This window comes from Hyperolius riggenbachi, chromosome 9 (assembly GCF_040937935.1).
Source record: "Hyperolius riggenbachi isolate aHypRig1 chromosome 9, aHypRig1.pri, whole genome shotgun sequence".
Taxonomy (NCBI): Eukaryota; Metazoa; Chordata; class Amphibia; order Anura; family Hyperoliidae; genus Hyperolius; species Hyperolius riggenbachi.
The window spans coordinates 196978819-197050907 of NC_090654.1; the positions used below are offsets into that span (position 1 = coordinate 196978819).

General features: G+C 43.9%; 1 protein-coding gene across 3 annotated transcripts; it reads left to right on the forward strand.

Annotated features, from left to right (window-relative positions):
• The first annotated feature begins 973 nt into the window (after nucleotides 1-973).
• On the forward strand, nucleotides 974-34708 carry LOC137532879 (serine/arginine-rich splicing factor 5-like). Of its 3 annotated transcripts, none has more exons than XM_068253853.1 (9): nucleotides 974-1074; nucleotides 11328-11434; nucleotides 14379-14509; nucleotides 18435-18505; nucleotides 18721-18840; nucleotides 19315-19384; nucleotides 25851-25924; nucleotides 32838-32948; nucleotides 33876-34708. In XM_068253853.1, the coding sequence occupies exons 2-9, from the start codon at nucleotides 11425-11427 to the stop codon at nucleotides 34072-34074; spliced, it is 786 nt and encodes a 261-aa protein (XP_068109954.1). In that variant the 5' UTR covers nucleotides 974-1074; nucleotides 11328-11424; the 3' UTR covers nucleotides 34075-34708. The 3 variants fall into 3 exon arrangements, with proteins under 3 accessions (XP_068109954.1, XP_068109956.1, XP_068109955.1); XM_068253854.1 differs by having other exon boundaries at nucleotides 980-1074; nucleotides 11372-11434; XM_068253855.1 differs by lacking the exon at nucleotides 11328-11434 and having other exon boundaries at nucleotides 976-1074.
• Nucleotides 34709-72089: the final 37381 nt, after the last annotated feature.

A 72089-nucleotide genomic window follows, 5' to 3' on the forward strand; every position in this document is an offset into this window, starting at 1 on the left:
CAGATCAGCAACAACAGCGCTGGTCGTTAAGGGGGGGTAAAGGGTGGGTCCTCAAGTGGTTAATTGCTAAGCAGATAGATGGTTAGTTAATTTCCAACATGTTGGAAATGATCTATCTGGCAGGTAAATCTAATGCTGGGGATACACGGTACATTTCTGTACCGTGTATCGAACAGCTAATCCGGCCAGCTGATAATATTCAGCTCGCCTGATCAAGCCGCTAGACCCCTGCCGGCAGACAATGGCAGGGAATCGAGCGCTGATAAGGAAGCGCCGGCGGGGACGAGCGGTAATCGATCCCCGGGAGGCGGCTGGGGTTGATCCGGCGGCTAATCGGCCGCCGGATCGACCCGTGTATTCCCAGCATAACAGAAAATCTTAAAGAAAATTGTATGGTGTGTACTAGGCATAAGGTAGAGATTAGATTGTGAGCTCCTCCGAGGGACAGTTAGTGACAAGACTATATACACTCTGTACAGTGCTCCAGAAGATGTTGGTGCTATATAAATACTAAATAATAATACCCCATGATGGAGAAAAATGTCAAGGAACCCCTGCAGAGAACTAAAGGAACCCTGGTTGAGAATGCCTGCATTGGCTTCCAGGGACTGGAGGATGCCCCAGGTAAGTAGATCTGATTTTGTTATTTTTTTTTATTTACATTTCCCAGATCTTTCCTTTAAAAACCGTTCACAGTTGATTTGGAACAACGAGGTTTATTTTCTGCCAATCCAATCACATCTGATAATTGCATTTTTCTGATCGTTCAGGCGACTCTTCCCTGAAAATCGCACAATTTATGGACACCTGCTCTTCAGGAACCTATTCTCTACCTCAGCCATGCAAGACGCCTTTTAGAAAAGAAACTCTGCTAACACATTCCCCTCACGTAGAATCCCGCAACCTGAACTTTGACTTGAACACAGCCCCACTTCCCGGACTTCCTCTTTTCAGCAGCAGAGGCTGTTCAGTCTCCATGACAACACGCCTCTCCCCCTGACCGCCATCTTGTTCAGAGTCACATCCGGAGCATTGCAGTCGCCATTTCATTGTCGGGAAAGAGCGCTCGCGTAGGTGAGTATCGGTGCGGGAAGTGCGGGGCTGCAGAAGCCGGAGAAAGGCTCGCTGTGCGGCGTATGCAGCGGCCGGTGGAGGTATCGGATAGTGCGGGACGGGTGCAGGAATGGCGGGCGCCTGAGGGAAGGCGGGGCTAACCTGGGTGATGCGAGGTCGGGATGGGGTGTATGAGCAGCACGGCTCCCGTATGGCTGCACGGGGTTTCTATAGCGTAAGGGCTTGCCATGCCTTTGTTGATGTGGGGGTTTGATATAGCATGATGGAAGTATGTTGTTTTCTCCACTGCAAATGAAACTACATATTTTCTGCTTCGCCATGCTTGACCTTATTTTTCACTAAAAGGGAAGTCCTACTTTTGCATAAAAATTGTAATAGGCAGACTGGGAGCTGCACAATACTATATGGAATTTAATGTCATTATAATTACCTTTCCACTTAAATAGTAAAGGCCCTTTGCCACATCAGGCATTTTATGTCTTTTCTGTAATTATTATGCATGCATTTTTCACAGACCTATTAATATCAGCATTCCAACCCATCATTTGCATGCAGTGCATTTTTCCATGGAAACCTAAATTTTTTACTGCTATCCCTTTGTAAGAAACGCACACTACAATGCACAAAAATGCATAGTGCTGCGGAAATAAAGCAAGTATGCCGTGATTTCTGCACATGTGAGTTGTAGAATTTGAGAATGAACATGAAAATGACTAGCAATTTCCAAAACTGACTGTAAACGTTGTACGCTCCTTTTTTCACAGTTGGTTAGAATGTTGTTCTCTGGCATTCAGTTGCAATGAGAATGCCACTTTTCAGCATGTGCAAATTAGCTGCACAAGGGAGAAGCCATGGGAATGCGTTTTCGGAGATGAGATTAAAGGGTGCCTGAACTGAAAGCAATATGGAGGCTTCCATGTTTGTTTTATTTTAAACCATACCAGTTGCCTGGCTATCCTGCTGATCCTTTGCCTCTATTACTTTAATGCTGGTGATACATGGTACGTTTCTGTACCGTGTATCGACCAGCTGATCCGGCTAGCTGATAATATTCAGCTGGCTCGATCATGCTGCTCGACCCGCGCCTGCTCGATTCCTGCCGGCGGACAATGGCAGGGAATCGAGCGGTGATAAGGAAGCGCCGGCGGGGACGAGCGGCAATCGATCCGCGCGGACGAGCGGGGATGCGCCGGCATCGAGCCGCTGGCTCGATCCGGCGCATAAAACGAATAGTGTATGCCCGGCATTAGACATAGACCATGAACAAGCATGCAGATCAGATGTTTCTGACTGGATTAGCTGCATGCTTCTAGGAGTCCAGAGTTTTTCCAAAGTCTGCTGGCAGATTGCAGCTTGACGATGCCTCTGTTAGTGATCTAGGCGAACAGCTCGCCTGCGAACAGCTATGCCACTGTACTATTTCTGGGTCGCTGTCTCAGTTGTATGCATGCCCTGGGCGGGACGCGTTTAGTAGTATGGAGGCCCTGGCCCGGCGGTGCGTGTCCTTGATTGCGTGCCTATGGCCACGCAGGCTTTGTGCATGTACATGATGTCACTAAGCGTGCTTGGCCACAGGTGCGCACCTCCGGGCCTGGCCATGCTTACTACTGAACTTGTCCGGCCCAGGGCATGCATACTAATGAGAGACAGCAATCCATAAGTAGTACAGGGCCATAGCTGTTTGCAGGTGAGCTGTTCGCCTACATCACTAGCCTCTGTCATCATCTGAGAGGGATCCATTACTGACAATCACTGCACATAATTTTGGAATCCCTTTAAAGCAGTAGGATCAGCCATACTATGCCAGGAAAAAAAACACACATATAAGTAGATAAATACTTGATCTACTTACATAACACATGTATTATACTGTCCACGTTATGATTTCAGTTAATGCTGTATAGTAAATGACGAGAATTCTGTTCCTGGTGGGGGCCATGTCTTTTCCCCACAGTTCAGGCTAACTCGTGATGTCATTTCTGCCCTTTACTTTTTTTCTTGTCTCCTCCAATCGCTGAGTCGCCTCAGCCTTGCTTGTAAACACAAGTGAGCAGGGGATTAGGTTTCAGATAAGCAGCTGGCAGGGAAACAAAGGGAAGAGGAGGAATAGATTATAGATAAAAAGAACCCCCAGCATGCAATTTTTTGGCACGACTACTAAAGGCCAGTGCTCCTTAAGTATGTGATAACTCCAAATCGTAACAGCAGAAAAAGTTTTGAATGCAGCATTAGCATCTTTATCACTTAATACACTCAGACCAGTTGCTGTTGAAATTTGATTTTTATGGTGACGATACCGCTTTAACTAATTCTGATCCCCTAGGGGCCTTGCAGAGTATTAGTGGTTGCGAAATACAGTCACCTGTACAGCGTGCGTCTTGTGTTTTCAGTCATCTCCCTGGGGTCTTTACTCCGTGACCCAGCCGCATGGGTATACTCATGTAACACCGCCAGGTCACGTAGTATGGGCAACGGGGAGATGTCGGAAGGAGCACATCAGAAAACCAGGGCTGTGGAGTCAGAGTAGAGGAGTCGGGGCAATTTTGGGTACCTGGAGTCTGAGTCATTGATTTCATAAACCGAGGAGTCAGGGTCGGATGATTTTTGTACAAAATTCACAACCCTGTTAAGTATTAGACTAAGGAGTCGGAGCCATTTTGGGTACCTGGAGTCAGAGTTGGAATCGTGGTTTCATAAACTGAGGAGTCAGAAGACTTTTGTACCGACGCCACAGCCCTGCAGAAAACTGACGGTGAACGAACCCTATTTTATAAATGGGATCTGTTTACATTTGTTGGTTTGCAACGGATCCGTTGAGGTAAGTGGGCCACGCTTCTGTGCCATCTGCGATTTTCCCACAGACTGATGCGTTACCCATATAGCCTATGGTTGAAACTCATCCACCCTGAGCTCCGGCCAGATCACAGTAGACCATCAGAGGGAACACTACAATTGTTCCCTTCTGCTGGCTGGCTGTGGTCTGACTGCAGATGGGAACCGGGCCTAATACTCACCCCAGCATGGCCGCCGGATCATCATTTCAATCGATTTTCATCTGACGTTTGTCAAAATTATGATCTGGTGGCCGTGTTGGTGCATGGGGAAAATTAAATAATGTATGGCAGTGTTCTCCCAAGAATTTTTTTTCCAGCCGGGGGGCATGAAAAAATAGCCTGGTGGGTCGAGATGAGAGAATGCAGGTCTGGTGCTTCTGTGTGCAACTAGGAGGAGGTGAGCCGATGAGAGCCGGGTGCTCACCAAAACTAGCCGGGTGGCGCACACGGCTAAAAATGCCTGGGAAGAACACTGCTTTGGGTGCAAGGTGAGCCTCAAGGCACAAGTGTCATGCAGCCCCTCCAAGCTGTTTTCAGACATGACCACTTCCTCAAACTGTTGTGTTGAATTAGGATTGGCATGACTTTATAATGTCAGTATTACTATAAGATTAGAAGAGACCTTCAGGTCCGTTTCACACTAGAATGTTTTCATTGTGTTGCATTACCCGCATTTACCCTGTTAACCTTACCGGTAACACTTAGGGCCCAGACACACCATAAGCACTTTTCTGAGCGTTTGCGATTGATCAGCGCTTTCTGAGCACTTTTTAAAATTCGCTCCCAATCACTTGCGTTAAAATTGCTGTAAAAATGGCAGCGATCTCATGAAATCGTGGACGCGTAAAATGTTGGTGATTTTTACCACGATTTTTAAAAAGCGCTCAAAGTGCTAATCGCAAACGCTCAGAAAAGCACTTCTAGTGTGTCTGAGCCCTAAAGCAATGAAAGTCTATAGGACATTTCATACCTGATGCGATGCGTCGGAAGTATTGCATCTGACGCAAATGCATTAGCACGCTACGGGTCAACATCCGTAGTGACGTGCGTTAATCGGAAGCCATGTAAGTCAATGGCGCTGCAGGGATTTTAAACTGTTTCTCAGTGCGCATGCGCGGTAGTGTATTTTTTCAGTGCACTTCCTTGCAATTTATATTTTGGCCACAAGAGACGAGCGCTAGAGAGCCTCATTTATAGTTCGGTTGGCTGACAAAAATGACATTACAGCTCATCAACATAGGTGTATATGAGGCTTCTTTTTAGCTGTCCGATTGCAACATGAACGCAGGCTGCTAATATGAAACTGGCCTCAGGATCTGCTAAATTAAAATACCGCATCCCCAAATATGTCAATTACTGCAATTAGTATTGGATACTGTTTTTGTTGGGGTTTTTTTTGGCTTGTAATATTTCATAAGAATAACATTTTGCTACTTAAAATGTGCATCAGAGAATCAGTTTAAATGGCATTTCAGAGTCTTGGTTTTCACGCATCCTGCTATGCTACCAATGCAGAATAGGCAAGTTAATATGGATGTTGACATTTTTAGTTTCCTTTCAAATGTGCAAATTGCATGGCTGACCTGCTGATCATCTTTCTCCTATTACTCCATAGACCCCGAACATGCATGCAGATTAGGTGCTCTGACTGAAGTCTGACTAGATTAGCTGCATGCTTGATTCAGGGGTGTGTTTCAGACACTAGTAATGCCAGAAAGATCAGCAGGACTGCCAGGCAACTGGTATTGTTAAAAAAAGTTAAATATGGCCACCACCACATGCCTCTCACTTCAGGTTCCCCTACTTTCCCAATGATAGGCTGCATTGCATTGTACACAATACAACTATTGTATATTGTAATGGTATATTACCATCAGCACATTGGCAGTGCGGTGCGGCGGAAGCAAAGGAATAAAGCAAGATATGCTGTGCATTACCTGACTATGTGCCTATACAGTTGCAGTGAAGCATACAGTGGAGGAAATAATTATTTGACCCCTCACTGATTTTGTAAGTTTGTCCAATGACAAAGAAATGAAAAGTCTCAGAACAGTATCATTTCAATGGTAGGTTTATTTTAACAGTGGCAGATAGCACATCAAAAGGAAAATCGAAAAAATAACCTTAAATAAAAGATAGCAACTGATTTGCATTTCATTGAGTAAAATAAGTTTTTGAACCCCTACCAACCATTAAGAGTTCTGGCTCCCACAGAGTGGTTAGAAACTTCTACTCAATTAGTCACCCTCATTAAGGACACCTGTCTTAACTAGTCACCTGTATAAAGGACACCTGTCCACAGAATCAATCAAGCAGACTCCAAACTCTCCAACATGGGAAAGACAAAAGAGATGTCCAAGGATGTCAGAGACAAAACTGTAGACCTGCACAAGGCTGGAATGGGCTACAAAACCATTAGCAAGAAGCTGGGAGAGAAGTTGACAACTGTTGGTGCGATTGTTCGAAAATGGAAGGAGCACAAAATGACCATCAATCGACCTCACTCTGGGGCTCCACGCAAGATCTCACCTCGTGGGGTGTCAATGGTTCTGAGAAAGGTGAAAAAGCATCCTAGAACTACACGGGAGGAGTTAGTGAATGACCTCAAATTAGCAGGGACCACAGTCACCAAGAAAACCATTGGAAACATATTACACCGCAATGGATTAAAATCCTGCAGGGCTCGCAAGGTCCCCCTGCTCAAGAAGGCACATGTGCAGGCCCGTCTGAAGTTTGCCAATGAACACCTGAATGATTCTGTGAGTGACTGGGAGAAGGTGCTGTGGTTTGATGAGACCAAAATAGAGCTTTTTGGCATTAACTCAACTCGCTGTGTTTGGAGAAAGAAAAATGCTGCCTATGACCCCCAAAACACCGTCCCCACCGTCAAGCATGGGGGTGGAAACATTTTGCTTTGGGGGTGTTTTTCTGCTAAGGGCACAGGACAACTTAATCGCATTAACGGGAAAATGGACAGAGCCATGTATCGTGAAATCCTGAACGACAACCTCCTTCCCTCTGCCAGGAAACTGAAAATGGGTCGTGGATGGGTGTTCCAGCACGACAATGACCCAAAACATACAGCAAAGGCAACAAAGGAGTGGCTCAAGAAGAAGCACATTAAGGTCATGGAGTGGCCTAGTCAGTCTCCGGACCTTAATCCAATAGAAAACCTATGGAGGGAGCTCAAGCTCAGAGTTGCACAGAGAGCCTCGAAGCCTTAGGGATTTAGAGATGATCTGCAAAGAGGAGTGGACCAACATTCCTCCTAAAATGTGTGCAAACTTGGTCATCAATTACAAGAAACGTTTGACCTCTGTGCTTGCAAACAAGGGTTTTTCCACTAAGTATTAAGTCTTTTATTGTTAGAGGGTTCAAAAACTTATTTCACTCAATGAAATGCAAATCAGTTGCTATCTTTTATTTAAGGTTATTTTTTCGATTTTCCTTTTGATGTGCTATCTGCCACTGTTAAAATAGACCTACCATTGAAATGAAACTGTTCTGAGACTTATCATTTCTTTGTCATTGGACAAACTTACAAAATCAGTGAGGGGTCAAATAATTATTTCCTCCACTGTATGTTCAAAATGTATAATGCTACAATTCCCCTGTGTTGTATTGTGATTTTGTTTTTGCAGGATGTGCAGTGCCCCAGTGTAAAATAAGCCCAAAGGTGTCATGCAGATTTGTTTCTTTGCTTATCTCCAGACTTCAGATTGCTGGCTGAGGGGAGACCTGTGAGGAGAAAGTTGGATAGATACTTACCTAGGTAGTGAGTATCCCTTGGATGCTGCAGAAAGTTCCAGCATCCTCTGAGTCTGCCTCTCAGTGGCCAGGACTCTCTTCATATCCATGGCTGTGCTTCCTTTTGTATACGAGTGTCAACATACTGAGCGTGCAGCAATACGGTCCACGCACGCATGTCCACAGGAAAAAGCCATGCACAAGCAGCTTCACACTGCTGGGTATGCGAGGACCTTACTCCTGCATTCTCAGTATGATTGTGATTTTACCCCAATGCGAGCGCCATCACAAAAGCATATTTGACCAGTCCGTGTCGAATCTGCTTAGAGGGACCCAGTGCTGGAATGGTGGACCACGTTTTGAAATTTGTACACTTAAAACCTCGTACAGTAGATCATGCTTAAAGGATACCCGAGCCAAAACAAATGAGGGCTTATTCCAGCCCCTATAATTTGTGTTCCTTGCCGCAGTTCTGCTCTCAGCCATGCTTCAGGGGTCCCCTCCGTATAGGCCGGGTCAGCGGCTTCTGCGTATATGCAAGTGCATGCAGACGTCGCTCACCAACGCTGTGCAGAACAGTTTGGACAGCTTATAAAAATCTGTCCTGTCATGTGACACTCACACAGGGAGTCACAATTTCTATCCCAGCCAGCTGGGTAATGGGGGGGAAGCAAAACTGTTTTTTTGTACAGCATACAAATCGCTTTTCATGCATACTGGGCTGAATACATCATAATTTGCAATGCAGAGAGCACAAGCCTGAACTCTTAGGATGTGTGGCTTATGGAGAATAGTGGTTTACTTAACAGCCTGTATCTTTCTCTCAGCATATGTAAACACTCTTGTTCTCCCTTATGTTCCGTACAAGCTAGCATTTGCTAAAAGGCTTTCCACTTTTTAAAAGATAGATTTTTATTGTAGCGCTTTGGCAGCATATTGGTGGCAATTTTAATTAAAAGTGCAGTCATCCTTTAATCCACCGTGAAGATTAGAGTAATGGCTTAGTGGAAAGCTGGAAAAATTGTTAGAAGCCAAATAGCAAATGCAGATTAAAAAAAAAAAAAAAAAAAAAAAAGACTGTGCATCTCAACTTTTCAGCTAGATGGCGCAAGGACACTATTCCTGACATTCTGTGCAGTGTAATCTGCCTATTCTATCATACTGATTCTTTCCACTGCAGAGACAGGATTATGCAAATGATGTATGTTATTTAGGCAGTTTAAAATCAGACCAATCAAATCCTGGCAAGGTGAAATTCAGTTGGTCCATTTTCAAGCTCCATAAATTTGCATAGAACGTTTGCATGATCCTGCATCAGAATTATTTGCATTTGATTGGTCATCTCTATTTGAGAACAGGGAGTGATCCCTAGTGCTTATCTGTCACAGGGAAAGCGTAAGTGATCCCCTAAGAAAATTGAATCCAGCCACCTGCGTTTACATAAAGCGTACCTGAGACAAAGCCCCCTGAAGCTCCCATGGTGTTGCTGCTGTGAGCTCCATAAATTTTGTGACTCGGCTGAGTCATGGCCCGCTGTACATGCGAGGCCTCAGCCATGCGCACCTCCCAATAAGGTTGCCGTTCTTGGTAACGTAGTAGTGTATGCGTAGGCCACAAGGACTGTAACTGCAGACGTGCAGAATGCTCTCAGGCACGGTAGCACAATCAGGGTGTGCATGCGGCCTTGGCACTGCAGCGCAGCAGATGAGACCAGGTGGACTACAAGGACTGGCAGAAGCACGCAGTAAATAAAATAATGTTGTATACCTAGGGCCATTTTACACTTAATGCATTTTAATGCCCCCTTTTTTTTTTCTCCATAACTGTGCGTTGTGAAAAAGCTTCTGTTTTTCAGTGTATAGCGTGAAAGAGGCCATAGGGAAACATGGACACTGGACTGCACATCAGTTGTACTTTCAGTTATAACTGACACATAGTGTAAAAGGGCCCTTAGGGTCCTTTTACACTTAATCAGTTGCTCTCAGTTATAACTGAAAGACATCTGATTTACAAAGTAATGTCCATGTTTTCCTATGGCTCAGTTCCCACTGTGCTTTTCACTGAAAGCTTTTTCACAATGCACTGCTATGGGGGAAAAAAACTTGTACCAACGCATTAAGTGTAAAAGGGCTCTCTCAAGTTTCCTTTTAACTAAAATATAATGCCCCCAAATGCTTATTTATTTTCGCACATTGGCGTAAGTACAATTTTGAGACTCTAAAATGTGGTGTTTTTAATTTTGGAAAGTAGACTATGCCAGGCATAGCAGGAAGTGTGGAAAAATATCTTCGGAATTCTCAGTTACTCACTGTATGATAAGAAAAACAAAAGTTTGCTTTCCTAAAACAGAAAGAATTTGCGATAATTCAGGTTGGAGTGAGCTTGAGATGTCTCCCAGGGCATCACTGCTGAATATATGCAAATTAACCATTGTACCCTTAGAAGCTAAACACACCTCCAGAACCGCTGGAGTGCAATGATGTGTCAGCTTGTTAATTTGTACAGAGCCATAATAATCCAACATGCATACAGACTGTTTTGGACTGTATGATATACCTGGTTTTCAATAGCAGTAATCTTTATGGAGCTGGCCAAGTAGTTTATGATATCAAAAGTTTACTATATCAGAATTTGTCATACATTATATATTTATACAGGTGCATGGTCAGGACCTGGGAACTAAGTTTACTATAGTCAGAGATTTACTATATGCAAGTTTACTATAACAATGTTCTGCTTTTCAGAGCAGAAAGTTAACAAGGGAACTGTTGAAAGGATAATTTCAGTAATTGATGAAAACAGGAGTACTTTTAATGGGCACTTTCTGTAGTTCTTCTTTGAATCTCTGTCTAGTTTAGCTGAGACGTTCTGACTGAGAGCTTTGTGTATGTAGCAGAAACAGCCACTTTCTGTCTTCTGCTCTACTTGCTTTAGGGGAAGAGGCCTCTTGCACAGAAAGCAAGTATTTTAGTTTTTGACTGTGAAATCAGGATTGCTAGGACATAAATCCCAAACTGCTCTTAGGGTTTGTTCACACTAAGGGCGTTTAAAAATAATTGCGCACAAAATTGCGAAATGCTGGCGTCAGCGATTCCAATTTTATATGTGAACAAGGCCCAAGGTTAGGTTCACACTCGGCGCTCTTTGCCAGTGATTTGCGCTTTGCTGATCGCCGGCAATCAGTAAAAGCGACGGTGCATGAGTAGTCCTATGGGATTACTCTCACTGCAGCAATTGCAGCACGTTTACGATTTCCGACAATTGCAAACGTGCTACATGTAGTATGTTTCCTGCGATTGTGTCACGATTCTCATTCACTAGAATGAGAATCGCTGCAAGATCAAAGTATAGCGCACGGCAAAATTGCAGTCGCTAGGCGGATGCGATCTCATTTTGCGTTCCCGAGAGTGAATGGGGCCTTAAAGGCATCACAGTTAGAATGCACATTCAGGCCGGAACTGACCGCAACCCCCCCTGCACCTTCTGTAGTCATACCTGCACATCAACAATAAGGTTATGGTTGCTTTCTAATGGGTAGGGGTTGGCTGAACACTGAATAGATTAAGGACCCTGCTGTCATCACTTTTTACGTACGGACTGTAGACATTGTTTTTTAAGTGTAAGTTTGCTTGCATGTAATGGGTTATTGTTGTTTTTTTTTTATTTATATAGCGTCAGCATCTTCTATTTCAAACAATTTTATTGAAATTTAACAGGAGGTACAAGCAACATACATTGTGAATCAAAGTTCTCGTTTGAACAAGACATCATGTCTGACAGTAAGTAAACAAGTGCAAAAGCAACAACATAACCAGTGATGAAGGCATGATGGGTTGTCACATTGTATGAGGCCTGTTAGGTCCCTTCTATGCATATTTTAAAGTGGTTCAGTGCTCCAGAATGAACACTGATCCCTTTCTAGAAAACTTTGTCTTGAGATGCCTGTTACACCACCCTGCACAAAGCCGGTGGGCTAAGATAATCTTAAAGTGAAGAGGGGGAGAAAGAAAGGAAATAGAAGAGGAAGGGGAAAAAAAAGAGAAGGGGGAGAGGAGAGACTGGTCCTTACCTATGCTAAATCCCTCGAGAGGGTAAAGGTCATAGTACTAAAGGCCTCATGACTTGGTGAGTCAACTGTTGCCAGTTATAGAAAGGTAAACTTTCCAGGGGTCCCATATGCTGTCACTTTGGGTTGCCTGTCAAGAATGATCCCAGCAAGTCTCATAAAACATGAGATCCTATTCTTTACCTCCTCAAAGGGAACAAGCTGTTTTTTCCAGGCTCTGGCAATTGTTTGTTTAGCTGCCATGAAGATAAATTGAATACGTTTCTTGGTGTTTGCTTAGAGAGCCCGTGCGGAAGTGCAACAGGGCAGACCAAGGATCTTTACGCAATTGTATATGAAATACGGCTTGTATCAGGCAATAAACTTTGGGCCAAAAGCGATTCAGCAAAGGGCATGACCAGAAAGTGTTCAACAGGTCCCCCCTGGACTGGCAACCCCTAAAACATACTGTTACCTCCTATATGAGCTAATCTGGCTGGGACCCAGTACCATCTCATCATTACTTTCAAAGATTATTCAATTAGGCCCAGATTAATGGAAAGATGGAAAATGCTATTTACAGGCGAGCGACCATTCCTCTGGGGGTCGAAAACCTTTCAGATTAGGTTCCCCGTTTTTAAAATAAACATGCGAAAAGGAAGATAGTGCCAGCATCTTCTGTAACGCTGTACATAATACAAAGGAAATAATGGGGAGCATAGATACATGAGAAGTTACTCCACTTTACTTAAAAAAAATCTCTGAAGATAGATTATATATAATGGCATCCAGTTGGGTTAACTAATACAGGTGCTGATGCACTCCATTAGCGACCCATTTTGCGTTCCACGTCACTCCCATGCTTCCTTCTTCAACCTGGAAGCATGGGAGTAACGTGGGAAAAAATGGAGCGCATCAGTGCCTGGGTAAGTTAATTCACCCCCCCCCCCCCCCCCCCCCAGCCGCGGGCAACCCGTAATTTAAATTACGAGGGTGTAGCTTTTCATAATGAGCATCGCTAGTAGTTACCATTGTGCCATCAGCAAGCACTGTGCCAGAAACCGTAACAGCCACTAATAAGCATAGCAGGCATTTACAGCTCTTAATACTATTAGGCTCGGTTCATATGGGTGTACCGCGGTGTCTCGCTCAAATCCTACATGTAGCTTCCAGGATCGCCTAAGTATCACTCAGTTGACAGGAAAAATTGGGAACAAAACATGGCGTTTGCGCAAACATTGGTAATAGATGGTACTGACGTTATCCATTTGAATGGACAGCACGCTTAGCGACAAGTGCTGCAGCCGTCGTTTAATGCAAGCAGAGCACCGGTGTGAACCAGTCCTTAAATCCAAAACTAGATGACGGCTCATTTATGTAGAAATAAAGTTACGGTTGTGTTTGTAAAAAGCTAGGCCACAGAAATTTGTGTTCCTCATGAACTGTCCCACTGATTCTTTTTAATATTTCTGAAATGTTCTAGGACTAATTTTTAAGTGTATTTGGGATAACGCACTCTCTTCATTCATTCATTTTGTGGCTATTAGTATTTTTTCTTATACATACTAGTAAAAAAAGTCTGTTAAAAAAGGGGCGGTAGATCAAAGGGCACGTGTCACGCCCATGACCATGCGCACACAGCCATACGCACCCATCCACGCCCGATGCCCGAAGTCTGCATGAGCGCCAAGCACAAACACAAGAGCATGCAGGGACAGAGAAGTTATTATATAGGATGTTATGTGTCCCAGAGATCTACTTGGAAAAAGGTTGAGAACCACTGCCTTATATATACCTGCATATACTACACCAGTAAACATTAGCTCATCAACCAATCCAGTCAGCATTTGTGTAATGTCTGAGTGCTTTTACACTGGACCCGTGAGCATAGCACCAGTCTCCCATGAAATAAAATGTACCTTCAGAAATGCCTGGTTCCTCGCTTATCCTTACAGAAATGTCCTGCAATGGAAGTAGCTCAACTTATAGCAGATTCAGTATACTCTATATTTAAAGGCTTGCCTTTTAATATGAAGTGGTAGACGTGCATGAAACGTACCAGTTGCTGAATGATTTCTGTTTGGTCCTGGGTTGTAGTGGTCATCTCACCAGCCTATCCAGCATGTTTTATTGTCAATCCCCCTACTGTGCTGCAAGAGAGTAACAATGGTAGAAATGTTGACCGTTTCTGCTTTTCTATTGGTAATTTTATTTTTAAAGCATGGCAGTGCTATATGCTGGTCTCCTTTCTATATTTGACATTATTGCTGCGTGAAAAGATATGCGCAGAAGTAAAGCCGCAGGGATTTCAGTGTCTCCTCCTTGTCAGCCTCACGTAGCCAGGCTAGGAGTACGCCTTCAGTATTCTCTGTCTTTTCTGAAGGAAGGCAACATGGAATACTCGGCTTGGCGCTGGAATCCTTTTAAATTCCACGGTTATGGTTACCCAGGTAAAGAGAAGGACCAGAATAGATAACCTTGTCACATAGAGTCAGAATGATGTTTTCTTCCAAGGCCGAAATGTAATTTGCTCTCAGACCCCTAGTTTAGTAATGCTTTCTAAAGAAGAAAAGTAAACCAGCTGGTTAATGTAAATCCCAGGAGACAGGTGGGTGTTGCATGTAATATATCTTTCTCTGACCGGTTTTCTCTTCTGTTTCCTTGGTTTTTGTCTCCAGGTAACATGAGTGGTTGCAGAGTGTTTATAGGGAGGCTCAGTCCTCATGCCCGTGAGAGGGACGTAGAGAAGTTCTTCAAAGGGTACGGCCGTATCCGAGAGATCAATCTAAAGAGTGGATTTGGGTTTGTGGTAAGTTTCCCTACATCAGGAACACTCCTTGCTGCTATAGACTGTGCTCTTGTCAAGAAAGAAAACACATTCGTTTTAAAGCCAGCATAAAGTAATTGCCCCCATGACAGAATTCACACCCAAGGGATGCAGAAAAATAGATCTATAATTGCAGAATAGCAGGTGAAAATCTAGCTTGCCCTCCTAGCAGTGTAATTGGGCTCTCCCCTCTCTCTGTTGTATGTCATGGGAGAACCATTGTTTTTCTGAGATCTATGAGTAACATCTGGGTTAGAACAGCACAGCTCTGTACTTTATACCGGAACAAGTAACATCATTTGAGAGTTACTTTTAGTGAACTCTTCATGAAGTCATGGGAGTTCTGCAATTCACATTTGACCATATCAGGTTTTTCATAGAGTAAGCAATCCCAAAGCTGGCCATGCGCTATAAAGTCTGATTTATACTGTACAGTTTCACTACACATGTTATATAAAGGCTTATCTGATATGCACATAACATTTTCCGTCCTTATATCACATAGCTGTTAAAAAAAAATTGTACAATCAGATTGGGTAATGTAGGGTGTATCTTATTGATACTGCAGTCATGGATTGATTAGGAAAAGCCATTTTACAGAACATGGAGGGGGGTGCAGACGTCACACTTGAAAATAATTTTTTGTAGTATTGTACTGTATTGAGCAGTACCAAGGTAGCGGTGAGATTGACGTTCCATCAGATGTCATGTGACATATCAAGTGCTCTTGGCAGCTGTGAGATAAACTGTTACCAGTCCGATCTTGCTCATCTGTCTGACCTAAAGCCTATCTGAGTGAATAGTGGACTGTAGCCTAAATCCCAATCAACACGGTACGATTCGATTACGATTCTATTTATGATCCGATTAAATCCAACATGTCCGATCGGGATTCAATTTGATTTGCCATTGCAAAACAATGGCAAATCGAATTGAATCGAATCCTGATCGGACATGCTGAATTTAATCGGATCGTAAATAGAATCGTAATCGAATCGTATCATGTAGATTGGGCTTAAATGTGCCTGCTAATGATACATTCTTACAAAATGTGTGTACTTGAAGGATAAACTGAGTGAATGTGCTTTGCATGAATGCTTTTTAAGTAGTCTCTCATATTACATGGACGTGTTAAGATTGTACAATCAAGATTGTCTCATTAGTGGGCACCTTTAGATGCAGTCTTTAGGTGTCCGTTAACAGTGCAATATTTTCCTCAGTTGGGATCATTGGATCAGATTTTTTCAAACAAATTGTACAGAAAACCAAGCATGAACCAGTAATCAACATCAAACAATTCCATAGTTGATTACAGAGCTGGGACAAGGTCCTCCAGCACCCAAGGCTGGGACACCAAAGTGCAGGATTTGTATCAGCTGTAACAATTGTTTTTTGTTTAAAGGAGTACTGTAGGGGTGTAAAAAAAAAAAAAAAAAAAAGTCGAACTTACCTGGGGCTTCTAATGGTCCCCCACAGACGTCCTGTGCAGCCACTCACCGATGCTCCGGTCCACTTTAAAGTTGGAAAACCACTGCGCCTCCTCGTTTCCACTGACCTTACCGGGAGTGTACTGCGCAGGCCTAGTACAGTCTGCACCTGTGCAGTATGCTCCCGGTGACAGCAGCGAGGACGCGGCCGTGCAGGCGCAGTGGCTTTCCAACTTTAATGTCGCAAATTCTGGAAGTGAACCGGAGGCGGGGCCGGAGCATCGGTGAGTTGCTGCGCGGGCACAGGATGTCTGCGGGGGACCATTAGAAGCCCCGGGTAAGTTCAACTTTTTTTTTGTACTCAAAGAGAAAAACTTGTTACAGCTAATACAAATCCTGCAATAAATCTGCAGATTGTCTACTTCTTATTTATCTGTGCTGGAAGTGATGACCTGTAAATACCTTTTCGTTTAAAGGGAACCTAAATGACATGGATATGGATGTTTCCTTTTAAACAATACAATTTGCTTGGCAGTCCTGCTTATCTGTGGCTGCAGTAGTGGCTGAATCACTTACCTGAAAGAAGCATGCAGCTAATCCAGTCTGACTTCAGTCAGAGCACCTGATCTGAATGCTTGTTGAGGAGCTGTGGCTGAAAGTATTAGAGACACAGGATCAACAGGAGAGTCAGGCAACTGGTATTATTTTAAAAGGAAAAATCCATATCCTTCTCAGTTTAGGTTCCCTTTAAAGAGCCAGTGCTGTATTGCGTATTTTTAGTGAAGGGCATTTTAATTTGTTTATGCCCATCATAACATTTCTGGGAGTATTTGTGATCTTACTGAAGATTTGCTGTGTTGTGATCTGCAAATGTGAGCGGAAGCACTGTTTTAATCTGTAGGTACAATGCATCTTTCCTGATCCAAAGGAAACTTGGACAGATGCTAAAGGAAGCTGATGCAGCTTATTTTATTTAATTCCTTCAGCATCTGTTGGGGACACAATCCAGAAATGAGTCATTACTGCACTAGCTCACTGCGCACTTACTGTGTCAGCTGTGAGGAAAAATGTAAAAACTTAGCAGTTGGTAAGTCAGCATGTTATCCATCTAAAAAAAAAATCTAACTTCTGTTGAGGGAAAAAAAAAAATCAATGTTTTTAAGTGCAAGGCTCTGTTCTCACTTTAGCTGAGAACAGACACTGTCTGCTCCTGCTGGCAGCACCTGATCTGGCTACAAGTCGGAACACAGCCATAGGCTGGCCATACACTGGTCGATGGTTCTCAGGTCATCATCTGATCAGAGAGGGAGCGATCTGATCGAATCCATCCACACAATGTGATTTCAGCATTCTGTATTCTTTGCCAAGGAGGCCACAAATGGCCATATTGGCCACGTTCCATCTAGCATGTGTACGCACCTTTAGACTATGATGGACATGTGACTACAGCTGGGATAGGATTGTGAGCCCCTGTGAGGGACCGCTAGTGACAAGACTATATACTCTGTAAAGCGGTGTAGCAGATGTTCATGCTATATAAATAAAAAAAAATACTGTAAATATAGTCAGAGGAACATTAGGTTCGGACATCACTGTTGCCAAAGTTCAAGCTTGCTGGATCATCATGCGACGTGGGGGACACGTGTACACATACTAGATTCTCAGACGGTCCTGAACGGCCACCTCGCCTAATTTCATCTAGTGTTTGGGCTAGCCTCCCGTAAACTTTTTCCCTAGCACCAGTCCACCTAATCCAATGTCCAGTCCTAACCGGTAACTTTTATTCACATTTGTTCATCTTCACTCCCTCCTGCTTCAGCTACATAATAGATGAAGGCGGCACTCCCACACTTGATATCACAGCTGTTGCTGTTCTTGATTGCACCCCTGGTCGGGAATGCTCTGTGCATGCGCACTGCATAGTTGTGATGTAGTGCACAGAACCCTCCCGGCTGTGGGCGCGTGATCAAGGACGTGCGTCACTGGGAAGCACCTGCGCACTCTTCGCAGTCCCTCCAGACCAGGAAGTAGCTTCGGAGGGTTGGTACAGAGTAAGGGGAGGGGGGGGGGGCAAGAGGAGAGCCCACTACACATGCCTGCTCCCCCCCCCCCCCCCCATTTTTACATTTTCTTTTGGTTTAAGGTATCCTTTAATAATTTACATAGGAAATACTCAAAAAATCCCCCATGAAAAGATGGGCTAGTCAAAACCTCTCGGATCCGTCAGATTTTTACTGTTTGCTGTAAGCAACAGCAACATAGGAGAAAAGTAATTTATTGTGCATTTTACTTGGAGAAATGTACTTCCTATACATGTGTATTTTACATGTTACATTTTTTTGTGATGGTGTTCTTTTAAGGGCTATGTTGAGGACAGTGTGTATGAGGATTTGTCATATTTCACTTGTGCATGTACCTGAAAAGGCTACATTTGTCAGAGATGCATTGTGACAGTACATCTGCTGTTTGCTGCAAAATAGGAGTTTGAAGATCACAGAGATGCTGACGATGCTGTGTATGAACTGAATGGAAAAGAACTGTGCAATGAAAGGTAAGTTTCTTATTTTACTCAATCTTAGTTACCTGAAAAGCCACTGAAGATTCTTAGTAGGATTCACAGTACACAGGAAATGGGTGCTCTGCATTTCTGCTGACATCTGCTTATGCTCGTCATTGTTCAGATTAATTCTGCTGTTTTGCATCTATAGATAAGAGCATATAAGAAAGCATGTTGATGAACGTGTTTTTATTTCACATTTAAACCAGAGTCACAATCGAGCATGCCAGAAATCGCAGAGGAAGAGGTGGAATGATGGGAGGAGGAGGCGGCGGAGGCCGTTATCCTATGCGGTTTGGCTATCGTCAGTCCAACAGTGGTGGACCCAGGTAATCAGATGATCATGTGACGCTTAAGAGCTACAGTAGAAAGCAGGTTTTCCGGCAGAGGAAGTTTTTATCAGAGATTAACATATAGTGAGGTGCAGGGAGTAGGTTAGGATTAGGCATTGTTAGAGAGGGGGTTAAAGTGAGAATAGGGTAAAGTTAGGTGATAGTAAAATATCCATAAAAATTACCAATAGTTTACTGTTGGAATTAGCTAGAGCCACAATAGTAGGATATTAGTAGTTTTCTAATGTTATGATAGACACCCGAGTAACCGCAGCATTTTTTTTTTCGATGTAGACTGGTTTCAAAATCCCAATAATACTGTGGTAGAAGTCAAAAGAATTTCTCCTATCCATTTTGATGCACAGGACATAATTTTCAGATTAACTCATTCTGAACTCTGTTGTTTTGCATTTATTTTGGGTTGTGAGCCTGTTGGAGTGAATTAAACCATATAGTTGTGTTTCTTCACAGGTATGGACCCCCAGTGCGTACTGAGCACAGAATCGTTGTAGAGAACCTTTCCTCTCGTGTCAGCTGGCAGGTGAGCACAATTCAGACCTTCACACTAGTGTGCACCAAAACGGTTATTTGCTGTTTAAGGTTAAAATGACAAGCACATTCCCCATTGCATTTGTTTACATTCTTTCAGTAACGGAGATTATGAAAGAGGCTACACTGGTTCTTTAATTTCAGTGATCTTTAGCATACCAAGACTTTAGGCAGAGCCTTGTAGTTGCAGTAGTAATCAGAGGTGCAGAAAGAGCTGTGTGTCATGAGAGGTATTTGTCAGAATACCTTTGTTGCTATTATGACTTATCTTACCGAAATGCATATAAGTAAATTTAATTAATAGCTTACATTAATTGGGCTAAACACTGATTAATCTATAACCCTATTTGCTAAAACACTTTTCTGTGCATTCTGCTAACCTTAATGTACAGCTTCTGTGATCTAAAGCTGGCCATACACTTATAGATTGTCACCCGGTGTGGCAAAACAATCACTCCCTCTCAGGTGTGAGTCCTGTCTCACACAGAACATCAATGTTCGTAGATTCCAGCAGGGAAACTATTGAAATTTCCAAACTCCAGCATTGCACCATTCACTGCAGTGCAGCAGTGTAACACTATGGCTGATCCACCTAGAATTTCTGTCCTGTATGGATGATCGGAAATGCCGATTTCCAATTCTGATGGAATTCTGACAAGTCTCTTTCCGATTTCTGCTGTTTTTTTTTTTTTTTTTTTTTGCCAATTTCTAATTGGAATTTGGAAGCTCATCCTTACCATTCTGTCCAGTCAATACTTTCAACCGATTTTTGGTCAGAATACATGGAAAATTGAAACAGGCATTGGGGGATCGATTCCCAGCAGATAAATCGAATTGGAAAATCAATTCATAAGTGTATGGTTACCTTTAGTGATGCCTTGCTCTGTAATATTGGTGATATGTGCCAATGACTGGATGTCACCTTAGGAGAATAATCACTGAGCTTTAGTATGCTTTCAGCGCTGTACTTTAAGAAGCCTTTGTACACTTCAGTGTAATTCCATCCATTGGTGTCAGACCTATCCGCTACTAAAGAAGAAATGACTTGTTTGCTGCTTCTATTCCTTGTGAACCTAAAGGTGGCCATACACTGGTCGATTTGCCATCAGATCGCCCAACAGATCTGATTGAACCTGATCAGAGAGGGATTGTATGGCTGCCTTTACTGCAAACAGATTGTGAATCGATGTCAGCATGAAATTGATTCACCATCTGTGAAGCTGCCGCTGAAGCGCCCCTCCCCCCCCCCCCCCCGTACTCGGCTCCAGCTTCACTTCACGTCCGGGGAAGTTCAAACAGTAGAGGGTGCTCTACTGTTTAAACTTCCTGTCGGGGCAGGAAGAAGTGAAACCTGCCGGAACCCAGAGGAGAAGGAGCAGCGGGGACACGCGCCGACGAAGCAGGTAATGTATTGCCGCTAGCATCGGTCGTCGGACATTCGAACGCCGCTATCGATGGACTCCTGACTCGCCGGCGATCCAGCGAAATCTTAAGCACAGCCGCATCGACGGGAACAATCGATTTCCGGTGGAAATCGATAGTTCGGTTAGCGTTTGCGCAACGATTTCACAGAAGATTCGATCAGTGATTGAATCTGCTATATATCGGCGGGAAAATCGTTAGGTGTATGGGCCCCTTTAGTTTTCTGTTTTATGCTTTAAGATTCATGTTGTGTTTTCTTAAAGCAGTGCAGAGGTTTTGGTTCCACTGTTTAGCAGAAAACTTGCTCATGTTGGCTAATATAGAGTCTTCTGACTTGGAACTAGTATAGTAAAGCATTTCCTATTTTCTTTGTGAAAATAGGGTAAGTGCATGTAGTCACTGAGGCTTTATCATGGCTTCAGTACTTAATGCAAGACATGATTACATTCTGCATCTTACAAGAGTCCTTGTGTTCTTAGACAGACCCAACAATAAACCCCTCAATGTGCGCTTCCCTCTTAGTACAGGCAAGATTGCCCTGTGCTATGCGAGCTTACCAAAATATAGTCCTTATCGGCAAGATAGCACCCAAACACCATATATAGTGGAAGGACCATTCTGAACACTGGCTAATTTAACGGGACCCTGAGCAGAGGCATAAATAGAAAACCTTGACTTAACTGGGACTTTCTCCAGCCCCCTGTAGCCTGCAAGGCTCCCCAACATCCTATTGGTCCCTTCCGTGGTCCCGCTGACGGATCGGCACATCATCAAGCCGGTCGCCGTAAGCACCCTGTGCATGCGCAGTTTAAGACTGAACCGTGCAGGATGCTTGCGGGGGCTGGCGTACTAATGCAATGGGTGCGGGCACACGACTTCTGCCGAAGTTGCCAGATTACCAGAGCCACCAGTGAGACCACGGAAGACGCCAAAAGGATGCCAGGGGGCTGGAGGAAGCACCAGGTGAGTTAGGATTTGTAATTTAGATCAGAGTACCTTTAATGTAACTCTTTAGTCATGTCAGAAATGGGAACTTTTTGTAAGTCGGCCCCACATGAGCTTCCTAGAAGCCCAAGAAAATCTTAGCAGGATCACTGTGATGTGAAGCCCTGCTCTCCCACCCCGTGACAGCTGCCTACGCATTGGTGCAGGGTGTGTAGTGGGGGGAGGCTGCTGACATCAATATTTGGGCCAGTTAATTTCAAGGCACACACACTCGGACAGATTTATCAGTCAGTGCAGGGAAAATTGGAGCAAAAGTGAAGCAATAATAGGCTCAGCGAGACCAATGACAATAATTGATATAGTTATGTGCTACACATTTGTTCCAGTTTTTCCCCTATTTTCCTTGCACCTGTTTTGATAAATGTTCTGTTGCCCCACTCAGGGAGGACAGTACCCCAGGACTGTTATTGGACTCGGCACACACTTAAAATGTTGTCAGGTCTATAGTGTCACCGTAATGGTTCACAGTTTGCTTAAATATACATTTTGTTCATCTTAACTACTGGTAATACACTTACATGATTGGTACACTTAAGAATCATTTGCAGGATTTTGTACATTTGTAAATTATTTTTCTCTGCAAAACTCTACTCGTCATAATTTTTTTTACGTTTGGGAAAGATGATGATCCCGAGCAAACTGCCCAAATCATAAGTAATATTTAATTCAATTTAATTATGGCCCGTTTATTTTCCGAAGAAGATGACCTCTTCAGCAGGGGATGTAGAGGGTTCTAGCTGAATACAAGCTGCTGTAAAGGTTTACCCCATATTTTTTCTGCATGGATATGTCCTTTAAGCTGAACTCCAATCAGATGTAAACGCAGCCCCAGTTGCCCTCCTCTTCTTTTATGTTCAGAGATTAGAAGAGCCGCCTTTTTTTTTTTTTTTTTTTTTTTTTAAAGCTACACACCAGTGCCAGCTATGTTTATTAAATGTCTTGCCCAAATCTACAAGTACCAAAGTCCACATTAGTCAGTAGGGATGTCATTGAAGTGCAAATGAATTTCAGATGATAATTATTCTAATTATTATAATACAGAACTATGCTAATTATGAAAATCTGTTGTAGATGGGCTAATCATATTTTGCAGTGGAATCATTTGACTGGTCAATTTAAATCTGCATAGATTTACAGTAATATTTGCATAATTCTACATCAACGTGGAATTATTTGCATATTTTAGGCCAAGTAGAAAGTTGTCACTGATCCTAAACTTTGTACTGAACTCCTTCAGATGGCCATGGCACAGGAAAATAGGGAAACGCCTATAGATGGCGACAGGAAGAAGTATGGTACTAAAATGTACGTGGTGTATGGATGCAGAAACAGAAATGCCTATAGACGTCAGCGGCAGTCTAAGCGTTAAGACGGACATCCAGTATTTAGTAAAATCACGGCATTAGCACATTTTAAAGTCTTAGTAATTTTTCAGATTTTTTTTTTTTTATACTTGTGCAGCATCGATACATGGTTGTTTGCAGGCTATGAATTGGGATAGTCAATAACATGCTATCTCATGACGATTGCATTTGATTGGTCCATTTTCAGGCTGCATGTTTGCATAAGCTTAGACTTCTTTGCATCTCATTGATAACCCTAATTATAAACGTCTCTCTGCTCCTATAACTGGGTGTCCCCATTAAGCCTGAAGGAGTAGTCCTAAGTGAGATCAGAACTGGAGAAAAAGTAAGGGCCGGTTCACATGGAGGCTTGCACGTTGTTTACCACTGCCAGCAACGCTCTTTGTTAAGAGTTACTCATGCAAATGAATGTGCAGCAACGGTACCGTCATTTACCGATGTTTACTGTCATTTGCGTAAATGCTGTATTTTGATCCCTATTTTTCCTGTCTGAGGTGACCCTGGAAGCAACAGGTTTAGCGCCGCACTCCCGTTTCTACCTGTGGGGTTGAAAAAATGACGGTCACTGAAAATCGCCACAGAAAACGGACAGATTCTTTTCTGCATGCTTGCAGAACAGGATCTGGCGAGACTTCAAGCAGCTAGTTCAGATGGCTGTCAGAACTGGCCCTAAAGTGAAGCAGTTGCTTAGACCATCCAGTTGGATATCAGCAATCAAATGTAATAAGGATTCTGATTGGTTGCACTAGGCAGATTCTGTAGGTTTCTTTGCACTAGGCTTGATAAATGAGGCACACTGTGTATTGTCTGTTGACATCTGTTTAGCGCCTGTTTCCATAGCCCAGTCCTGTCCCTTCCGCAGCCTTATTCTTGTGAATTGGAGTGGATCGGGCATTTAATAGGAACAGTGTTTGCTGTTTGTCATTTCATTTTTTCCTGCAGAAGATTTAAACACTCTTTTTAGTCAGCTGCCAGTCGGAATGACATCAGATAAGCGTAGAATTAGATAATTTTCAATGTGTTTTCAAGAACAATAGTTAACACAATAGGACTAGCAGAAGCTGCCTATCATGAACATGCGTCCGTTTATCCTTGAGATGCTAATAATTCTGAGTTGCTGATAATTTTATGCAAATATATGTAGTGTGGAACTAGTAAAATACAAATATGCAAAAATATAGTTTCCAGTAGTTGCTTCACGAATTGTATAGTGTGTGTAATGGAGTTGAGTTGCTAATGGCTGCCACCTATATAACCCTAGTTATAAAAAGAGAAGGGTGAAAAGCAAGCACTGAAATGCTCATAGGCTTGAAGGAGCGTTTTATCTTTGTATGTGTCAGAGTGGTGCAGCTAAATAGTTTGAATTAAAAAAATGTTTGGTTTGGGTCCGCTTTAAGCCCAGCCTGAAAAATTGTAGGAGAGAGCGGACTGCGTGATCACAATGCTGAGAGTCATCGCGGGAATGCTCATGTGATTCTTCAAATAAGTTGTTCATAAATTATTTTTCTAAATGTAAGTATCGGTCATCAGGAGGAGGGGGAGAGAGCAGGGCTGAATTTACTTCTGCCTGGAGTTCATCTTTCTTTACAACTCTTCCACAGTTGTCTTGACTGAGTCCTGATTTGCATTAACACTTTTTGCAGCCATCTGTGAAATGTGTGATTTACAGATGTCCAAGTCCTCAACAAATGATGTCTGGTCAAAAGGGCGGCTCAGTTTTCAATACCAAGCAAAGATATTAACACCTTTTTAATAGTATTTTGCACTATTACCCTGCTGTTTATACCAGTACTAAACTAAAGTGATGTTGATCCATCCTGTATTGTAGTAAATATTTTTTTTTCTACAATCATATATCTAACCAAGTGCATTTTGAACCTCTTTTAACAGCCTTTCTTTGGGTTAAGCCTCGTTTCTCTTGTGTGGAGGAGAGCCCAAGAATTTTTGGTTTGCTAATGGCTGAAATTCTAGGGCTGGGCCTGTTCTGAAGTTTCCTTTTGGTTCCTATCACCCTCCCGCTTTGTGCCGGTCTAGATCTTGGTTTGCCCAGATTTGAGCAAGAGTGGCTAGCTCAGGTCAGCCTCAGGTTCTCTAGCCACTTCCTGTGATTGCATCCAGTGGTTTCAGGTTTAACTTCACTCACTTACTGAGACTCTGGTGCTCTCCTGCTGCCTTCCACCCTTGTCATGTAAGTGAGTTGCTCACAAGGTCATCTAGGTTATGGACAAGCGACTCTTTGCTTAAGGTACCTCCGACCACTGGTTGTGTGCTGTGGTAAGTAAATTGGGTTTGAAATAATATAATACCAAACTGTACAAACCGACACTAGTTAAGTTTATGTAGCAGTTGGCCTGTGATATATTAGAGCTACAATTTATTTTACCACTATCATATGTTTTTTTTGCATTTCTAATATAACTTTAACTTAGAGAAGTCTGTCCTGTAAGACCGCTTTACATGCTACCTCTTTGCTCACACCGCAGACACTTTATCCATCAGCATAATATTCATTGTAGCTCTGCCTCCCCACATGATGCTAACACTGATTTATTTTAGGATCTTTAGTTTAATGCAAAGCTCCCGTCACCTCAATATCAGTATATTTCTGTGTTTTTATAAAGTAAAGGATACCTTTGATTGAAGTTAACATGTCTTCTGTTGTTTCAGGATCTGAAGGATTTCATGAGAAAAGCCGGAGAGGTAACATACGTTGACGCACACAGGAGTAACAGAAATGAGGGGTAGGTGCATGATTGATGTACCAAAACTATTCCTTGTTCATTGGATTTTCACACCCTGCAATAGTTACTTACACAGATCTCAGTCAAAGAAAATCAAGAAAACTTACTCTGAAACTCCTATGCTCTCGCTAGTCCAATTACTTTTTATTTAGATGTAAAAAATGTTCACTGGCAAACTCCACCACCATGAGGATTTTAGCTGACTTGTTACAGATCCTTACCTGCTTCTGTGGCTATTAAAATAGGCAATATATAGGTTTATAACACCTCTTTTCATAGAAGATCCATGTATAGAAGTCCAGATCATATCACAGATGAAATCTCTCTCTCCCCCCATAACTATTAGGTAGTGGTGTGCATCCTCTTAATGCAAGAGGTTTATCTCCCTCAACTAAAGGGAAAGAGGATGCAAACATCAATACTCACAAAAGATAGTTTGTGTACAATTTGCCGTGGAGGGGGATATAGGTGCATAGCCTCTTTTACATGGTGACCACCACAGACTCGAGCCAAACTTCACATAGTGGCGGAGGGACTCACAAAGCGGTGCCTGGAGTTTGGCTACTATCAGCGGGGGTAATTGATAAGGCAGATGGTGATGGCTGTTATGTAGCTGAATTATATGGTAGAGAAAGAAAGCCCTTAAAGAATAGCACCTTCCACAACAAATTTAGGAAAAATATAACAAGCCTTTATTCAACATTCGGTATAATAGTCACAATATTGATGATTTAATGAAAAATAAAACCATTTAAAAAAAACAAATGTTCCAACATGATCCCTAGCACACACGGCTATTTGGCAGAGGTGTTGCAGACACTCCCCAGAAGTTATGTAGCTGATGGTGCTAGGTGTGTATAGGTGAGGGGAGGGGTTAGGGGTAGGTTAAGTGATAGGAGTATGTAGGGGAGAGGGTTAGTGATAGAGGTAGGTTAGGTAAACAATGGTAGAATATGGGTAATATTACTGATATTTTACTATTGTCATTAACCACTCCGGTACCAGCAGCCTCTGCCCCCTTAAGGATCAGAGGCTGCTGATGCGCTAAAACGCGCATACCGGCGAATCGCCGCGATAATCAGTCGCTCCCGCCGGTCACGCCGCTCTGTCCCCGCCGCAGGCTGCTCTCTCTGCCATCTCTATGATGGCAGGCGCCGGTCCGGAGCCGCTTTCATTGGCTCCTGACCCTGTCACTCCATGTAAGCCAATGGAAACGGCTTACAGTAATGACTGGGCCAGAAGCCAATGAAAACGGCTCCTGCCCGGCTCACAGTGCTGCCGTCATAGAGGCGGCAGGGCAGCACATTGCGTCGGATAGAAAGCGGCGGGAGCTGGCGGTGAATGGGACGTAGAGTTTACATCCGGTCAGAACCGTAGCGCCACCCGACGTAGATTTAAACTGTGTCGGTCCGAAAGGAGTTAACTGGCGCCCAGTAGTAGAATATCGGTAATATTCCCACAGAGTAACCAAAAACAGCTCTGGGTGACCCAAAACCACTAGGAATGTATAGGGGACTGAAAAGCCCTGTTACTAAAAATCAATGCTTAGTGTGATTTGCCTTCTTAATGGATACCCCAGGTGACATGTGACATGAGATAGACATGTGTATGTACAGTGCCTAGCACACAAATAACTATGCTGTGTTCCTTTTTTTCTTTCTCTGCCTGAAAGATTTAAACATCAGGTACAGTGCTGCCCATAATTATTCATACCTCTGGCAAATTTTGCCGTAAAGTTACTTTTATTCAACCAGCAAGTAATTTTCTGACGGGAAATGACATACCGTATATACTCGCAAGCAAGCCGAATTTTTGACCCCCCCCCCCAAAAGTGGGCCAATAGTTGCGGGGTCGGCTTGCTTGCGAGTCATGGGTGGGTGGATAGGTGCTGTCCCTCCCCGCTCCCCCCGCGGCCGCTGCCGCTGCTATTATCTTAGGCGGCGCCGCTTCCTCTATCCCCGTCCTCCGGTAACTCATTCACAGCAGCGCGCCCCCCGCTGCTGTGATGACGCAGGAAACCATAGAGAGCGGTTCCCCATAGTAACGGCATCGCCGCTACAGGAAGCCGCTCTCTATGGTTTCCTCGTCATCACAGCAGTGAGAGGCGCGCTGCTGTGAATGAGTTACCGGAGGAGGACGGGGATAGAGGAAGCGGCGCCTCCTAAGGTAATAGCAGCGGCGGCTGCGGGGGAGCGGGGAGGGACAGCACCTACCCACCCACCTACCCACCCATACTGGGGCACTATGCTAGCTATATGGGGCACTATGCTAGCTATATTGGGGCACTATACAAGCTATATTGGGGCACTATACAAGCTATACTGGGGCACTATACAAGCTATACTGGGGCACTATACAAGCTATACTGGGGCACTATACAAGCTATACTGGGGCACTATACAAGCTATACTGGGGCACTATACAAGCTATACTGGGGCACTATACAAGCTATACTGGGGCACTATACAAGCTATACTGGGGCACTATACAAGCTATACTGGGGCACTATACAAGCTATACTGGGGCACTATACAAGCTATACTGGGGCACTATACAAGCTATACTGGGGCACTATACAAGCTATACTGGGGCACTATACAAGCTATACTGGGGCACTATACAAGCTATACTGGGGCACTATACAAGCTATACTGGGGCACTATACAAGCTATACTGGGGCACTATACAAGCTATACTGGGGCACTATACAAGCTATACTGGGGCACTATACAAGCTATACTGGGGCACTATACAAGCTATACTGGGGCACTATACAAGCTATACTGGGGCACTATACAAGCTATACTGGGGCACTATACAAGCTATACTGGGGCACTATACAAGCTATACTGGGGCACTATACAAGCTATACTGGGGCACTATACAAGCTATAATGGGGCACTATACTAGCTATAATGGGGCACTTAGCACTTCACTAGCTAAACTGGGGCACTTCACTAGCTATACTGAGCACTATACTAGCTATACTGAGCACTATACTAGCTATACTGGGCACTATACTGGCTATACTGAGCACTATACTGGCTATACTGAGCACTATACTAGCTATAATGAGCACTATACTAGCTATATACTAGCTATACTGGGACATACTGGGGGGATCACGCGGCCAGCGTTTCCTACCCCCGGCTTACATGAGGGTCAATCATTTTTTCCTGTTTTTTGGGGTAAAAGTGGGGGGGTCGGCTTACATGCGGGTCGGCTTGCTTGCGAGTATATACGGTAGGTGTCTCGCAAAAGATAATAAGACTATGTACAAGAGGCATTATTGTGGGGAAACAAACATTACTCTGCTTTTTTTTTACATTTGAGCAAAAAGTGTCCAGTCCAAAAGTATTTGTACCATTCTCAATAATCAATAGAAAAGCCTTCATTGGTTATTACAGCATTTAAACACTTCCTTTAATTGCAGACCAGTTTTTTTGCATGTATCTACAGGTATTTTGGCCCGTTCATCTTTAGCAATGAGCTCCAAATCTTTCAGGTCTTGCCATCACCCTGATCTTTAGCTCCCTCCACAGATTCTCAATTAGATTCAAGTCAAGGCTCTGGCTGGGCCACTCCAAAACATTAATGTTGTCTGCTAACCATTTCTTTACCACTTTTGCTGTGTGTTTTGGATCATTGTCATTCTGAAATGGCCATTAGTGCCCAAGGCCAAGTTTCTCTGCAGACTGCCTTATGTTGTTGAGAATCCTCTATTGCTCTTTTTTTCATGGTGCCAGTTACTGTGATTAGGTTCCCTGGTTCATTGACTGAAAAACACCCCCAAAGCATTAGGTTCCCACCACCATATTTGACTGTGGGAATGATGTTCTTCGGGTTGAAAGCTTCTCCTTTTTTTACGCCAAATGAAGGAAACATCATTGTGACCAAACAATTCAATTTTTGTTTCATCTGACCATAACACTGAAGATCAGAAGTCTTCTTTTTTTTCCAGATGAGCATTTGCAAAGGCCAAGCGAGCTTTTGTGTGCCTTATCTGGAGAAGTGGTGTCCTCCTTGGTCTGCATCCGTGGAACCCAGCAGTGTGCAGTGTCTGTTGGATTGTCTGCCTTCTGAAATTTGCACCAGCAGAGCCCAGATTCACCAGGATGGCCTTATTGGTGATCCTTGGATTCTTTTTTACCTTTCTCCCCATCCTCCTGGCCAGCACAGGTGTCACTTTTGGCTTCCGACCACGTCCTCTGAGATTTTCCGCAGTGCGGAACATCTTGTATTTTTTTAATAATACTTTGCACTGTAGCCACTGGAACTGGAAAACATTTACAAATGGCCTTGTAGCCCTTTCCTGACTTGTGAGCAGCCACAATGCGCAGCCACAGGTCCTCACTGAGCTCCTTTGTCTTAGCCATGAGTGTCCACAAACCAACTGCAGAGAGTTGCTGTTTTTTACCTGTTGAGTTGATTAAAACAGATGTTGTTTTTCCACAATAATTTATTTATTTTAAATATTTATAAAGCGTTGACATATTACACAGCGCTGTACAGAGTATATTGTATTGCAACTAACTGTCCCTCAGAGGAGCTCACAATCTAGTCCCTACCATAATCATATGTCTATGTATGTATCATGTAGTGCATGTATCATAGTCTAGGGCCAATTTAGGGGGAAGCCAATTAACTTATCTATGTTTTTGGAATGTGGGAGGAAACCGGGGTCCCGGAGGAAACCCACGCAGGCATGGGGAGAACATACAAACTCCTTGCAGATGTTGACCTGGCTGGGATTTGAACCAGGGACCCAGCGTTGCAAGGCGAGAGCACTAACCATTATTGCTGCCCAATAATGCCTCTTGTCCACCTATGTTATAACACCTATGTTATTTCCCATCAAAAAAATGGCTTGCTGGTTGACTAAAAGTAAGTCAAAATGAATAATTATGGGCAGCACTGTATGCAAGTAGCAGTTCCTGTGTGAATCAGGACACTACAGTGTGACCCTCACTGAGAAGAATTTCCAACTATAAAACACTTTCCTAGCAGAAAATGGCTTTTGAGAGCAGTAAAGAGATAAAAAGGCTCAATAGTTCATAGATTTTAGCTCTGGCATATTTCAATGAATGTGTCATTGAGCAAAAACAATAAAACCTTAAAAAGTAGATTTAAATATAAAATAAAACTGTGGAATATCTTAACCACTTTACCCCTGCCCGTACGAATTTCTCCGTCCCTTTTTCCATCCTTTAACCCCCAGGGACGGAGAAATCCGTACTTTCCGCGTTCCCGACGCTGTCCGCGCTCCCGCTCGTAAACACGCCGCTCGCCCGGAGATCAATGAACGGGAAAATCCATTCCCGTTCGTTGATCTAAGCCCCACAATGATCCGCTGCTCTCCTATGGGCAGCGCGATCATTGTGAGAAAAAACTCACGTGTCCAGCCTCCTTATACTTCCTCCAAGCTTCCGGAAGGACGCTTGGAGGTCGCATTAAAACAAAAAGTTACTGTGGCCATCTTGTGGCCAAATAGTAAACTACACCCTACACATTTTTCACATACAAATGATTTTTACACAAAAAATTAACTCATTACCTCCCACAAGCCCCATTTTTTTTTTTTTTTTGTAATTAAAAAAAATTTCAAAAATTTACAATAAAAAAAAATACATAAATAGTTACCTTAGGGACTGAACTTTTTAAATATTTATGTCAAGAGGGTATAACACTGTTACTTTATAAACTATGGGCTTGTAATTAGGGATGGACGCAAAACTGAAAAAAATGCACCTTTATTTCCAAATAAAATATTGGCGCCAAGCATTGTGATAGGGACATAATTTAAATGGTTTTATAACCGGGACAAAAGGGCAAATAAATTTCATGGGTTTTAATTACAGTAGCATGCATTATTTAAAAACTATAATGGCCGGAAACTGAAAAAATTATTTTTTCCCCACATTTTTCCTATTTTCCCATTAAAACACATTTAGAAAAAAATAATTCTTGGCATAATGTCCCACCTAAAGAAAGCCTAATTGGTGGCGAAAAAAACAAGATATAGTTCATTTCATTGCGATAAGTAATGATAAAGTTATAGACGAATGAATGGAAGGAGCGCTGAAAGGTGAAAATTGCTCTGGTGCTCAGGGGGTAAAACCCCTCAGTGGTGAAGTGGTTAAGTCATTTTTAGGAGGAGGAGGATAGATGCAATTGTTAATTTATTTTCACCTCCGGTGTCCTTTAAAACAGAAGGTACTTGCGATAATTCAGCTTTAAGTGAACATCTGTGGCTACCCACAATGCACCGCTACTGAATATGAAAATTCTCTCTTTATGCCCCTGAAGCCAAGCTTGCATCCCGAACTGCGGGTGTTTAGCAAGCTTATAGTTTTGAATTTTACAGAACCATAATTCTAATAGCGGCTTTACCCAGTGCCCAAATATACAGATGCCCCTTTTGGGTGTACACTTTGCGCATTGATGATCTAGCAGGAAAATTATGCCCAATTGTCCAGAATATAATGTAAACTCTCCATTGACCAGAGGTCTCGAGCAACCAGAAAAAACATCTCGACCTTGCAGGATTCACAAATCTTTTTACATTACAGTATATAATAAAGTGTTTTCAAGTTACATCTGTCTTCATTTGTTTTGATTTATTTTTAATGACTTCGATTTAAAATGAATGCAGAGTTTATGGTTTATGCATGGTATAAGGTAAGTGTGTTAGGCCTGTTTTTTTTAACAGTGACTCAGCAACCAGCAACTACATTTATCTGGCAGCTACCTATCTTCAGAGAGTCTGTTTTGTCAGTTGTGTGTGCTGAGAGCTTACAGATTTATATTACATGAAACTGCATTGTCTCTACTACTATTTCTACATTTGTACTGGAAATATCCCTGCATTCTTTAATAAAATTTTATTGAAACAAACTGCATTCTCTATTGCCAGGGTTGTGGAGTTTGCATCCTACAATGATATGAAGAACGCCATAGACAAATTGGATGGTACGGAGCTCAGTGGACGCAAAATAAAGCTAACTGAAGACCGCAAGAAAAACAAGTAAATTGCTTCTACCCTTTCTTTTTGGGATCAATGTTGTTGTTCTCTTCTGTAACTAGCCATGGGAAGCAGTTGATTAGGTTATTAAGGTCCTGATGCACTAGCCAGTGTTAATATTGTCGTGCAGAGATGACGATGTTACCAGTACTACCACAGGTTATGCTATAACGCTCATAGCATAACTTGTACACTGCAGTAGTAACCACTACGACCGTGTTAATGCTGGTTAGTGCATCAGGCTCTAAGTTGCATATCAGTGCAAATTACATACAAACCAAAGACTAAGATTTAGTTCCCTTTTGCTGCAAAAACGTACTCATTCAGTACATTTTATACCTGTATTAATCTTTTTCCATTGAGTTTATTAATTTATTATAAATCAGTAGTTTAAATGATCCATCTTCCTGTCCCTATAAATTAATTTATATGATTAATCAAAATATTTAGCCACATCCGATCCTTTAGCATTCTAGCTCAATCTCACATTGAGAAAACATGTTATATAGCACCATCATGTTTCATGGTGCTGTTAAAAAAAATAATTGCTTACTGTTATTGTAACCTTGTGTTCTGAAATGTGCAGTATTCTCTGTTTATGTATTTATTAGTCCAGGTCCATACAGTGAGAGCTTGTATATATTCTAGTCCGGGTCCATATAGTGAGAGCTTGTGTGTATTTATTAGTCCAGGTCCATACTGTGAGAGCTTGTGTGTATTTATTAGTCCAGGTCCATACTGTGAGAGCTTGTGTGTATTTCTTAGCCTGGGACCATACAATGAGAGCTTGTGTATTTTACAGTAGTCCAGGTCCATAGTGTGAGAGCTTGTGTGTATTTATTAGCCTGGGTCCATACAATGAGAACTTGTGTGTAATTATTCTTTTACACCAAGTCATTTGTGTTTTGTTTATTTTTGTTCCTCCTCCAGGAGCAGGTCCAGGTCCAGAAGTTACTCTAGATCCCGCAGCAAGTCTAAATCTCGTGGATCTTCCCGGTCTGTCAGTAGGTCCCGGTCACCCAGCCGTACACCTGAAAAGAAGTACAGTCAGAAGTCTGGAAGCGGAGAACCGTCCCAGAGCTCCCCTAAACGTCAGTCCCGTTCCAGTTCTCGTGAGAGCCGTGACTAAGAAGAGGCCTGCAGTGGCCGAGCGTGCAAAATGAAGTTTATGTGCCCTAGCAGAGAGTGGGAGAGCAGGAGGCAGTGTTCACTATTTTATATAACCAAAGCGCCTGTGTAACGAGGCACAGAACGGTGGCCTGTTGCTTTGTTTTTGTAAATATGTGATCAGTCCCTTCTGCCTAAAGCATACGAAGGCAGTGACTCACCCCAGCAAATAAAACCCCATTTAAATTACTTTAGTTTTCACTGTATAGATGAGGGGAACCTCTTTTCACTTGTTCACCAATTCCTTCTCTTGTTTATAAAGTATGTTAGTGTAATGTTTAGGGATTAATATGTTCATTTATATTGAATACTGCCCTCCCCTCCCAATTGTTCTCTTCTGTAACTGACGTGCAAAACTGCCAGTGTTGAAATGTTATGGGGAGAATTTACTTTTTAGTGAACATATTAAAAAACAAGACATGAGACCACTAAATACAAGTCAAAAGCAGGTGCTTATCTCTTAAGTATGGTTTTCATTTCTTCACAACCAAGGCCTATGTTGTGTGTATGTCTTGTCTTATTGGCTTTAGTAGGTGTTGTGTGTGATTGGATGATTTCAATTAAATGATATTGAATGCAGAACCTTCAGATTGAAACGAAGTCTTCTCAATTTTTAAACTTTGAATTTCAAAATAAACATAATCATCTGTGAGCGAATTTATGGAGAAACGTTATCGATATAAATGTGAAGGCTTGTCTCAGATCGGCTAGTCGCATTCACTTCCTGTTTTTAGTGTACACAGAAGGTAGAAGTGATGCGACACGAACAGCCAATCAGAGAGTTACAAATGCATCACATACGTTAGGTTTCACCATTATTTGTTACACGTGATCTTCACTCCAAAATACTTTTTTTTTTCTTTAGTAGATCGTAAATGATATGTCTGTTGTGGTCCACAGATTTTGATACAGAAATTATTTGACGACTACATTTGTGTTTAGTGCAGTACATAAGCCTCTGTACGTACAGTTATTTTAGTAACATTCTTGGATCATTTTAAAGAATAGCAGATGAGATTATATAGAACACAGCATTGCAGACTCTGCAAGTGGTTTGTACGGTTTCTCCACACCGCTAAAGGGTTCATCACACAGCAAAGGTTAAAGCAGTCCTGTACATGGGACCTGGACTTTGTATCTATTATTAGAGGAAATTTTATCTAGCTGGCAATCAGACTTGGGACTTTGACAAAACAAAAGCAAAATGGGAGGTTAGATTAAATTGACTGTGTTGTAAAAAATAAATGTGACTGGTTAAGTGAATCCGCATACAAATATAATGACTCGTAATAAATATCAAGCTGTGTTTCCTGTTTTGCACTCTTAAGCTTTGGATTCATACTTAAATCTTTGACTTGTTGGTGTGGTCACAGCAAGTGGAAGTGTTTCATCTGTATTTGCCTTAGGGCCTGTTTCCACTACACGCAGATTGGATGCAGAAAAACTGATTCCAATGAATGTCTATGGGCCTGTTTCCACTAAACGCAATTTTTCTGATGCAGATTTTCCCATAGGCATTCATTGGAGTCAGTCTTTCTGCATCCAATCTGCGTGTAGTGGAAACAGGCCCTTACTTAGTATGTGTGAGAAGAACTGTTGGTTCTCTTGACTTTTGTCCAGCTTTTGGAGGCTGTACTACATGCCAAGTGCGCAATTCACCCTTCTGTGTTATGCCAGGTACACACAATGAGATTTTCTGCAGATATACTGCCAAATCAATTATATTCAACATCCGATCTGATTTCTGATCAATTTTCCTTTCACGTGTATGGAAAATCGATCGGAAATCAGATCGGACATATTTGAAATAATTGATCTGGCAGTAAATCTGCCAGAAAAATCTCATTGTGCGTACCAGGCATTAGAGAGCCCTTTTTTCATCATGTACACTGTCCACACACTCAAGTTTTTTTACTCCGAAGAGTTTTCACAACACCATAATATAGAAGAATTTTGAATGTGTCACTGTATGCCTCACCTCAGCTAGAAAAGAAACAAAAAATCCTTTTCTATTGTTTACTTGTGTAGATTGCCTATTGGGATTCCTGCTAGTTTCATGTTCCCAAAGCTGATCATAGCCTTTAGCCTCCTCTGCTACCTTTCCCATTTCTTTCTGAGCATGAAGACAAGTGCGATAACCTTTTGCCTGACCACACCCAGTTGATACTTATAGTGGCCTACTCAAAGGATGTGGGGACTTTAAAATGACTCATCTTTGTAATGTTCTGAAAAATTAATCTCAAGGTAGTGATCAGATGCATTGTAATGGGTCTCATTATTCTAACTCGTATGCAGGCTTTGTATTTAAGTCTATGGCCAGTCGCCATTGCAGTTCAGTCATTATAATGTGTGCATTATGCAACTGACCACTGTGAACCTAACCTAGTAGCAGGAATGCAACAGAATGGGAAAGAAGCACCTTGTTATCCATGCGTTCCTTCATAGTCAATGAAATGTATGCTTCACTCTTATGGTGTATGTTTTGAGGTAATGCAGTGCCATGATACCAGGGCTGTGGAGTCGGTACAAAAATCATTTGACTCCAAAGTTAATGAAACCACCGACTCCAACTCCACAGCCCTGGATGATACTGCATGCTGTTATACCGCAACACACACAATCACATTGGTATTGCAGTGCGGCAGCCACATTACAAAGTGGCTGTTCTCCTTCCATATACAATAATTGCCGTAGGCTATACCACTTCAAAGAGAACCTAAAATGGAATAAGTTTCAGGTTTTACTTACCTGAGGCCTTTTCCAGCGTACACTGGGAATCTAGCGCAGGAAGTTTAGGCGCAACCAGCGCCACCATAGACCGTAATAGGAATTACGGCTATAGCGGTGCACACCAAGTAACTTTGTCGCTGTCAGAAGACGGAGCTGAAGTTACTTTTAAAACACTGTAATTCAGCTACCAGCAATTGCTGGAAGCCAAATTGTATCATTCCCCACCATCCATGTCGACCTGGAGGGGGAATAGTAATTAATACCGGAGTTGTGCAGGAGCAGGGTTAGCCATATATTGGCTATATCCTGCGCCCAAGTATCTCAGCGGCTTTTTAATAGGTACGCTTTTTCAAGCCCTCTACAGTCATCCTGTGCCCTCGCTGCAAGCTTGGCCCTGGGCTGTGCGCCTCTTGATTGCGCTCCCATGGACAGGAGCTTTAAAAATTGCAACTCTGCATGTGCAGAATACACCCTAGTCGCCCAGCTTTCAGAAGGGCATTGCTGCTAAACAGAGCAGTGTGGGATGATGGCAAGGACTTTAGGGAACTGTAAGAAGCCCATGGGTGAGTTAAACTGTCATCTTTTATTCACTTTAGGTACCCTTTTAAGGATTTATTTTTTAAGTGAAGTTACACTTCAAATGAAATACATTGGCATAGGAGGACTGTAGTATATTTTAAGTATTTATAGATGTGTTTGCAATAACCTGTATCAACATGCCTGATATTCAAACCCCTGTGCAGTATTCCCTCATGTGAAACTGATCACTTTGGGGATTGAAATTCTCACTTGTGTGAAAAGTACCCAGTAAAAAAGGTGGTAGCATTTGAATAATATGTGCTATGTTGCACAATACAGCTGGGATTTTTCTGGATCTTTAGAATCAGGTACTTGTTTTCTGGTAAATTTATGGGAAGTACATTTCTTATTTGACTGTAATATTTCTAAAAGGTTCAGAATCGGAAATACAATACAATAACATTTCTATAGCGCTTTTCTCCCATAGGACTCAAAGCGCTTAGGCTCTCTCAGATTCAGTAGTTAGTAGGATGAAGTATTCACACAGCAAAAGTTATATTTCTGAAGGCGCATGCGCGGCGCGATCGAGATGGCCGCTTGAGAGAGGAGCTCCTGCCCGCACCACCGCAACCCGAGCCGCCATACGCAATCTCTCCGCTCCTGACACGCGGCTCCTAACGGGTCCGCTCACCAGGCTCTCCCTGCAGCTGATGCCACCCAAAACCACTGCACAGAGAGTAACGATGGACCGGTATATCCAACACGCTGCCTCCCAAGATGGCGCCGACAGCATAGGCCGCGCTGACTCCACTCCTCCTCCTTCACAGGCCAGTATGCCCGCTGATAGCACACCAATCACAGCTTTAGTGCTGGAAACGACGCTGGAAAGACACTATCGTTCCATGCACGAGTCTCTGCAGCAGCTTATGATCTCAGCGCTGCAGGACCTTAAGGCAGAGCTTACAGGGCTAGGCAATCGCACGAACACCCTAGAAGGGAAGGTGGACAGTATAATGCAGAAACAGGCTGAACTTGAGGAGGAACAACAGATAATGCTTTCAGACCTGAGTTCACTCCGTTCAGCCCAAGAGGACACGGAAAACAGAGAGAGGAGACAAAACTTAAGAATCAAGGGGGTCTCAATGTCAGTTAAACCTGATCAAATTGTTTCACACCTCACAGAATTCTTCAAATCAGTGGCTCCAGACATCCCTGACGAGCTGTGGAGTCTAGACAGGGCCCACAGATCCTTAGGTGAACGCCCATCCTCTGCCCAGAGACCGAAGGACATCATAACCTGGCTTCACTACTATGAAGCCAAAGAGGCCGTCCTTCAAGCTCTCCGAAAAGTCCCCTCAGTCACCTTTAAAGGAGATGAGCTGCATGTTTTTAACGACTTATCTCTAATAACATTGGCAAAGAGAAGAGCTCTCAAACCCGTCACGCAGCTTCTCAGAGACTCTCACATCCCATACAAATGGGGATTCCCTTTCCGCCTCATCGTGATCAGGAATGGAATGACTTTCTCCCTTTCAGACATTGATAACGCACCTCTCTTCCTCAGGCAAATGGGCCTTAAGATGCCCCCGCCCTCACTTAACCCAAACCCCCGCTCACCCACCGCCTCCTCTCCGCCGAGGAAAGTGCGACATATTGCAGAATGGTCCAAAGCACCAATCAGAAGCCTCACATATCCACAGGGATCGGAAGACATGGAAGCTCTCCCTACCTGAATGCCCTCAGCACTTCATACTGTGATTTGAGACTTAACAATTTTGATATTTCCGCCTAAATGGTCATCATAACCAGTGCTATCGACTACTTTTATGCTCCCATATACATCAGACTTGAAAGGATCATACCTCACCATCCTTCCCCACATTTCTCGAAATGACGTAAAACGTTACCATATATATCACTATATACCTATACTGGCTATACGTTTCCCATATTGCTCTCCCTTTTTTTTTTTCTTTATTTTTATATATATATATATGTTTGGATCCCGGGCGTCCTTTAACCATTAAGCTGGACGTGGGCTCCTGAGCGTCCATTTTGACGCCCCAGCATTCGTCTCTGGAGACTCATCCCTGGGTTGTCCTGGCCTTCTAAGGGCCCGGACCCCTCAGGGGTGACCTCAATCCGACAACTGCTTTTAGTTGTCACCGTTTGTGGCCTCATTTCTCACAGAGGCTCTTATTTTACTGATTTCACTGAACAATTGTTATTGTTTTGGTTCAAGTTATACTATGTTGTATTTTATGTGCTGTTTTCTCCTTGTGCTTTCCCCCCCCCCCCTCCCCCTCTCCAGGGTACAGTGTTTGGCTCCTCTCCTACGATGTAACTACCCTAACCCTGTAGACTATGGTTAAACTCCTGACATTAAACGTAAAGGGTCTAAACATCCCTCAGAAGAGAGTCTCACTTCTCCGAGATCTCAAGAGAATGCATATAGATATTGTTATGCTTCAAGAGACTCGCTTATGCAGGCACGACTCAGTGCGACTAGGGGACAGACTCTACTCTGGGGTATATGTAGCCTCTGGACCGTCTACTCGGGCAGGTGTCGCAATCATACATAAAAAAAACCCTCCCTTTGCAGATAAACAAGACTATACAGGACCCCAAAGGGCGTTACCTAATTCTGACAGGAATGCTGGCAGGCAAACCTATTACTCTAGCCAATGTCTATGCCCCCAACTCCCAACAGACCTCTTTCCTTTCCTCCTTCCTAATAAAACTTCATAAAATCTCCACAGGCACTCTCCTCCTAGGAGGCGATTTTAACCTGGCCTTCTCTCCCTCCATGGACCGTAGCTCCCCTACATCACCATCTTCAGCATCCACACACGATCGCAACTCCCGACAATTCAGAATCTTAATGAGAAAATATAAGCTGGTAGATCTTTGGAGGATCAACAACCCTACCTCAACAGAATACACGTTTTACTCCCCCCCTCACGCCTCCCATTCAAGGCTGGACTACTTTTTCTCCAACACCGCTCTAATCCCTCTAATTAAGGACTCCAGTATCCATCCGGTGGCCTGGTCTGACCATCACAGCGTCACCCTTGAATTGGACTGGCTCCATAAAACCCACAAACCCCTCTATTGGAGACTGAATGAGACGCTACTCCAAGATAAAAATCTGATATCTGAACTTACTAAAGAATTACAATCATTTTTTCATACAAACTCTGACTCAGTCTCCTCTTACGGCATCCTCTGGGATTCACACAAGGCCTTTGTTAGGGGCCTCTTTATAGCGGAGGGGTCCAGAAGGAAAAAATTATCCTCTCAAAAACTACTATCCCTCCATACAGCCCTAGCTAAAGCCCAAAACCTATACAAACTAGACCCAACACAACACCACTACACTCAACTTCAACAGCTAAAACAAAATATCCGCTCACTACAATCCACCCAAATTGAGAAAAGTCTGCGCTGGACTAAACAGCTTTTCTATGAACGAGGAAATAAACCCCACACAATCCTGGCTAGAAAACTAAACCCTAAAAATTCTCAACAATTCATATACGCCATGAAAGACTCAGACGGACATACACACTACAACCCCCAAAAGATCGCTCAAATCTTCACAAATTACTATGAACAACTCTATAACTTACCCGACCATGACAAAGACCCTACCTTTCTCTCTGCAGTCGACTCATTTTTAGCACCCTTAAATCTCCCTCAACTAACGGATCCCCAACGAGATACACTCAACTCCCCCATAACCACACTAGAACTGGCTGAGGTATTAAAATCATTTCCTTCCTCAAAATCTCCTGGACCGGACGGGTTACCATACTCCTACTATAAAAAGTTCCAACACATCTTACTTCCCCACTTAGCGACCCTTGCCTCTAAAATAATGGACGGACATACCCCCCCCCCCCCCCCATACCATGCTAACCTCCCTCCTTACAGTAATCCCCAAGGAGGGAAAAGACCCCCAACTACCTCAAAGCTACAGGCCAATCTCCCTCTTAAATTCCGACCTAAAAATAATAACCAAAGCCCTTGCCAACCGCTTAAACCCTATACTTACATCCCTAATTAATAACGATCAAGTAGGCTTCATATTGGGGCGTCAAGCTGGCGACAATACCAGGAAGGCAATAGACCTCATTTCACTTATGAATAGAGACAATAAACCCTCCCTCCTTTTAAGCCTAGATGCCAAAAAGGCCTTCGACCGGCTATCCTGGTCTTTCCTCTTCAAGGTGCTCCGGCATCAAGGCTTCACTGGTCCATTTGTAACTCTACTCGAATTTCTATATTCTTCCCCTACCTCCACAGTCAAACTTCCCTCAGCTCCATCTCGCCCATTTAAAATAAATAACGGAACTAGACAGGGCTGCCCACTGTCTCCATTGCTTTTTGCCATCAGCATAGAGCCCCTTGCTAGCGCAATAAGACTCAACAAAGATATCCTGGGTATAAAACATGGTGGACATGAACACAAAATCTCACTCTTCGCTGATGACATCTTACTCACTCTCATTAGCCCCTTAACATCCCTCCCTGCCCTTCACTCAACAATCTCCTCCTATGAAGCCATTTCAGGATTTAAATTAAATAAGGATAAAACTGAAGCCCTACCTATCAAAATTCCCTCAAGTAGGCTTTTGGTACTAAAATCCCACTTCACCTATAACTGGAGATCTCAAACCTTAAAATACCTGGGGATCAATCTCACCACCTCATATTCAACTATCTATAAGCACAACTTTCCCTCCCTTATACAGAAAATTCTCCAGGATCTCCATAAATGGACGGCGTATAAAATCTCCTGGATAGGGAGAATATATTCACTAAAAATGAATATACTGCCCCGCATATTGTACCTATTTGAGACTCTACCGGTCCGGGTCCCTTCCATTCAGCTGGCTAAACTACAATCAGCATTCTTAAAGTTTGTCTGGAATCATAAACGCCCAAGAGTCTCCAAGTCTGTCCTTCTCTCTCCTAGAGAACAGGGAGGACTGGGTCTGCCACATTTAAAACATTACTATCAAGCTGCACACCTGAGACAGCTGAAGGAATGGTCTGACCTTAGAGTCTTTTCTAAATGGGCTATAATAGAGGCCATGGAGGTTTCTCCACTATCTCTAGCCTCCTTCATATGGACCTTAAACCCCCCTAAGCTACCCCATAAGAACCTCCTCCCTACTATACAGTTTACCCTCAGTATATGGAAAAATACTGCAAGGAAAGCGGGCCTGATTTCACATCCATCCCCATTGTACCCTATCTTAGGGAACCCTATGTTCCCCCCAGGCACTGTCCCCTCCTTTATAGCCAGATGGTACTTCTCAGGCTACTATAATTTAAATAACTGGATAGACCCTACCTCTGGCAAATTTATCACACTCTCCTTGCTAAGAGAAAAAATACATCTCCCCCCATCAAGACTCATGGAAGCGAACCAAATCTCCCACTTCCTTAACAGTCACGTCAGGGGGGCACCCCCAACACCCTCCCCTACCACCTTCGAAAGAATCTGCCTTCAAAAGGGACATCAAAAAGGCTTAATTTCCCAGATATACTCTCTCCTACAATCAAACTCAGGAACTTTAAAGGCTTCCCACCTCTACATGAAGAAATGGGAAAATGCTTTATCGATTAATATAAGTAACTCGGACTGGGAAGATATCTGGGAAAATGCCAAACACTCATCCATCTGCACTCAAATCAAAGAAAATATATACAAAATCCTATTCAGGTGGTATCTGACCCCCGAAGTCCTCGCAACTATTCACCCTCATACACCCGACACCTGCTGGAGAGGCTGCTCCCACAAAGGCTCTCTTGAACACATCTTTTGGTCCTGCCCTGTAATCATCCCTCTATGGGAAGAGGTCAGTCATCTGATACGGTCGGTCACAGGTACTCCAATCCCACTAGACCCGATGACCTTACTTCTAGGCAAACCTATCCCTGGAGTTCCCAAACCTCGTATGCGTCTAATCACTCACATTCTAACTGCAATGAGACTTTCCATAGCCTCAGCTTGGAAAAACATAGCTCCTCCTAATATCTCAGAAGTTAAACTAAAAATTAACTGGATTAAGACAATGGAACATATGACAGCCACCCTGAGGGACACTGAACCTCAGTATCATAAAATATGGGGCCCATGGTCTCTATACTCACCAGATTACATGCCTCCTTGAACTGACATCAGTTCTTGATCATTAGCTCTTCCCCTTTACCAGAACCTTAGACCCCTTGCGTTTCTCAGGAACACCTTCCCTAGCTTTCTGTACATTGGGATGAGGTAGCCGAACACTGTACCCTGTTGAAACCCCCCCTCCTGCCAAACCCTTCCCACCCACTCCCCCTTCCCGACCCTACCCTACCCTTTCCCCTCCCTCCTTCCTTAAGTATATCCACACTACACTCTTCCGCTTCTACTGGCTTTACTTTCCCTAGTCATATTATAGGATTTATATCAAAGACTTGCTCCTAGGAACATGGCGTTACATCTGAGCTCATCCCAGCAGAACCTCCGGACACTTCTTATGTAAACCATCTATATTCCCACCTATGAAGTCAAAAGCAAAGACTCCTCCTTCATTTCTCCAATTAAGCTAAGAGATTTACTCATACTTAGATTTGTGTCTGCACAAAAGCTTGTCTGAATCTGAGACTCTAGTCTGACTGAAAAAGTTTCTACTTTTTGATATATCTATGTGGTCTGATTGATAATTATAATGCTATGTTCTACAAAGTTTATTGTACCCATTCCTATATTTCTCAATAAAAACCAGAGTTACAAAAAAAAAAAGTTATATTTCTGCAAATGCCAGACTGAACAGGTGGGTTTTCAGTCTGGATTTAAACACATCCAGGGATGGGGCTGTCCTGATCTGTTGAGGTAAGGAGTTCCAAAACATAGGGGCAGCATGACAGAAGGCTCTGGGACCAAAAGTTTCCAAGTGGACTCTGGGTATGACTAGATTATTAGAACCTGTGGATCTGAGAATGCGGGGATTGCTACGCAGCTGTAACATATCTTTCAAGTATCCAGGGCCTAGATTATTCAGGGATTTAAATGTCAGTAGGCCGATCTTGAATAGGACCCTCCATTCTATAGGTAGCCAGTGAAGGGAATACAGGACTGGCATTATGTGGCAGTGACGGGGTTGGTTGGTTAGCAGTCTGGCAGCAGTATTCTGTATCAGCTGTAGGCGGTACAAGACCTTTTTTGGAAGGCCAGTGTAGAGAGCATTGCAGTAGTCCAGTCGGGATGTGATGAAGGCGTGGACTAAGGTTGGCAGATCTTCTGGGGGTATGAGGTGCTTGATTTTTGCAATGTTCTTCAGGTGAAAATAGGATGATTTCACCACCGCAGAGATTTGAGTTCTGAAGTTTAAATCCCCATCAATTAGAACTCCCAGGCTACGCACATGATCAGAGCTGCGTAGATCCGTGCCTCCTATTCCCAGTGGTGAAGACTGCAAGTTAAGTTGTTTTGTTATCATGCTCTGCCCTCCAATCAGAAGGACTTCAGTTTTGTCTGCATTTAGTTTCAGCCAGTTGTCATTCATCCATTGCTGTAGTTCACGTAAGCAGGCGATATTATTTATTTATTTATTTATTTTTACAGCTTCCCCATATGTATTCACCAACCACATGTGGGGATGTGAGATTTTCTCGTGAGAAGTCTTAACAGGCCAGCAGCTGAATAAGCAAACGTTTTTTTTTTGTTGTTTTTTTCGGCAGGTCTGGAAAAAAAAATGCAGCAAAGTAAGAATGTTTCACAAATATAAATTCTAGCTTTAAAATCTACATCAAATCAGTACAAGGCTGGTTTATACTACAAACTCCTTTAACCACTTCCTGACTGCCGTATAGACAATTGGCGGCCGGGAAGTGGACCCTGCAAGGACCGCCGTATTGACAAATGGCGGCGGTCCTTGTAAGGGCATGGGCGTCGCGATTGCGTCATCCGGCGGGTTACTAGCACCCGGTTCGCCGCATACAAAGTGTATAATACACTTTGTAATGTTTACAAAGTGTATTATACAGGCTGCCTCCTGCCCTGTTGGTCCCAATGTCCGAGGGACCACCAGGGCAGGTTGCAGCCACCCTATGTCGCACCCGAGCACACTGATTTCCCCCGCCCCAGATCGCCCTCAGACCCCTGCCCACCCCCTAGACCCCTGTTTGCACCTAATCACCCATCAATCACTCCCTGTCACTATCTGTCAACGCTCTTTTTTTTAACCCCCCCCCCCCGTGTACTGTATGCATCTATCCCCCTGATTACCGGTCAATCACCCCCTGTCACTGCCACCCATCAATCAGCCCCTAACCTGCCCCTTGCGGGCAATCTGATCACCCACCGACACCAATAGATCGCCCGCAGATCCGACGTCAGATCACCTCCCAAGTGCAGTGTTTACATCTGTTCTCTACCCTAAACACCCACTAATTACCCATCAATCACCTCCTATCACCATCTGTCACTGTTACCCATCAGATCAGACCCTAATCTGCCCTTTGCGGGCACCCAATCACCCGCCTACACGCTCAGATTGCCCTCAGACCCCCCCTTATCAATTCGCCAGTGCAATATTTACTTCTGTTGTTCCCTGTAATAACCCACTGATTACCTGTCAATTACCTGTCAATCACCGATCAATCACCCCCTGTCACTGCCACCCATCAATCACCCCCTGTCACTGCCACCCATCAATCAGCCCCTAACCTGCCCCTTGCGGGCAATCTGATCACCCACCCACACCAATAGATCGCCCGCAGATCCGACATCAGATCACCTCCCAAGTGCAGTGTTTACATCTGTTCTCTACCCTAAACACCCACTAATTACCCATCAATCACCTCCTATCACCATCTGTCACTGTTACCCATCAGATCAGACCCTAATCTGCCCTTTGCGGGCACCCAATCACCCGCCTACACGCTCAGATTGCCCTCAGACCCCCCCTTATCAATTCGCCAGTGCAATATTTACTTCTGTTGTTCCCTGTAATAACCCACTGATTACCTGTCAATTACCTGTCAATCACCGATCAATCACCCCCTGTCACTGCCACCCATCAATCACCCCCTGTCACTGCCACCCATCAATCAGCCCCTAACCTGCCCCTTGCGGGCAATCTGATCACCCACCCACACCAATAGATCGCCCGCAGATCCGACATCAGATCACCTCCCAAGTGCAGTGTTTACATCTGTTCTCTACCCTAAACACCCACTAATTACCCATCAATCACCCCCTGTCACTGCTACCTATCAGATTAGACCCCTATCTGCCCCTAGGGCACTCAATCACCCGCCCACACCCTCAGACCCCAGCCCTGATCACCTCGCCAGTGCATTGCTTGCATCTATTCCCCCCTCTAATCACACCTTGAGACACCCATCAATCACCTCCTGTCACCCCCTAGCACACCTACCCATCAGATCAGGCCCTAATTTGCCCCGTGTGGGCTCCTGATCACTCGGCCAAACCCTCAGACCCCCTTCCAATCACCTCCCCAGTGCATTGATTGCATCTATTTTCCCCTCTAACCACCCCCCGAGACACCCATCAATCACCTCCTGTCACCCCCCTAGCACTCCTATCCATCAGATCAGGCCCAATACAACCTGTCATCTAAAAGGCCACCCTGCTTATAACCGGTTCCACAAAATTTGCCCCCTCATAGACCACCTGTCATCAAAATTTGCAGATGCTTATACCCCTGAACAGCCATTTTGAGACATTTGGTTTCCAGACTACTCACGGTTTTGGGCCCGTAAAATGCCAGGGCGGTATAGGAACCCCACAAGTGACCCCATTTTAGAAAAAAGACACCCCAAGGTATTCTGTTAGGTTTATGACGAGTTCATAGATTTTATTTTTTGTCAAAAGTTAGCGGAAATTGATTTTTATTGTTTTTTTTTTTTTTTCACAAAGTGTCATTTTTCACTAACTTGTGACAAAAAATAAAATCTTCTATGAACTCACCATACACCTAACGGAATACCTTTGGGTGTCTTCTTTCTAGAATGGGGTCATTTGTGGGGTTCCTATACTGCCCTGGCATTTTAGGGGCCCTAAACCATGAGGAGTAGTCTAGAAAACAAATGCCTCAAAATGACCTGTGACTAGGACGTTGGGCCCCTTAGCGCACCTAGGCTGCAAAAAAGTGTCACACATGTGGTACCGCCGTATTAGGGGGGGAAAAGTAGTATGTGTTTTGGGGTGTATTTTTACACATACCCATGCTGGGTGGGAGAAATATCTCTGTAAATGGACAATTGGGTGTAAAAAAAAAATCAAATATTTCTCCCACCCAGCATAGGTATGTGTAAAAATACACCCCAAAACACATTATACTACTTCTCCTGAGTACGGCGGTACCACGTGTTGCACTTTTTTACACCCTAAGTACGCTAAGGGGCCCAAAGTCCAATGAGTACCTTTAGGATTTCACAGGTCATTTTTGTTTCAAGACTACTCCTCACGGTTTAGGGCCCTAAAATGCCAGGGCAGTATAGGAACCCCACAAATGACCCCATTCTAGAAAGAAGACACCCAAAGGTATTCCGTTAGGAGTATGGTGAGTTCATAGAAGATTTTTTTTTTTTTTTGTCACAAGTTAGCGGAAAATGACTTTGTGGGAAAAAAAACAATTAAAATCAATTTCCGCTAACTTGTGACAAAAAAATAAAAACTTCTATAAACTCACCATACTCCTAATGGAATACCTTGGGGTGTCTTCTTTCTAAAATGGGGTCATTAGTGGGGTTCCTATACTGCCCTGGCATTTTAGGGGCCCTAAACCGTGAGGAGTAGTCTTGAAACGAAATTTCTCAAAATTACCTGTGGAATCCTAAAGGTACTCATTGGACTTTGGGCCCCTTAGCGCAGTTAGGGTGCAAAAAAGTGCCACACATGTGGTATCGCCGTACTCGGGAGAAGTAGTACAATGTGTTTTGGGGTGTATTTTTACACATACCCATGCTGGGTGGGAGAAATACCTCTGTAAATGACAATCTTTTGATTTTTTTTTACACACAATTGTCCATTTACAGAGAGATTTCTCCCACCCAGCATGGGTATGTGTAAAAATACACCCCAAAACACATTGTACTACTTCTCCCGAGTACGGCGATACCACATGTGTGGCACTTTTTTGCACCCTAACTGCGCTAAGGGGCCCAAAGTCCAATGAGTACCTTTAGGATTTCACAGGTCATTTTGAGAAATTCGTTTCAAGACTACTCCTCACGGTTTAGGGCCCCTAAAATGCCAGGACAGTATAGGAACCCCACAAGTGACCCCATTTTAGAAAGAAGACACCCCAAGGTATTCCGTTAGTAGTACGGTGAGTTCATAGAAGATTTTATTTTTTTGTCACAAGTTAGCGGAAATTGATTTTTAATGGTTTTTTTCACAAAGTGTCATTTTCCGCTAACTTGTGACAAAAAATAAAATCTTCTATGAACTCACCGTACTACTAACGGAATACCTTGGGGTGTCTTCTTTCTAAAATGGGGTCACTTGTGGGGTTCCTATACTGTCCTGGCATTTTAGGGGCCCTAAACCGTGAGGAGTAGTCTTGAAACGAAATTTCTCAAAATGACCTGTGAAATCCTAAAGGTACTCATTGGACTTTGGGCCCCTTAGCGCAGTTAGGGTGCAAAAAAGTGCCACACATGTGGTATCGCCGTACTCGGGAGAAGTAGTACAATGTGTTTTGGGGTGTATTTTTACACATACCCATGCTGGGTCGGAGAAATCTCTCTGTAAATGGACAATTGTGTGTAACAAAAATGAAATAATTGTCATTTACAGAGATATTTCTCCCACCCAGCATTGGTATGTGTAAAAATACACCCCAAAACACATTATACTACTTCTACTGAGTACGGCAATACCACATGTGTGGCACTTTTTTGCAGCCTAACTGTGCTAAGGGGCCCAAAGTCCAATGAGCACCTTTAGGCTTTACAGGGGTGTTTACAAATTAGCACCCCCCAAAATGCAAGGACAGTAAACACACCCCACAAATGACCCCATTTTGGAAAGTAGACACTTTAAGGTATTCAGAGAGGGGCATGGTGAGTCCGTGGCAGATTTCATTTTTTTTTTTGTCGCAAGTTAGAAGAAATGGAATTTTTTTTTTTTTGTCACAAAGTGTCATTTTCCGCTTACTTGTGACAAAAAATATCTTCTATGAACTCACTATGCCTCTCAGTGAATACTTTAGGATGTCTTCTTTCCAAAATGGGGTCATTTGGGGGTATTTATACTATCCTGGAATTTTAGCCCCTCATGAAACATGACGGGGTCAGAAAAGTCATAGATGCTTGAAAATGGGAAAATTTACTTTTTGCACCATAGTTTGTAAATGCTATAACTTTTACCCAAACCAATAAATATACACTGAATGGGTTTTTTTTTATCAAAAACATGTTTGTCCACATTTTTCGCGCTGCATGTATACAGAAATTTTACTTTATTTGAAAAATGTCAGCACAGAAAGTTAAAAAAAAACATTTTTTTGCCAAAATGCATGTCTTTTTTGATGACTATAATAAAAAGTAAAAATCGCAGCAGCAATCAAATAGCACCAAAAGAAAGCTTTATTAGGGCTGGTGCACACCAAAACCCGCTAGCAGATCCGCAAAATGCTAGCAGATTTTTAAACGCTTTTTTAAATTTTTCTATGGCGTTTTGCTAGCGTTTTGCGGATTGCTGCTGCGGATTTCAGTATAGTAGATTTTATATATTGTTACAGTAAAGCTGTTACTGAACAGCTTCTGTAACAAAACCGCCTGGCAAACCGCTCTGAAGTGCCGTTTTTCAGAGCGGTTTGCGTTTTTCCTATACTTAACATTGAGGCAGAAACGCATCCACAAACCAAAAAATGCCTCACCCAGGCATTTTTCGTTTCTGCAAAACGCCTCCCGCTCTGGTGTGCACCACCCCATTGAGATACATTGACCAAGCAGATCCGCAGCCGCAAGCGGATCTGAAAACGCCCAAAAAGCCGCTCGGTGTGCACCAGCCCTATGTGAGAAGAAAAGGAGGTAGAATTCTTTTAGGTGGTAGGTTGTATGAGCGAGCAAAAAACTGAAAGCTGCAGTGGTCTGAATGGAAAAAAAGTGCCTGGTCCTTAAGGAGGGGGGAAAAGCCCACGGTCCTCTAATGGTTAAGCATTTTTCTGATTGCTTGCAGCTACAGATGGCACTACCTAGAAGAACTCATGGAGAAGCATTTGATCAGTTTATAGTTTTGTTAGGTTCTGATTTGCTGTGAGGACTTCCTGGTTTAAAGGTGCCCATACACTCGTCAGATTGGCAGCAGATAGATAAGAAATGCATCTGATGATCTATCTGATGCGTTTTTAGAACATTTTTTACCAGGATAGAATTCCAATAGATTTCAGTTTGAAATCAATTGAAATTCGATCTGATGGCATTTTTTTGCCATCAGATTTCCATTAAGGCCAATGCAAACTGATAAGCAATCTCATCAGATCGACCTAAATTTTCCACCCTGCAAGTTCGATGGAAATCCATCGAAATCGATCGAAATCGGCCGTCGATCGGTCGATTGGCCAACCGATTTGCAATCGATTGATCGATCGATCGGGATCGATCGGTCGGCCAGAAAATCGTCTGAGTGTATGGGCTGCTTAACACATGATCATGACCAGCAAATCAGTCTTACAAATCTATCAATTGTTTAAACTGATTACATGCTTTTCTATAAATTTTATGCTAGGCCTCCGCTACCTGCAGCATTTTTTTCAGCGTGTGCTTGTTTTAAGTAAAGGAATGTCCTGAATGCCTACATGATCTCTTGCTGAAGATATGTAAAAAAATTGCTCTGTGACTAATTGCATTTGGCAATTTGCAGCATGAACTAAGCCTATGTGTGACTCTCCTTCAAGTGTTTTATAGGAAACTTGCACACATTTAAGGACTGTGTAGCATTATAATCAGGTGTATGCCTAATCAGCTATCCTGAACAGGTGCTAACGATTATAATTTTAACACTTGTATTGAAACCATCATTAACTGATATAAAAACAGCATTATAGAAGGCTTGAAACTGGATGAGTATTGACCAAGCTTTGCTATCCAGGTGAAGCAGTGGAAGATGGTTTTATGTCACAGAAAGTGAAAGAAAGGAAAGAGTAAGCACAGTAACAAGACAGAGAGCAGTTATATTACTTCAGCAAGATCTCGGGCAAAGATTCAAAAGGAGGTCTTCAATGAAGAATTGTGGCCAAAAAGCCTGTTCATACATAGGCTTTGTTTATAAATCTATAGCTTTTTCCTTTCTATGAATCTCTAGAATGGACACTATTGGGTTCTGAGGCAGTAATGCACAGGGAACATCAACAGGAAAATGCATATGTTTACATTGGGAGTGAGGCATACTTTCATGTTGCTGTATGGTTTACTGGTCATACCACAAGGTGCAATGTTTAGTTTCTGTTCATCTTAATGCAACATACACAGCTAGAATGGACCTGCACTTCACTTAGCAATTCAGGTGACTAGGCATTATACACAAACTCATGGCATCTATGTTACTCTTCATTTCAGTTGTGCCCCATTCAAATATGCTGGATGGGACTGTTTCACACTGCATGCAGCTATGTTCCCATCAGACAGTGCTCTTTACATACTGTCTGGTGTGTTTGCATGTGGGGAAGTAGTAGGTTTGCACTCCAAAGGTACATTTCAAAAACCTGTATTTCATGCTGCAAGGTTATATAAAGTGCAATGGTTTCCAACAACTGTCTCTTATCAAGGAAAGCGGTGCAAATTTATGTAGAAGACCATAGCAGATACCAATAATCACCATAACGAAAAACTATATGCCCATTACAAAACAGTAGGTGAAACCAGGCACTTGAGAAGAACACCATAAGGAAAAATCTTCCACTATTTTTTCCATTCCTAATTTCTTATGGCACCTCTTTTATATTCAGTCCACCTTTCATCTATTGTTTGTACTGCAGTCCCCTTAACTCTCCTTGTGCAGTTCCCTCTAGTGCAGGGGTGTCAAACAAATAGATGGAGGGCTGAAATGAAGAACTTAGACAAGGTCAAGGGCCAACAGTCATATTTAAACACCCCCCCCCCCCCCATTTGGAATGATCACACAGCACCTGACAATTTGCACTGCATGCTATAGCCGCAGTTGGGGGAAAAACAAACCTTAGGGTAGGTAGGTAGCAAGGTATAGGTGCACCCAGTATAAGTTAGCTAGGTAAGTACCCCTAAGTATAGGTGAGCTAGGTAGGTGCCCCTAGTATAGGTTTGTCAGGCACAGGTGGACCCAGTATAGGTTAGCTAAGTAAGTGCCCAGTATAGCTAGCTAGGTAAATGCCCCCAGTATAAGGTAGGTAGGTAGGTGCCCAGTACAGGTTAGCTAAATAAGTAGCCAGCTTTAGCCTCCACCTCCTCCCACAGCCGCCGCTCCTCTACCTCCTGGAGTTGGCTGCCCATCCTGCATTGAAGTCCGCTCCCCCGATCCTCTTCGCTGCATTCCTGGCGGCGCAGCACAGGCATCAGCAGTGACGCTAAGACAGAAGAGGGGCTCCCCAGATAACGTTGCGTATACAGGTAGTACTTCCTGTATACGCGCCTATTATAATGGAGCCTCTCTGCTGTCATCCCGTCACAGCCGATTCTTGTGCTGCATGCCCAGCGGCGAAGAGGGTTAGGGGAGCGGACTTCAGTGCAGGAGGTAATGGAGCGGCGGCCAAGGAGGAAGAGAGCCCATCCTCCAGAGGCGGAGCAAGGGAGTGATAGAGCGTAGCATTAGTAACGCAGTATGATATACTGTAGAAGAGTCTGGCATTTATACCGATTAAATAATAGTGCTCAGGCAGCTTTATTGAAACTTTGTGCATCAGGCATAATGTATGTAAAATATGGCATAAATAGGTTTAACCACTTAATTTAATCTGGATGCAAATATGCATCCAGTTTGAGCTGCAGTAAATCAGTCTGGATACATAGCGTCCAGTTTTATAGCGGCAGATGCATGCTCACTGCGGGATTTACACATCAGCGATTGGTGAATAGGAACATGTGTTCCTCGAGCCAAAGTGTCTAAGAATGAATGGACATGACTTGAATCACAAGCCATGTCTAGTCAAAAAGTGAAAAAAAAATTGTTAAAGTGGACCTGAACACACCAGCATAATAACCTTTAAACAAAAAAACATTTCTTTGTTACAGCTGATACAAATCCTAAAATAAATCTGCACAGTTACTACTTCCTGATTCATGGAAGCAGACAAATTGTTTACAGCTTGTACTTTCAAATGGGCTTATCTGCCATAGGCAGTCATGTGACAAGGGGGAGATCAAATTACAACTACACAGGATAAACTATTTAAAGGGAACCTAAACTGAGAGGGATATGGATGTTTTCTTTTAAATAATACCAGTTGCCTGGCAGTCCTGCTGATCTATATGACATCAGTAGTGTTTGCACACCTGAAACAAGCATGCAGCAATCCAGTCTGACTTCAGTCAGAGCATCTGCTCTGCATGCTTGTTGAGGGGCTGTGGCTAAAAGTATAGACACAAAAAGTGTAGTAATATACCTTCATAAACTACATTTTAAAAAAGCTCAGTCCCTAAGGCAACTTTATGTATTTTTCTTTTTTAAACTCGTTTTATTATTATTTTTAATTGGGGGGGGGGGGGGTGTAATTTTACTTTTTGGCCAATAGGTGGTGGTGCAAACACTTTCCTGTTATACAGGAAGTGGTTTTTTTTTGTTTGTTTGTTTGTTTGTTTGTTTTTTACATTTTATGAGCTTCATACTACTTCCTGTCTTATGAATGGACATGGCCCCTGGGCACCACAGCGGCAGGTATGAGCGACCCATTAAAAGGTTCTGGGGCAGTTAACAGGCTTCAACAGAACATTTTAACCTCCTTAGCGGTAGGGACGAGCTCAGCTCGCTCGTCCATTACCGCCGGAGGGTGCCGCTTAGGCCCTGCTGGGCGGATTTCTTCAAATAAAAAGGTGCACATGCAGCCGGCACTTTGCCAGCCGCGTGTGCTACCTGATCGTCGCCGCGAGCAGCGGCAAAAGAGGGTCCCCCCAGCCGCCCGAGCCCTGTGCAGCCGGACCAATCAGTTTCGGCCAGCGCTAAGGGCTGGATCGGAGGCGGATGACGTCACTCCCCTCCTCGCCATGGCGACGAGAAAAGCAAAACAAGGAGGGCCGCTCATCGCGGCCCTTCTTGTTACTTCTGATCGCCGGAGGCGATCAGAAGTACGCTGCAGGAGCGCCCTCTACTGGGCTTTCATGCAGCCAACTTTCAGTTGGCTGCATGTAATAGATTTTTTTTTATAAAAAACCCTCCCGCAGCCACCCTGGCGATCTTAATAGAACGCCAGGGTGGTTAATGTGGCGGCTCGTTAGGTAGTGGGGTAATTATTGATGGGGTATGTAAAAAAAACACAAAGCAGAAAAAATACACCTTTATTTCCAAATAATACATTGTTGCCATACATTGTTACCAGGGACATAATTTAACTGTAATAGCCTGGGCTTTATTTACAGTGTGGGTTTTATTTACAGTAGCATTGTTTATTTTTAAAACTATAGGGGGTGGAATTGGAGAAATAGTGTAGTTTAATTTTTTTTCCTCGTTTTCCCTATAAAATGCATAGAAAATAAAGTAATTATTGAAAACAAGTATCCCCTCCAAAAAGCCTAACTTGTGGTGAAAAAAAAAATAAGATATAGAGCATTTAGGTGTGATAAGCAATGATAAAGTTATGGCCAAGTGAATGGGAGGAATGCTGACAGGCTCTTGGCTGTAAAGGTAAAATAGCTTGTGGGGTGAAGTGGTTAAATAGGAATTTAAGTGATCCTGCAAAGTCAGTTGGATTTTGGGCAATATTACTTTTACCTGGCAAATCTGTGCAGGCCTCATATTAAACAAAACAATAGTGAGGATTGCTGTGCTGTATTAATAAAAGTTATTTGTGCTGTTGCTGTCCTGTGCAAACATCCTCTTTCAACAGAACTTTTAACAGTCCTTAGACTCTGTAATATGTTCATATATGACCCAGATGTTTATTACCACCTGAGAACAGTCATTTTTCAATAAACCTGGGCCAGGTTTGAAGGATCACTTCGGTTTTCCAGTGCTACAAGCTTCCAATGGAACCTTAATTGTACCAGTATCAAATTAGTTGACATTTAAAGGGAATCTGAAGTTAAAATATACTTCTGAGATTTGTATGTGTAGTACAGCTAAGAAATAGAACATTAGTAGCACAGATATGAATCTATATTGTTTCCAGTACAGGAAAAGTTATCTATGCAAAAGAGCCTTTCTGAGCTCTTCAACCCAACTTAGGCCTCTTTTCCACGAACTGTTGAGCTGTGTGCTCAGCAAGCAGTTACCAGGCAGCAACAAGCAGTTACCAAGCAGCAGTCAGCAGTTGTGAGAGTTTGAGAGGCATTTCACTGCCTGTCAACAGTTTGTGGAAAAGAGGCCTTAGGTAGCTGTTTTCTGGAGCACTTATACAGCAAAGAAACAGACCGATTTAGGTAAGAGTTTTACTGCAGGGGAGATGAAAGGGTCATTAGCTCTGTTTTTATAGTTTAATATACAGTGTTGTGGTTCGTAATTGCAAATATGATAGAATTATGCAGTTATTAAAAAAAGCTATTTGTCTAAAAATAAAAATGTGAGACTATTTCTTTGCTACTAATGTTCTATGAATTATCAGTACTACACATAATCATTACATTATACTTTTTTTTTTTTTTTTACTTCAGTGTCACTTTAAAACACATACCATGCTTCAGCAGGAGATTTCACCTGGATACCCTAGGCCAGGCTTTCTCAACCAGGGTTCCTTGAGTACTCTGCAGGGGTTCCTTGGCATTTTCCCACATCGTGGGGATGTATAATGGAGCTCACTATAATAGGTGGTACTGTAACAAGAAGCTCTAAATTAGGGGCTTAGGAGGCAGTATAATGAGTGGCAGTGTAATAGGGGTAGTGAAATAAACAGCCACACCTACTTTTAAAGACCATGCCTCCTGCAAAATAAATGCAGGGGTTCCTCGAGATCAAAAAATTGTTTGCAGGAGTTCCTTGAGATCCAAAAGCTATTTGCAGGGTTCCTCCGGGGTAGAAAGGTTGAGAAAGGCTGCCCTAGATGGAAATCAATGGGGGAAAAACAATAAATCAGAAACACATTGCAATCAGAAACACATTGCACTGTGTGGCTGTACATGAATAAGATCAGGCTGTTTGAATGTTCTATTCATGTTCAGTATGTTGATCAGTTTTGGGACTGTGCTAACATACATTCCACTAGATGGCAGCAAGAGCTATCTAGATCACTTTCTACAATAAACATTGTACATTACATAAGCTTGTTTTTGTAAAATTAATAGAGGTTATCTCTAGTCTAGAGCCTGTGTCCTCGTTACCTATACATTTTTAGGCCCTCTGCACACTGCATGAGATTCCGATTTTTACGTCAGATTCCGATTTTTAATTGCCACTGCATGCTGCGTTTTTTTCTTCAGTTTTTGTGTTGATTGTATTCAGGGAAAATCGGAATTGGAATCGCAAAATGGATTGTACAGGGAGCCTTAAAGGGAACCTGAGACCAGAGGATATTGAAAAATTATACATACCTGGGGTTTCCTCCAGCCCCCTCCAGGCTTATTGCTCCCTTAAAATAGATAAGATAAATATTTTAATTTTCCTATACTTTCCTAGTGGTTTGGGTCACCCCAAGCTGCTTGGTTACATTTTTAATTTGTGAACTAGATTCGAAAAGTAGAGAAAGAACGTACCAGAGATGCATTTGTGTGGACTTTCCAGGAAAGAAAATCTGCAACATTTCAGATGAAGGGGACAATTAGTGTAAAAGAGATGAGCTAAAGCCCCACTAAGTTGCACTGAAGTGACCAAAAAGTGGAGATAAACGTCAACAATGGACAAGATGTGTTTGAGAAATTTTCACTCCATTCAGTGTTGAATTTTATAGCAAAAGAAGAAGAGGGTCCGCACGTTGTCCTAAAGAAGTCCTTTATTATGGACGTATCCCAAGAATCAGCACACACAGTCACACATCTCCAGCTGACATGTTTCAGACCGATTAAGGACTAAGGACCATTCGGTCCTTAATCGGTGAGCAGTACCCCACTCTGCAGGGATCTCACACAGGGGGATGAGCCAGTGAGCGGCACCACACTCTGGAGGGAGCTCAGACTAGGGGATGCAGCAGTGAGCAGCACCACACTGTGGAATGAGCTTAGATGGGGGATGCAGCAGTGAGCATCACCACACTCTGAAGAGAGCTCAGACAGGAGGATGCAGCAGTGAGCAGCACCCCACTCTGGAGAGAGCTCAGACAGGGGATGTAGCAGTAAGCAGCACCCCACTCTGGAGAGAGCTCAGACGGGATGCAGCAGTGAGAAGCATGACCACACTCTGGAATTAGCTTAGATGGGGGATGCAGCAATGAGCAGAACCCCACTCTGTAGGGAGCTCAGACTAGGGGATGGAGTAGTGAGCAGCACCACACTCTGGAGAGAGCTCAGACGGGGGATGTAGCAGTGAGCAGCACCTGACCACACTCTGGAGAAAGCGAAGACAGGGGATGCAGCAGTGAGCAGCACCCCACTCTGGAGAGAGCTCAGACAGGGGATGCAGCAGTGAGAAGCACCACTCTGGAATGAGCGTGAGAGAGAGAGCGAGGAGCCACATTGCCCACGGGACAGGAAGTGAGAGGGGTTCTACATCTAGTGCAGGAAGTAGAACAGTCCCCTGCACTGCCTGCTGCTATTTTCTCTAATGTTGGGCAAACTATGAAAAAAGGTCCCAGATGGAAGAACGCGGTGACTGAGCACCACAGCGGCACCCCTAGCCATGGCTACACCCGGTGCTGTGAGCACCTGCAGCCTTCTGGTAGGTACGCCACTGCCTGGAAGTAACTGTGAGTCAGACTCAGCTCAGCTCAGAGCAGTAACCCCGAGTCTGACTCATGGGAGCCGCAGGGAGCTTTATACACAGTACAGCGTGCAGTGGGCGTTTCAACTCACCTCCCCCGGGATCCATACGTCAGTAGCCAGCCTCCTTCCTGTCCTTGAGACTCTACATACTTCTGGTGAGATTGCCGTTTGTCATCTTGACGACAGATGGCAATCTCACTGCAGGGTTACAGCGCCACCCAGAGGACGGAGGGAGGACTGCAGCATTGGATCCCAGAAAGGTGAGTAAATGCTGGGCTGCTGCAGATCTCTGTGCAGTATGATTATTTCTGGGTCTGAATTATTTTACGGTATGAAAGCGTGCTAAAAAAGTTGCACCGCATTTAGACCCTAAAAGCCGCAAATAATCATACCGCCATGGGGTTAATATTTCAGATTTCTGCTGAAATATAAGTAGGCAATTAGAATGGTGCCCATTGAGGAGAGGCATGTTACGGTTCTGTGTGTTTGTCATGAAAGTGCCATACATGGTAGAATCACTAAATTTGCTGGGTATGTTAACCAGCCGGGCGGTATGGACGAGCTCAGCTCGTCCATCACCGCCGGAGGCTGCCGCTCAGGCCCTGCTGGGCCGATTTGCATCAAATAAAGAGCAGCACACGCAGCGGGCACTTTGCCAGCCGCGTGTGCTGCCCGATCGCCGCCGCTCTGCGGCGATTCGCCGCGAGCAGCGGCGAAAGAGGGTCCCCCCAGCCGCCTGAGCCCAGCGTAGCCGGAACAAAAAGTTCCGGCCAGCGCTAAGGGCTGGATCGGAGGCGGCTGACGTCAGGACGTCGGCTGACGTCCATGACGTCACTCCGCTCGTCGCTATGGCGACGATGTAAGCAAAACAAGGAAGGCCGCTCATTGCGGCCTTCCTTGTTTATTCTGGGTGCCGGAGGCGATCGGAAGAACGCCTCCGGAGCGCCCTCTAGTGGGCTTTCATGCAGCCAACTTTCAGTTGGCTGCATGAAATAGTTTTTTTTTTATTTAAAAAAACCCTCCCGCAGCCTCCCTGGCGATCTTATCAGAACGCCAGGGTGGTTAAGGAAAATAGTGGGGACCAGGAGACAAATCTTTCAAAAAGACCTTGTGGGTTTTGAGAAAATCTATTTAAAAGTTATGATAAGAATTTTTTTTTTTTTTAAATGCGGTTAAATGGCAGATAATGTGTCTACCTATCAATAGTGAAAATGAACGTACCGTATATCAACAGAAAGAGCAGTGAATTTTCTGCCCCAAAAAACCCGATGGGAGTGGCACCGCTTTGGTTTGTTGTACAATCACAATACTACTACAGCAATACTACTGTATAAGAATCCCTGGCAAATATACCTATTGTTTGCATTAACAAAAGCCTCTGTAACCCCTTCTCACCCATGCAGGCTGGTATAGCCAGAATGAGGAGTCTGGACTCTGTGGGGGTCCCCAGCCTAAGCTATACAGCCCATGATATGAGGGAGCGCTGTATGAGAGGGTTGACAAGGCTTCCCCCTCTCCCCCCAGAGCCCTCGTCCATACCATGGACTAGGGGCTCATCCCCACCTTCGGTGCTTAGGGGGAGGGTGGGGGTGTAGGCCCGGGGGGGGGGGGATGTTTCATAGTGACCACAGATGCCCCCCCCCCCCTCAGGTGAAATGGGTATGGGTACCTCTATACATAGTACAAGTATAGGCGCTCAATTGCAAGAAAATCCATCAGGACGGCAATTAAGATCAGGAGAAAATCCCACCACAAATGAATCACACTAATGGAAACATTTGCCATGGTTTCCATTGGTTTTACTGTACCTGGTGTTCTGTGATCCGTAAGCGATTGGAATCAGATCACAAAGACATGTGGCTGGAGGAAGCCCCAGCTAAGTATAAATGCTGAAATAGGAGTAATCTCAGATACACTTTATTTGCTATGCTCTTTAACTTCTAACCTCCCTGGTGGTATGATTCTTTCCTGATTTTAGGGTCTAAAAGCGATGCAATTTTTTCATGTGCTCTTTGATTCTAAAAGCAGGAAAAACAAAACAAAACAACAATCATACCACAGAGTGTCTGCAGCAACCCCTGCACATTACTCCCCTCTACAGGATCCAGTGCTGCAATTCTCCCTCCTGTTTACTGAGTGCCGAGTGGTGCTCTACCCCTATGGCGAGATCACCGTCTGTTGTCATGTGACCAAGGGCGATCTCGCCTGAGGGATCGAGAGCCTCCGAGGACCGGAAAAAGACATGTTGCAAGTTTCTGGATCCCGGGGGAGGCGAGTTCTAACTGCCGCTGCGTCCCCATACCTTCTGGCGGCTATCCCAAGCCTGGCTCAGGATTACCGCACCTGGCTTCTTTTTCCACCCAGAGCCTTGCTCAGGATTACCGCTCCTGGCTACTTTTTTCCACCCAGAATCAATTTTTTTTTAGGTTCTCTTTAACTCTACTTTGCACAACCCCTTAGGGCTCGTTCAAACTGGAGGCGCTTTTGGGAAATTTTAAGTTACGGCGATTTTTCAAAATCACCCTGAAAGAGCTAGTTCAGATAGGGGAGATCCGTCCGTTTTCCAATCACAGAAGCGCTGCAGGGACCATTTTTGAGGTATAGGAAAAAACACAAAGCGCTCACAAAATAGTTTTGTGCAGCGATTGCGTTCGCGTTTTTAGAATAAATACATTGTATTTATTTTTTTCCGGATCAAAGAGTTCCCTCAGGAAGTGAAAAAAACGGAATCGCTCTGCAAAAGCGTTTACAAAAAGGCTTACCACAACCAGCCAACAGAAATCGCCGGGAAAAAAAAAAGTGTCAACAAACACCTAACGCGAACACTAACGGAAGTGTAACGCAATGTGCCTTAGTGAGGACAAAAGGCAGTCCACTGACTTTAGCACTACACTTTATTTCAGCTTGCTTACCTGCCAGGTACAGCCATTTCACATGGTTCCTAACAGGCATTGTGATATGCACGCCAGACATTTAAAGGGACCCTGAGCACTAATAAATAAAAAAAAGGAATTGTAAGTTACCTAGAGCTTCCTCAAGTTCACCGTAGGCCGCAAGGTCCCCTGGCATCCTCCTGGCTCCTCTCTCGGTCCCGGCTGGCGGCTCCGTTCTTGTACAACTTCGGCCTGAAGTCGTCAGAGCTGCTTCCCGCTTTGCCCATATGCGTAATCACGCCGGCTGGCTATGCGTCATCACGACGGCCTGAGAGTCCTGCGCATGCGCGGTTTAATATTAGAGAACCGCACATATGCAGGACTCTCATGCCAGCCGGCATGATTACGCATATCGCAAAGCGGGAAGCAGCCCTGACGACTTCAGGCTGAAGTCCTACAATAACGAAGCCACCAGCCAGGACCAGGAGAGTAGCCAGGAGGACGCCAGGGGACCTTGCAGCCTAAGGTGGGCTGGAGGAAGCCCCAGGTAAGTCACAATTTCACTTTTTATTAGTGCTCAGTGTCCCCTTAAATGTCTGGCGTGCATATCACAATGCCTGTTAGGAACCATGTGAAATGGCTGTACCTGGCATGTAAGCAAGCTGAAATAACGTGTAGTGCTAAAGCCCGTGCTCTGCCTTTTGTCTTCACTAAGGGGTTGCTTAATGAGTGCTCACGGTCCCTTTAAATGACAGTAACCCCCGAGTGCAATGCTCCCCTGCTTACCTCTCCTGCTGGTAGCTGTTCTATTGTGTGCTATGCCGCCTCCTCTCCCCATGACAGCAGTGAATGTCACTCCAGTATATCCATGTACGTGTCTGTACAGGGTTCGTTTCCCACAAAGCCGCCCACAAGGCTCAATTAAATCTTAACGGGGACACTAGTTGTACATGTGTATGCGCCTCCACGTGCAATCCATAGCCTAGAGGCAGTTATAGCCACAAGGTCAATCTAATATGAACTTGTGGAGCACCTGCAGTTGAAATCAAAACACAGAGAGAACATACAAACCAACTCCATGCAGGTAGTGTCCTGGCTCAGAATCGGACTTGGGACTAGCTCTGTGAAGTGAGTGTTAGTTTTTAAGTTGCCATGCCTCCCAATATCATTTCACAATACTTCCATCCAGTGTACAACCAATAATTTTACAATCCACTATACTAGCTCTGACTGAATATTAATGCACAGATAATATAGGAGTGACAGGACATTGGGTGGGTGGCACAATGGGATGGTTGGCATAGGGAGCGAGTATGAATATGGATGCTGATAGTGGCACCAGTATGGACTTAGCAGTGACGTAAAGTGAACAGGCGCCCATTCAACAGTGGCACCTCTAAACATGTGTCACCGGTAGGCATGTGCCTGCTGTGCCTCATAGACATCATGGCCCTGACTACTTGTTCAAATAGCAACATTCATTGGCATGATTTATTTTTCTTAATGGTCTAGCACCATACAAAATAAACAGGATACAGATGGGGACATCAAACTTGGAGAAGGACTTAGGAGTACTCATCAACAACAAGTTAAATAATCGTATTCAATGCCAAGCTGCTGCAGATAAAGCTACGAAAATTTTGGAATGCATTAAAAGGGAAATAGAAACGTTGAGATGCTAATATAATATTGCCCGTTTAACTCTCTAGTAAGACCACATCTTAAATATGGAATTCAGTTCTGGGCACCACATTACAGGAAGGATATTGCAGTTTTGGAACAGGTGCAGAGACGAGCAACAAAATTCATTCGAGAGATGGAAGGTCTCACTTACCAAGAAAGGTTAGATAAACTGGGTTTATTTAGTCTGGATAAAAGACGCCTTAGAGGGGATCTAATTAACATGTATAAATACATCAGAGGGCAATATAAAAGCTTGGCGGATGAGCTTTTTGTCCCTAGGCCTTCACAAAGGACTATAGGGAATGATCTGCGTATGGAGGAAATATGTTTCAGCCATTCATTTAGGAAAAGGTTCTTTACAGTAAGAGTGCTTAAGCTGTGGAATGCCTTGCCACAGGAAGTAGGTATGGCACATTCTATATCTGCATTTAAAGGGGGCTTATGCTGGATACACACGGTGCGTTCGTGCACTCGATTTTCCCGTCGATTCCCATCGATTCGTTTATTTCCAACATGTCCGATTTGGATTTCGATGGATCGTTAGGTCGATTCGCATGCAAAGTATGCCGAATCGACCTAACGATCCATCGAAATCCAAATCGGACATGTTGGAAATAAACGAATCGACGGGAATCGACGGGAAAATCGAGTGCACGAACGCACCGTGTGTATCCAGCATATGATGCTTTCCTTGCATTGAAAGACATCCATGGCTAGAATTACTAGGTAATGCCCAGTGATGTTGAATCAGGAGTTTTATCTGATTGCCATCTGGAGTCCGGAAAGGTTTTTTTTTCCTTTTGGGGCTAATTGGACCCATGCCTTGTAAGGGTGTTTCGCCTTGCTCTGGATCAACAGGGATATGTGAGGGAGCAGGCTGGTGTTTTACTTTGTTTTCTGTTTGAACTCGATGGACATATGTCTTTTTTCAACCCAAATGACTATGTAACTATGCAGATAACATTCAAAGCAGTGATATGCAGTCATTTTGGACACAGAAAGCCTTTTGTTGAAGTCAGGTGTTGTTACAGAGGGAGTGGGATGGAACTGCGCTTAAATTAAATTTAGCAATAGGAAACAATGGTGTTAGAAATATGACCAGTATTAATAAAAAGAATAGTATTGCACATTACAAAAAGGCCGATAGGCTGTCAGCCCTCAGTGTGGGAATCCCCAGTATCACCACACTGGAGTGAATCACTGAGCTGTTTAATGAGTCAATAAAGCATGTGATTATGAATGAATGAAAAAAACTCAGATCAGAACACAGAGATAAAAATCATATTTTAATGACACGTGGCACAAGATAAGAGAGATCAGCTCACTTAGCTGTCCACTTACATGCCTGTCTACAGTCAGTTTCTTTATGGGATGCTCCAAAGTCCAGACTACTGCATTACATCATACGAGCAGCCGGAAACTGGAGCTGTGATTCAATGTCACTCCAGTGGAGTGATGGTCAGACATAGAGGCTATATTGTATGTACACAGCTGTCATTCTCACTTTCACAGGGTCATTATAGCAGCTCAGCATTACCAGCACTGTGACATCATCACATCTGTTGGCATAACTGTGATTTTGGCATTAGTACAGCTATGCCTTGCCAACTCATGAGAAGTAGGGATGCTCGGAAAATTCCGCGGAATTATGAATTCCGTAAATCCGGCCGGAATTAGGTTAATTCCGATTCCGGTAGTCAAATCGGAATTCCTATACCTCTCAAACGGAATTCCAAGGAAATTTTATAATTCCGACGGAATTTTCCAGAATAACACAAAAAAAATCTCTCTCTCTCTCTCTCTCTCTCTCTCTCTCTCATGACCCACACTGCATGCTAAAGCTGGCGGTAGCATAAACCATACTTCCATTATGATCAATTCGATAGAAAAAGTAGCATGGTTAACCACTTGCCGACCGCACACTCATAACGTGCGTCGGCAAAGTGGCAGCTGCAGGACCAGCGACGCAGTACTGCGTCGCCAGCTGCAGCCTAATTAATCAGGAAGCAGCCGCTCGTACGAGCGGCTGCTTCCTGTCAAATCACGGCGGGGGGCTCCGTGAATAGCCTGCGGGCCGCCGATGGCGGCTCGCAGGCTAGATGTAAACACAAGCGGAAATAATCCGCTTTGTTTACATTTGTACGGCGCTGCTGCGCAGCAGCGCCGTAAGGCAGATCGGCGATCCCCGGCCAATCAGCGGCCGGGGATCGCCGCCATGTGACAGGGGACGTCCTGTCACTGGCTGCACAGGACGGATAGCCGTCCTGTGCAGCCCCGATCACCGGGGGAGGCAGCAGGTAGGAGAGGGAGGGGGAATTTCGCTGCGGAGGGGGGCTTTGAGGTGCCCCCCCCGCCACCCACAGCAGGCAGGAGAGATCAGACCCCCCCAGCACATCATCCCCATAGGGGGGAAAAAAGGGGGGCAATCTGATCTCCCTGCCTGCACCCTGATCTGTGCTGGGGGCTGCAGAGCCCACCCAGCACAGATCAATCAAACCAGCGCTGGTCCTTAAGGGGGGGTAAAGGGTGGGTCCTCAAGTGGTTAAGGATTTGTACTTTTTGAAAAGCATGCTTATATACCATAGCTGGGATTTGAACCCAGGACCTAGTGTGTAGTAGGTATCTGTCTTACCCTCTAGACCAGGGGTCCCCAAACGTTTTGGGTTGAGGGCCGGGTCAACATACATCAGACCGCTGGTGGGCCGGAGTAAACATAAAATGATGTAGAAGTCTTTGCGGACCAGACAGTGAAGCATACCCAGGTGACAATCTGCAAGCCAATTGGACAGCAGTGTCACCTGATGTGGAATTTGATTGGAAACCAGCAAAATTTCTGCTTTCTGGCTTCCATGTGGATGGGGGGTGCTGCACTGCTATTCCATATGTGGACCACCAATATTTAAAGATGTAGCTGACTGCATTTATAAGCAATACATTTTCTGTGTGGGGAGCCGGTAAGAAAGCCTTAGGGGGCCACATTCGGCCTGCGGGCCTTAGTTTGAGGACCACTGCTCTAGACCATCAACCACACTCAGGGCCAGGCTTTAGCATGTAGTGTGGTCAGAGGTGGGACAAGGTCCTTCAGCACCCAAGGCTGAGACAGCAAAGTGCGCCCCCCCATCCCTCCCACCCCAGCTGTCACACACTGATTGCTATTACACTAAGAGGTGCCCCAGGGCCCCACCCCCACCACCTTAATCTCTACTTATCTGGCTTGCAGTCGCTGCCATGTATCACCTTTTCTTATTTCTTTCTGCTTCAAACACAATTGGGAATGACAGCTGAATGAATTGTGCACCCCCTCCTACACTGCGCCCTGAGGCTGCAGCCTCTCCAGCCTCAGCCTTACTAGTGGGTAAGACAGATACCTACTACCATGCGCAGGCCCGGATTTCTGGCAAGGTCACAGAGGCCATGGCCTAGGGCGATAAAAATTAGCAGGGCGCAGGACTTGGAGAGATAAGAGGTCACCTGTCAAAGTAAATCACCTCTCCTGCTTTGCTCTGGTCTGCCTGAATTCCAGAGATCCCTGCATCTCTCTTACTTGTGCAAAGTGTGTGTTATGGCAGTCAGCATCTGCTGCTACCTGTATGGTAAGAGGGGACAAACAATCTGCTGTGAAAAGAAAAATATATGGTCTCAAGTAGCAGAACTCTTGAGTTCCGATTAGTTTTTCTCATGCAGCACGCATTCACGGGCAGGAATTAGCAGCTCTCCCCCTCCCTGACTGATGATAATTTATTACTAGTAGGTCAGTGCTGTTAAAGATCTCAGATCTGTTAGATTTATGCCTTTTTTTCCTCCTAGAGAATGCCAACAACATTCTTTGTCCTACAGTTTAACTCTTTCCTGGTTTTTTTTGCCAGCAAAGTACTGTGTTGACCATCAGTGAAAGCAGGATGTTTTGAAACAGAATGCCAACTGTGTTACATTTATTTATATTTACAAAACAATCAATGCATCTCCTGCTGGCTGTATATATATAGCTGTGTGCCTAACATCTTGTATACAGTACACAGTCTGAAGACAGCTCATTAACCAAATGCTCACTGTTATTCTTTTGGTTAGCCAATAAAAAGTGTCTTCCTGCTGACTGATTTTAAAATCTGTCTTAAGTGCTAAATTGTCACTGTGTAAAGTACACCTGAGCTTATGCTGGGTACACACAATGCAATTTTCTGACAGCTTTACTGTCAGATCGACTATTTCCAACATGTCAGATCTGCTTTCCAATCAATTTTCTGAATGATTTTTCATAGAAGTGAAAAGCAAATTGATCGAAAAATTGAAATTAGATCAGACATGATGGAAATAATCGACCTGACAGTAAATCTGTCAGGAAATTGCATCATGTGTACCTAGCATTACACTACATCTATGCCAGTGTGAGTAGTGTCGGATCCTACTTACCTGTTCTCTGTTTTGGATGGGCTTCTCTGCATTGTGCTGCACTGTCCCCTATTTGTGCCTCTGACGGCAGCAAGTAGCACAGAGGACAAAGAAGCAGCGCTGTCCACTGGGGCTCCTTGTGATTTTTCACTCCTGTATGCATGTGCACAGGAGCCGAGGAGGTGTTATGGGTATGTGTACTTGATAAGTGCTGCTGAGTGCTCATACATGAGCATCATTTCTGAAGTATGCAAGCCCAGAACACTATCGCCTGCTGTGCATGCAGACAGGAGCGCAAAATTACATGGAGTGGACAGAGCATGCACTGCTTCTTTGTTGAACGGGGCAAAGCAGCAAAACAGAGGGGGGCCCGTTCTAACTAGTCAGAGTTGGACAGAATGGGGGGGGGGGGGCGGTTGGTGACAGCCGGCCTAGGGCGCTGGAAAGTACAAATCCGGCCCTGACCATGCAGTGTGGTTCATGGTCTAGAGGGTAAGACAGATACCTACTACACACTAGGTCCTGGGTTCAAATCCCAGCTATGGTATATAAGCATGCTTTTCAAAAAGTACAAATCCTTAATCATGCTACTTTTTCTATCGAATTGATCATAATGGAAGTATGGTTTATGCTACTGCCAGCTTTAGCATGTAGTGTGGGTCATGGTCTAGAGGTTAAGACAGGTACCTACTACACATTAGGTCCTGGGTTCAAATCCCAGCTATGGTATATAAGCTGTTTTGAAAATCTGCAATTCCCTACTGCATGATATAGATAGATAGATAGATAGATAGATAGATAGATAGGAGGAGGAGGAGGAGGAGGAGGAGGAGAGAGAGAGAGATTTTAAAATTTTTCCGACAGAATTCCGTATAAGTCGGAATTCCGCGGAACTGCCCCGGTATACCGTCGGAATGGAACGGTAACGGAATTTCTATATGACGGAATGCGGAATTGTGCCGGAAACGGAAATCGGCTATTCCGACCATGCCTGATGAGAAGGTGCTGTACACTGATGACTGTGATAAACATATGTATAAATCAACAGCCATTTAGGCCTAGTATACACAAGGGGATCTGCAGGCAATCTTTTAGGTGATCAATCAACCCAATCTTTTTCCCAGATGGATATTACTTAGACAGAAATAACAGACTGATGTACAGAGGTGTACAATGTTTTGGCATCTGATTCCTCTACCCCCTAAGCAGGTAATCTCAGCGGCGTGCACTGGCCACATAGCGCCCGAAATGGGCGCTGCTGTAGTCTGCGGCCCATGCACGGGTAATTCAGGGTCCTGGCGATTGCCAGACCCCAGATAACTTCTATTTCCAAGTTGCTTTGACTTAGAGGTGGAGGTGGAATAGTAATAAATACAGGGCCGTTTCTTGGGCGCAGACCGGCAAGTAGAAGAAGGGGGGCGCAAACAGAAGGACATAACCACTAGGGAGCTGGTCATGCGCCGTGCAGCCAAATGGAAGAAGAAAAAGATTACCAGATCGATCACCTTCCTTGACTCCTCCTGAGTTGCCTGCGTCAGACGTCAAGTGAAGTCATTACGTCCCCACCGTGTGATGACACCTGATGTCCTGTAGCGGTACTGCAGGCTGTCAGTGCACGACGCCCATGGAGGAGTCAGCTTTCCGGGCTCTCTTTGTGTTTTTTCCTGGTCCCTGCTTCCTCTTGGATGAGCGGCTGGTCACTAGTAAGTGGGCAGATCTAATTTTGACCTTTGGCTGTGTGACTGTCCCGAAAGAGTAAGGGTTCATGAGTCCATGGGGGTGGGGGGAGGGGGCACAATTTTTACATCCTCGCCCTGGGTGCAAATAAGCCTAGAAACTGCCCTGAATGAATACACCTCTACTCCCGCATGTCACTTTAGGAGGGCACAGCAGAGGGTAGCTCATCAGTTCAGAATTGGCCCCCTTTCTTTCCTATCTACAGAAAGTGACTTCTTAATCCTGAGTGGGGACAGGTCTAATCTTCCCACCTGCTTGTACAGTGGTTACCTGGATGGTAACCCTGGTTTGTGAGTATTAAATTCTACTTACATATTTCATCTGTACATTTTTAACAAATACTACACTACAGGTCCTTCTCAAAAAATTAGCATATTGTGATAAAGTTCATTATTTTCTGTAATGTACTGATAAACAGACTTTCATATATTTTAGATTCATTACACACAACTGAAGTAGTTCAAACCTTTTATTGTTTTAATATTGATGATTTTGGCATACAGCTCATGAAAATCCCAAATCCCTATCTCAAAAAATTAGCATATTTCATCCGACCAGTAAAAGAAAAGTGTTTTTAAAACAAAAAAAGTCAACCTTCAAATAATTATGTTCAGTTATGCACTCAATACTTGGTCTGGAATCCTTTTGCAGAAATGACTGCTTCAACGCGGCGTGGCATGGAGGCAATCAGCCTGTGGCACTGCTCAGGTGTTATGGAGGCCCAGGATGCTTCGATTGCGGCCTTAAGCTCATCCACAGTGTTGGGTCTTGCGTCTCTCAACTTTCTCTTCGCAATATCCCACAGATTCTCTATGGGGTTCAGGTCAGGAGAGTTGGAAGGCCAATTGAACACAGTATTACCATGATCAGTAAACCATTTACCAGTGGTTTTGGCACTGTGAGCAGGTGCCAGGTCGTGCTGAATAATGAAATCTTCATCTCCATAAAGCTTTTCAGCAGATGGAAGCATGAAGTGCTCCAAAATCTACTGATAGCTAGCTGCATTGACCCTGCCCTTGATAAAACACAGTGGACCAACACCAGCAGCTGACATGGCACCCCAGACCATCACTGACTGTGGGTACTTGACACTGGACTTCAGGCATTTTGGCAGTTCCCTCTCCCCAGTCTTCCTCCAAACTCTGGCACCTTGATTTCCGAATGACATGCAAAAGTTGCTTTCATCCAAAAAAATGCTTTGGACCACTGAGCAACAGTCCAGTGCTGCTTCTCTGTAGCCCAGGTCAGGCGCTTCTGCCGCTGTTTCCTGTTCAAAAGTGTCTTGACCTGGGGAATGCGGCACCTGTAGCCCATTTCCTGCACACGCCTGTACACGGTGGTTCTGGATGTTTCTACTCCGGACTCAGTCCACTGCTTCCGCTGGTCCCCCAAGGTCTGGAATCGGTCCTTCTCTACAATCTTCCTCAGGGTCCGGTCACCTCTTCTCGTTGTGCAGCATTTTCTGCCACACTTTTTCCTTCCCACAGACTTCCCACTGAGGTGCCTTGATACAGCACTCTGGGAACAGCCTATTCGTTCAGAAATTTCTTTGTGTGTCTTACTCTCTTGCTTGAGGGTGTCAGTGATGGCCTTCTGGACAGCAGTCAGGTCGGCAGTCTTACCCATGATTGCGGTTTTGAGTAATGAACCAGACTGGGAGTTTTTAAAAGCGTCTGGAATCTTTTGCAGGTGTTAAGAGTTAATTGGTTGATTCAGATGATTAGGTTAATAGCTCATTTAGAGAACCTTTTCATGATATGCTAATTTTTTGAGATAGGAATTTTGGGTTTTCATGAGCTGTATGCCAAAATCATCAATATTAAAACAATAAAAGGCTTGAACTACTTTGGTTGTGTGTAATGAATCTAAAATATATGAAAGTCTAATGTTTATCAGTACATTACAGAAAAGAATGAACTTCATCACAATATGCTAATTTTTTTAGAAGGACCTGTATTATGCAGTGCCAACTAGGTGCATTACGGGCATGTGGCATATTGTCACGGGCATATACAATAGAGGTTGAATGGGGGAGTAGCTCGGCGTGAGGGGGCGGAGCTAGGTTTTCAAATAGTGTCTTCACAGCATCCAGCCCCAGCTTCTGATGAGTCAATTGTGACGAAACATGTCTTAAATGCGGAAGACACTAAGCAACAATCCCACGTGGTGAGCGGCGTGATCCGGGACGAGGAGGAAACTGGGACCGAGCACGCGGCGGTCAGGACTCCTTTAGCTGCAAGGATCGTGCATGCCAGCCGGCCAACTAAACGGGGGAGAGCCCGTGTGGAAAACTCTGTGCTCTTGATGTACCAAGAAGATTGTAAGTGCAATTTTTTTTAAAAAAAGTTTTATTAAAGCTACAGTAACACACTATGTTGAGGTGTTTTTATTGAGGTGCATTTGTGGAAGAAGGTGGATCTACTGGAATTGAAGGGGAATCTGCTCTGAGTGGTGGGGGACGAAAGGCAAAGGCAAATCCTGACCTGTCAATAGGTCGCAACACACGGTGAGTGCAACTCACTGGGGTGTGGTGACGGCTTTCCTGTCTATGTGCCATCATCTGATTACTTGTGAAATTGGAAGGAGTAGGAATTGGATGTGAAGTGCGATACTTATCTGCTGGGATTTATGTGGACTCTGGGGATTATTGTGGAATGTGCAATTTATCATCTATGGTGTACAAGCTTTTGCATACGTTGTGAGGAGACATTGATTTATGTGGAGGGCTTATATTACTTGAACAACTATAGTGCAAGACTGTGAGCGCCTGCCTCTTGTATATTAGTAGATTGTGTTGAATGCTGAGCTTAAATCCAGAAACAGGATCCTAGCATAGGAGTCGGGTCTGTCCAGGTGCTCTGTGATGTATGCCAGGCTGACGTTAATGGTATCCTCAACAGATCTATTGGCCGTATATGCAAATTGGTGTGGGTCAAGGAGGGCATTGGTGGAGTTAAGGTGGGCAAGGATGAGTCTTTCTAGGATCTTCATGATGTTGGAAGTAAGGGCCACAAGTCTAAAGTTGTTGAGATCCGTGCTGCCCGGA

Bases quoted from the DNA above. Each gene is read 5' to 3' on its own strand.
- LOC137532879 (XM_068253853.1), top strand. The intron at 19,385-25,850 runs GTGAGCACAATT...CTGTTGTTTCAG, and splicing joins CCTCTCGTGTCAGCTGGCAG to GATCTGAAGGATTTCATGAG. The intron at 32,949-33,875 runs GTAAATTGCTTC...TTCCTCCTCCAG, and splicing joins GAAGACCGCAAGAAAAACAA to GAGCAGGTCCAGGTCCAGAA.